The following is a 66,754-nucleotide window of genomic DNA, read 5'->3' on the forward strand; positions in this document are numbered from 1 at the left end:
GCTATCAAGTACCACATCGCAATCCTTGTCCCATGCTAGCCTGAGGACATTGATTCACCATCACCCACGTGTCTTCCCGGACTCTCCAAAATTTGTCATGCACGTAACTATTATGCCACTGTAAATTCTCTGGAGTAGAAGCAAAAGAAGACATATGAGGAAGAAACAGCCAAGAACATCCACCAAAATCTCTCGTCTTTGCCCAATTTTTGCCTCCCGCAATTCCCACCAGCACTCTTTAATTGTCTGACACGTGGACGACACTATAACCGATTAAGGCGACAAAAACGGTCGATCGATTCCTCAGAGGCAATCAATCGATTTCAACTGAGGCGACAAAAATGGTCAATTGGCTATGCTGAAGCAATCAACATCTCTAGCTATTTCTAAAGAAATAGTTTCTAACATTTAATTAACCTGAATCATTAACACTTAATGACATCCAAGACACAACATGTGCACGGTGTCGATACCAGCTACTACACTATATGGTGTGTGACTTTTTAGGTTTATTGCCCGCTAGCAAACAGATAGTGCCAAAACCTTTTTTTGACGCATGTCGAAACATCTCAACCCATCACGAGAATCTTTCCATGTTTTGGTGACGATTTGAAAGGTCTTAAAAAAGGGCTTAACAACGGTCCAACACAATATAGAAAGAAATAAAGTCTAACTTCAAGTAAGCCTATTACAGTTGATGATTACCATGTAATACAATTCTTCCATAGCCTAACGTCCCAACTCAATGAGAGTTATGGTGTGATGAACTCACAAACTCAGTAACTATGTGTCAGATCTTATCAACGTGGCTAGGTGACACCTCAGAAAACATTTTCCTGATTAATCATTATACCTTGGCCAAGGACTTTTCTATCACACTAATAATAGATCACATGTGGCGTTCACCTTATCAATGATGATAAGGGTGATAGATCCTATCCCTAAGCACCTGCCTCCATGCACTAGCAATATGCAACCACATAAATGAACGTTCGCACCTTATAATTAGATGGTTTAACACATTAACAAATTTTGTACATTAATACACAAGACAATCGTGCCACTTCAAGTCTAAGGATTAGTTACACAATTGCAACTCAATAATAAGATCATTATCCACAATGCCATGTGATCAATCATCAGTGTCACATTTAGTGCATTGTTCTCCAACAATCACCCACGAGTTTATTAGAGACATCCCCATATCATATGGCATATAATTCATCACCCCTAACTATTAGTATCTCATACTAATCAAGATAATATATATCATGATAGTCCATAATTGATTAATCAGAGTCCCCATTTGATTAATCTAAGGATCAAGAATATTTAAGAAATATCGTCTCATATTCTTAACACCTTAAGAATAAAACTCTCAAACAAAAAATCTAGGGACTCATTCATATAACAAATTGGAGAGTTTAATGAATGATGATAAATTTACATTTCTTAAAAATACATACAAAGATACATCAAATGTATTTATTACATATGCTATATGTCATCTAAATCTAGCATTAAGGCGCATCACTAACAAATATATATTTGAAAAATACCATTTAATCAAGGACTTTAAACTAAATGGTTACTTTCACTAAATTTTTAGAAATTTTATACTTTTCAAGCAGAAAATATGAATCCGTTAGGACTCAATAGTTAGTGATCGAATTCTCTTTCATATGAATACCCCTCACATAATATTTTTTTGGAGTACTCACATAATTGAGTAAGCAACAACTTGCCACCACATCATATGTGGAGCTCGATCTTTAGCCTTTAACCTCACAAAAACCTCACATAATAGTTTCTTGGTTGGTTGGATTAATTAGATTCCACCCACTGTCTCAACTAAGTGCAATGATTTGAACACATCAAACCTCACATAATAGTTTCTTGGTCAAATGTATATCGTTTAACACCACTCCATCATATGGTTTAAATAGGAGTAAACAAACAATCTTTCATGAAATGTGCCACCCTACGTATCCGTAATCAAAACACACCTAATAAGACTAATGCACCCCTACGACAATGGAAGGCTATGAAGAATAATATTCACCACTTAGATATAATATTGATTTGCACATGGGAAGATTTTTGGGCTTCTAACAATAGGTCTTATCATTCCATCCATCCATTCCATCATACATCTCACGCAATATAAAAACGAATGGATAAATAAAATTGGGATGATCATGGACTTGAGCATTAATTAAACGTGAGCCTCAAGATTTAAATAACATTTTTCACAAATCACACCATACGCAACTTGAATCCTTTCAACACTTCCAACTTCTTATCTTGAGAATCCATAAACTCTTGATCTCTTCATTCTCATCAACTCTTGATGTCGTATTCATTACAACTTTTGTAAAATAAAGACTAAAAAAAACTGTTGGTCCCTTGACACACAATGACCACTCAAGAAGGGGTGAATTGAGTGTTAAAAACTTATTAAACTGAATTCTTTACTTTTTAAAACTCTTGAGCTTTTCTTATACAAAGATGATACTTGTTATAAATATATATGTTGTTTGAGAGTGATAGCAATAAATACACAAAGAACAATAATCAACACAAGAATATATAGTGGTTCGGTGTCTCTAACACCTACTCCACTCTTTCAAGGTTAACCCGACACTTGAGGTTTCACTAAAACCACCACTAGGTTTCCACACAATATCACCTAGCAAAGTTATACATCCCGAGATTTTCCCTTTAATTCACCACGAAAACTATTACAACAATACACCTAGATTACTTGGGCTCTAGGAGACCTCTTACAATCCACAATTAAAGACAATAAATCCTATGTCCAAACAACCTTGGACTAATATGGAAATAAACACAGTGATATTACAAGGCAAATATAAATGATACAAGAGTTACTAATAAGAAGAAAACTTCTTCTTCTTTGCCTTAGGCCCCAAATGATGTAATCTTTAATCTTAATAATTGGATTGCTTTTCTTGAGTGCTTGAGAGCTTAGGTGTGCTTTAGAATGATAGATCTTGATAGTGCATTAGCCTTTGTCAGAAATCTCTTGAAGATATATATACTTGAGCTTTCAACGAATCTATAACGGCTAGAAAAATTCGACCATTAGAGTCTAGCAGTCGATTGTTCTAACCGATAGTTGACTTCACGACACCCATAGTCGACTCTCGATGCCGACAATCGACTCTCATTGGCCTACAGTCGACTCCCAATCGATTGGCCAAAACCTACTCTCGACTACATCGACTCTATATAACACATAGTCGACTGTCCCTTACTAGGAGTTGACTCTCAATCCAAATTTTCAAAAAAAATAGATTTGCTTTGATGATATAATTCATAGCATGAATATAGTATGAATATATTACAACACATTTTCTTTAATTTATATTTTACCTTCCATTTACTTTAATACATAAATGTAAATAAGAAAGTACCCCCTATTTAAATTCAATAAAAATATCTAAAAAATCAAAATTCATAACAATAAGAAAATATAATTTTGATTTTAGTACTATTATATGTATTTCCCGCACCACTTCTTATGGGTTAGAGCTAGTCCAATAGGCCCGCCCCACCCACCTAAAGCCCGAAAGGCCCAAGTGAGCTCACCAGGATGAGCTCATACGTTGCTGAAATCTAAGCTCTGATCGCGGAACCAAGAGAGCTCCGAACAAGCTCCCAACATGGTTCTAGCGAGCTCCTAATGATACACCCAACGAGCTTCTAGCGACATTCCCAATTCGCTAGCTTAACTATTCAGGCCCGATGGTTCTAAATCCTTCAGATCGCATAGACAACAAAGCTGCTGGACAACTAGATGCATGGGACCCACTCATTTTATCTGAGGCTAGCCATATCCCTTATAATGAGGATCCCACTCTCGATTTTATGCAGATGATAAGGACTGTTTATCCCCCATTATATCATCTTTATATTTTTTATATCTTATGCAAATTGTAAAAGACCCTCGTTATAAATAGGAGGCGGAAATATCATTAAGGAAGGGGACGATAGGAATAATGATATACTGTCACTCTGAAAGAATAATCAGGGTACAGTCGTGGAGTAGGTATCGTTCTGGCCGAATCATGTAAAAATTCTTTGTGTTCTTTCTGTGTTATTCTTCCTCCTTGTATCTTAGACTTACTCATTCACTGCGGCCTTAACGAATCACAGTCAGCTAAAATTGAACGTCGATAAGTACAAATTCAGGATTTGATAATTTTATCACCTTCAAAATACATACCTTTTATTTCTTGAAAAATTCATCAAAAATTACTTTAACAACAATGAATATTAGTATAGAAATACTGGGAGACAGTTTTCCAAAAGGAAAACATTTTCTTATATGTTCCCTTATAATGCGCTAATATTCCACTTAGAACATATAGCATTTCTTGGTTCATTTTGATGCACAAAATACTATAATACTTAAAATATATTATCTACCATAAGACATATCAAAAATCCATTAGGGGATTTAAATATACTAAAAATAGTTTTACTAAAATTATGTTTTGTTAAACATCAAAAAATACACAATAAGTTGATTGGAGCAATTTAGCTCAACAAAAACTACTAAAACTTATGCCTCAATTACAAACCCAAAAGAAAGAATAATTACATGTTAATCAAATTAACACAAAACCTTATAACATTCATTCATTCACATCCTAGTCCATGTTCATCATATTTGATCATATCAAACTTCTTCACATTCACATTTGAAAACAAAACATGTTGATGTCAAGAATTAACTTTCGAACACCTGGCATCCCATGTCTAACATGCCCATGTCACTGTCCAATGTAATCTCATTATATAATCAACAACAATTAGCATCTTATTCAAATAGTTGTGTAACACAGTAAAAAATGCTCGAGTATTTTGGTAAAATTGTCGACTGATTTTGGCATCTAAAAACAGTCAACTTGTTTCAGGTAAACTATTAACCGATTTTAGTCTTTTAGAAAAACAGTCGTCTTATTACTTTAAGAAGTGGACAAAATTTAAGATTATATGAAAAACAATCAATTGGGCTAAGAAAATAGCCAAAAAAAATTCATCTTACACACAACCGATTGCCCAACAACCTGCAAAACTTAACACAAACACATTTGCATATGCATTAAACAAGTAGTCGAGGATTTGATACCACTGTTGGAAGCATCATATAGATATATATGTAATTTTAAAAATTTGACATTAGAGATGTGCAACGAAATTCTAAACAAATCATATGTAACTTGAATGTTTAAGCAACTCAATATTACATCATATGTAATCAAATAAATACGTACCTAAATGACTGATATTAGGTGGGTGTAGAAACTATTTTAACACTGAGATCATATCCTCCTCAAGCTATGGAAGGCCTAGTCTATTCACGCCAAAAAAGTTATCTGAAACCAACAACGACATGTAAGCCATTTGTACAAAAGAACCGATTTCTCTTGAAACATCCACTAGCTATCTAATACGCAAAACGATAAATAGTTTATATTGAAAAGTTGATATTTTTCCCATTATTTGGAAAATCGATCTATAGTCTTCAACAAGCAGTCAACCATTTTCCTCACTATTAGAAAATCGGCCAATTAACTACAAGAAAAAGGCTATAGTTATGTGTTGCATGATGTATGGTCCAACATCTAGTTGTATCTGTTCCATTAACACTTAATGAACCATATCATTAACATTTAATGACATATCAAGACCTACCATAAACAGTTTACGATTTTGAGAACATAATAGGTGCATAGATCCAATTTCGAATGCCACACTTTTCGGTGTGTAACTTTCTAAGTTCACTGCTTAGTAGTAATCAAATAATATTAAATCCCTTTGATATCGGTCAAACACTTCGCCTATCTCAAGAACTTCTCCATCTCTACGAGACGTTCTGACGATATTGAGTAATGCCCAACAACGACTCAGAACATTCTAAAAGGCAATGGAGTCTATTCATATGTGAACTTATTATAGCTGACGATTACCATATAATACAATAATTCCACCACCAAACGTCTTGATCGAGTGAAAGCTATGGAGTGATAAATTCACAAACCTGATAATTATATGTCTGATTTCATCAATGTGACTAGATGACACATCAAGAAAATCATTTCCTTATCATTCATTCTACCCTGACCAAGAATTTTCCCATCACAACGTTCGCTTCAACTTAAGGGTGATGAATCCTATCCACAAACACCTATCTCCATGCACTAGCGATACATGACCATATAAGATAAGCGTCCCCAACTTGCAATTGGATGGTTTAGCATATCAACAAATCTCGCACACTAGCACACAAGACAACATTAATGTCACTTTAAGTCAAAAGATCAATTTCACAATCGCAACTTTGGAGAGTAATGAATGAATATAACTTTGTTAAATGATCAAACAAGAAATCTAGAGAATCATTCATACAAATTTGGAGAGTAATGAATGAACATGACTTTATCATTTATATATGCAAAGATACATCAAATATTTAATAAGTTCGTCAGACGCCATCAAAATATAGTATCAGGGCATATCACTATCAAGGGTTTCACACACACACACACACACTCTAATTTCTTTTTCTTTGTTTTTTCTTTTTCCATTTTTTCTTCAAACCTAGATTTGGGTTTATCACACTCTAACAATAAATGCCCCAACTTGTTTTTGTAGACGTTTGTGGGCCTTTTCCTATTAATATATTTTATTTACACAACAAAAAAAACTAATCTAGGTTCATCGCATGCCAACATAGAATCTATTGGATTCATCGTTATTTTATTTACACAACAAAAAAAAACTAATCTAGATTCATTGCATGCCAACATAGAATCTATTGGATTCATCGTTATCGTCTGTGATGAACTTAGTGGCTGCATTTGTTATTTTTTATTTATTTTATTTTATTTTTTTAATTAAAAGAGAAAAGAGAGAGAATGATAGATAAATTGGTCATTTATCCTTTATTTAATAATAAGACTGATTATTACTATTTTTTAAATATAGAAAATTTCTTATAATTTTACCAAAATTGTTATTTACAATTTTCTCAATGTCCTGAGCGCAATTTATCCCGTTGAAAATGAATGACCAATAACCCGCTGGAAAGGTGCGGATACTGAATCATGGGTGGGCTAAAGCGCCATTGGGCCTTGACTCTATCTAGTCGTGATAATTTGTAGAACCCTTCCTCTCTCTGTTTGCCCTTATAGACAGTATTGTTCTGTTCGACATTTTCTCGCTCGGCCGGCAAAACTCGATCCTTCCTATCTAATCCAAAGCTCTCTCCGGCTCAGTTTGCCGTCGCTATGTCTCAGGTTAATCGATTTTCTTCTCCTCTGTTCAATTCTCATTTTCTGAATCAGACCAAAGCATGTCTCTCTGTGGTTGGTTTCCTTTTTCTCTATGTTTTCGTGGATCGTTTCGTTGATTTTTTATTGGGCCGATGTGAGCAGAGTTTGGTTCCTGAGTATTAAATACGTATTTTTGTGTGTATTCAGGGGATTAATAATCTATTTAGCAGTATCTAAGTGAATTCCTATCATCGTTGATTGGGTTCAACTTCTAGGGTTTCATAGCTGACTTTGAAAAGTTGTGTGTTGGAGGGAAATGATTGACAACATATAACGCATTGTTTTTCGTTAAAAAATATTTTTCGTTAACTGGACCAACGCGTCTCAATTATGATAGTTCTCTGTGTGTGTGTGTGTATAAATTAATGGACACATCAATTCTTCCTACTTTGAATTCTCCTACAGATCCTGCAGCGACTTCTTTTCTGATTTCCTTCTTTTCTTCTTTGTTCTTATTCTTTGCCTCTCTATTTGTAAAGCTGAAAAAGAAAAACTGAACAATTAGATGCAATTAAGGTAATAGAGAAGTTATATCTGACATGAAAATTTTAATATTTTCCCTGCAATCAACTAAGAATATATATATATATATATATATTAGGATAAAGTTTCTCATACAAAATGTGACATGACTTCAAAAGTAGGAATATACACAATAGCATTGATATACCAGAGTAATATTGTTTTTCCTTCAATTTTAGGTGGATAACAGAAATTCTTCGGCAGCCAAGCGAGCTCGAACAGATGGTAATGGGTGCAACAATACTTTGCTTTGTTGGTTTATACACCAATCTATATATGCTTGCGTTCAATTATTTGCATGTTTTTTATTTATGCATGGATTTTTTTGTATACAAGTTCATAGTATTAGCATAGTTATTATTTCTGTTCTGGCCAATATGCTCCATACCGGACAAATGCAATACAAATTTCTTTATGTGAAAAGAGATACAAAAGACTCCCCTCTGCAGGGCACAGTGTAACCTTTTGCTTCCCTTTTCATAGGGACGCAGAGGGTCAATAGGGATACATAACTTCCTTATCAATTAGTTATATACAGATACAAGTATACATAATCAATGATATATAATATAGATATATTATAACATATGTTAGTATCAAAATTTATGAATTTTTACCCAGCAAAAAAATAAGTATATGATGCATATTATTTGATTGAAAAAAATTATTTTATCAAGTATTTAGCCTATATCTTATTTATTATTGAAAGAATTAGGTAGAGAATTATGAAAACATTCCACCTTGAATGATTCATTGAACTATGGAAATATATATACAGAAAACTCCTAAAAAATCTGCTAAAAACTCTCCTATCTATCCTCCTATTTTATAGGAGTGGATTACAACACTTTTAGTTATCTACTTTACATATTAGGATTAGCAAGAGTTCGAATACTGATTTATCCTTATTCTTAGATGGAATTTCTGTTGTGATCTTGATCTTCATTCTCGAGTCATTCATTCTTCCTTATATCCTTCCAATACTTTCCCTTCAAACTGGTGAATGATGTCAATCATTCCCAGCTTGTCTCTAAGCAATTCAAAGCCTTGTTTTTGCATTGTTTTAGTCAAGATATCTGCTTCTTGACCTTCTGTAGGAACATAAGTGAGTCTTATGTTTCCTCTTTCCATCTCTTGCTTGACAAAATGTCTATCAATTCTCACGTGCTTCATTCAGTCATGTTGTATTGGATTGTTTACAAAGCTGATAGCTAATTTGCTGTCACTAAAAAGTAGTTTAGGAGATGATATAGGCATAGCTAGATCCTTCATCAATCTTTCTATCCATATTATTTCACAAATACCTTGAGCAATGGCTTGATACTCAGTCTCTGCACTGCTGCGAACAACTTGTTGTTTTTTGCTTCTCCAAGTCACTAGATCTCCCCACAGCTTGGTACAGTATTCTGATGTGGATCTACTATCATCAATAGAGCCTGCCCAATCTGAATCTGCATAGCCACGGATTCCTCTATCTTATTTTTCTTGAACATTAGTGTCACGGTCCTAGGCCACAGTGACAATGAGCTAACCGGGGCTCGGTGGTTTAGAAAGAAAATGACAGGTAGGGAGTCGAGTAAGAAGGTAGAAGAACATAGGATTAGAGAGAATTGGAGAATGCGAGGAAGAGATAGAGAGAAACAGAGTGATTTTTGTATTCAATCTTTTCGTAGCCATCTCCCATGGAATGGAAGTAGTACATATAGGCGCGCCGGGTGGAAATAGATGCAGCGGATCCTTTCCTCCATAGTGGTTGCAACAGAATGTTGTCTTTTCCTAGGGCCTTTACACGTGGCCTCCTATAGCTAACAGAATCTGTTAGCTAGAATATGACTATTAACTGGAATATAAATGCAATAATGGAAATACAGCAAAACAAACAGAAATGAAAATGCAAAATGGACCATAGCCGTGACAATTTTCCCCCCCCTTAGGACATTTCTTGTCCTCAAGAAATGCCGAGTAGGCTTGCTAATCTTGGAAAACGCTGGAGTAGGCCTGGTAGATATTCCCACGAGTTGTCCTTGTTACTCCCCTGGTTCCACTTCACCAACACTTCAATTAGAGGGGCCCCTTGGTTGTGGATCACCCTTCTGTCTATAATAGCTTCTGGTTCCGTCAGACCTTCTTTTTCCCTACACGGTGCTGGTAAGACCGTGTCTGCCGACTCCGCCCCTGTTGATCGCTTCAGTAGTGATACATGGAAGACAGGGTGTAAGTGGGAGCCTTCGGGTAGTTGGAGTCTGTAAGCCACCTTACCTATTTTTTTTGCTATAGTGAATGGTCCAAAGTACCGAGGGCTCAACTTGGTTACTGCCTCTTGACTGAGGGCCTTCAGGTGAGGGTATCTTAGATTGAGATACACCCTTTCTCCCACTTTAAATTCCCGATCGCTTCTCCTTTTGTCAGCATACTGTTTCATCCTATTCCAGGGCCGATGCCAATTCTTGCTTTAGTTGCTGCAAGACCACCCTCCTTTGTTGTAGGTATTCTTCCATCGATATCTCTGTTGCATGCCCTCCAGTGGCCGGTAATAGCGGCGGTGGACATCCATATAGTGCCTCATAGGGGGACATTTTTAAGGATGTATGGTGGGTGGTATTATACCACCATTGTGCCAATGCCAACCACCTATGCCAGTGTTTGGGCTGCTGTATACATATGCACCTTAAGTAGGTTTCCACCACCTGGTTGACCCTCTCAGTCTGCCCATCTGATTGGGGATGATATGCTGTTGACATATTAAGCTTAATCCCTATAGATCCTATCAATTCTTGCCAGAAGTGGCTTGTGAACACCTTGTCGCGGTCTGATATGATGGTGCTTGGCACTCCATGTTGTGATACGACTCTGTCCATAAACATTCTAGCCACTTCCTTGGCTGTGTAAGGGTGGGCCAGCCCTATAAACTGTGCAAACTTCGTGAATCGATCCACTACAACCAAAATACTATCCCTCCCTTTTGATTTAGGTAGCCCCTTGATGAAATCCATGGATACACTAACCCAAGCTCGACCCGGTACTAGTAGAGGTTGTAAGAGACCCGGGTAGGCCACGTTCTCCAGTTTACACCTCTTGCATTTATCGCATGCCAACACAAAGTTCTTTACGTCTGCCTTCATCTTGGGCCAATAAAACAACTGCCTAACTCGGAGGTAGGTATTTTGGATCCCCAAATGCCCCCCCACGGGTGAGTCATGCAATGAATGTAAAATCTTCTGCTTAAGGTCCCCCTTGCTCCTTATGACCAGCTTGCCTTTAAACCTCAACATCCCGTCCTTTAGAGTATAGTTTCCAGCCCTATTAGGTTCCATCGCCAACCTCTCCATTAGCTCCACAATCTGCTCATCGTCGGCATAGCTGTCAACCACCTCCTGAAACCATTTGAGAACTATTTTAGTAATAGTTGCCAAGCTGCCTTCCTCTTGACACCTTGATAGTGCATCTGCAGCTATATTTTCCTTCCTTCGCCTGAACTGTATGGAATAGTTGAGCCCCATCAGCTTGGCCATGCCTCTTTTTGTAGCTGAGTTTGTAGTTTCTGCTGTAGTAAAAATTTTAGACTTTCATGATCTGTTTTGATGATGAATCTACTCCCTTCTAAGTAGTGTCTCCACCTCTCAACTGCCATCAAGACTGCTAGGAATTCCTTCTCATATATGCTCAATCCCAAGTGCCTAGCTTAAGAATGCTAAAGGCCTACCCTTCTGCATTAGGACTGCCCCTACACCAACTTCGCAAGCATCTGTCTCCAGTACAAAGGGTTCATTAAAATCTGGTAACCCTAAAGCCGGCACTGTGCTCACCGCCACCTTAAGCTTCTCAAAGGCTACTTCAGCCTCCTCACCCCATTTGAAATTCCCCTTCTTCAGCAACTCAGTTAGGGGGCGGTTGATGATGCCATACCGTTTAACAAACCGTCGATAATATCCTGTGAGGCCGAGGAACCCTCTTAGAGCCTTCAAGTTCGCGAGTTTGGGCCAGTTGATCATGGCATCCACTTTCTTTGGGTCTGTTCTCACTCCCTCCCCCGATATTATATGGCCCAAGTATTCCACTTGATCTTGGCCGAAGCAACACTTAGTCCTTTTTATGAAAAGTTGGTTGGATTTGAGGACTTCTAGGGTAGTTCTGAGATGGGATAGGTGCTGTTCGAGGTTTGGGCTGTAAACGAGGATGTCATCAAAGAAAACTAATACAAATTTTCTCAAATAAGGATCAAATATTCAGTTCATGAGGGATTGAAAGGTAGCTGGTGCATTGGTGAGCCCAAAAGGCATCACTCGAAATTCAAAATGTCCATGGTGAGTTCTGAAGGCAGTTTTGTGGATATCCTCAGCTTTCATTCTGATTTGGTGATAGCCCGATCTAAGGTCGAGCTTGGAGAAAATGATGGCATTATGCAGTTCATCCATTAGGTCTTCTATCAAGGGTATGGGGAACTTGTCTTTTATGATGAGGGCATTCAATTGTCGGTAGTCTACACAAAAACGCCAAGTGCCGTCCTTCTTCTTGACTAGAAAGATCGGTGAGGCAAAGGGGTTGTGGCTAGGCCTTATAAAGGATTGGTTTAGCATTTCTTTTACCATCCTTTCGATCTCTATTTTCTGGATGGGTGAATATCAGTAAGCCCTGATATTTACTGGTTCGGAGTTTGATTTGAGGTGGATGGAGTGGTTTAGGTCTCGGTTGGGTGGTAAGGTATTAGGCTTAACAAATAAGTCCCCAAATTCTACCAACAGTTCATTAATAAGGTGGCTAGAGTGTACCTGACCAACTTCTCCATGCTGGCTGCTAATGGATAAGGTGAGCTCCCCGGTCCTCATTGTCTCCTGCCCCTCCTCCCCCGCTACAATCGAAAACAATTGAGTCAGTTTTCCCCAGTTGTGCCGAAGGACTCGCTGTAGGCTCCTTCCCATCATCATCTTGCAGGCTCCAGTTTCGCACCCTCCTTTGAGTGTCATCTTTTTTCCTCCTTTTTCAAAAGATACTTCCATACGGTTAAAGTCGAAACTAATGGGGCTGACTTCCTTCATCCAGTCAACCCCTAAAACCACATCACAGGCCCCCAGTTGCAGAAGCCTGAGGTCAGCTTCAAACTCTTCCCCTTGCATCTCCCAAATAAACCTTGGGCAAGCCGAGTGGCTAATCACTCTACCCCCTATTAGCCACTGTCACACTAAGGGGTGGAGTATCCGAGAGCGGGCTTCTCAATCTCCTCGCGGTACCCTCATCAAGGAAGCTATGGGTGCTTCCACTATCGATCAAGATCATCAGGTTCTTGTCCTTCACCTTTCCCTTGACTTTAATTATCTTGTTGTTGGTCACTTCTTTTAACGCATGGAGTGATATTTCTCCATTGTCTTCCTCCCCCAACTCTTCCCTCTCAGTAACATCTTCTACCTCTTCCATTGTCTCTCTTGGATCTCCTTCCAGTAGGAGAATTTGTCTCCTACATTGGTGCCCTGGGAAGTACTTATCCCCGCACTTGAAACACAAACCTGGTTGCCTCCTTTGTTCGTTAAACCTCCCTATGGCCTGAGGTACACCCGGCGGTTTAGCTCCGAGATTACTAACTGCCCACTCTTGGTTATATCCTCTGCCTCCCTGATGAGAGGTCCTTGTCGTCATAGCCTTACTCTGCTGCCTCTTCTTCTTCATCAAGGCCTCCACCACCATCTCCTGCAGCCTCGCGCACTCCACTGCTTGCTCCACTGTTCGTGGTCTGATCATTTTGACCATATGCCTGAGGTCCTCACTTAGTCCACTCAAGAAGCTGGACACGAAGTAGGCCTCTGAGAGATGTGGGTCATGGCTGCTCATAATAGATCTAAGCTCCTCAAACCTTTTCAAGTAAGCGTTCAACTCCCCAACCTGTCTGAGTTTGTTGAATTCTTCAACAATATCAGACAAACTTCTTTCCCCGAATCTCTCACATAATTTCTCAGTGAATTCACCCCATGTAGGATCGCGCCTTACACTAATCCACCATTGATACCATGCATCTACTACATCATTAAAGTAAGCGGCAGCTAAGGTCACCCTTCTACCCTCCGGAATGTCATACCATTCAAACATTCTCTCACCCACCAACGCGGGTTATCCCCTTCAAATATGGGTATCTCCATTCGGGGCATAGGAAATCTCAGCTGTTGTCGAGGTGCCTGCTCCATGCGACCCCTGTGCAGCATCGTCGCCCCCTCTTCATCTTGTTCCCCTCCTATATCGAGAGTCTCTGGTCGGTGCACTGTTCTATCGTTCCTTAAGAGGGGTTTGGTTCTATCTCTAAGAGGGAATTCTGGGGCAATGCTCACCGAATTTTGGCGAGTGAACATCAGCATGAATTACTGTAGTTGCGTTCCGAGTTCCTCTCGCATCTGGACTAGCATTCCATCCAGCCTTCTTTCCAGGCTGTCTATCGCTCCTTCCAGCTTGTGGTCCATTGCTATGATCGCCTCATGGTTGTGACCATTTCCCAACTCCAGCTGGTCGACGCGTCTCTGGACCTCGATCATGGACGAGTTGGCTTGTTGCAACTGTGATTCCATATTCTTCATGCGGGTATAGTCCGCCATAAGCTTCTATAAGTTTCGGCCAGAATCGAGTCTTTGATACCAAATTGTCACAGTCCTAGGCCATAGTGACAATGAGCTAACCGGGGCTCGGTGGTTTAGAAAGAAAATGACAGTAGGGAGACGAGTAAGAAGGTAGAAAGAACATAGGATTAGAGAGAATTGGAGAATGCGAGGAAGAGATAGAGAGAAACATAGTGATTTTTGTATTCAATCTTTTCGTAGCCATCTCCCGTGGAATGGAAGTAGTACATATAGGCGCGCCGGGTGGAAATAGATGCAGCGGATCCTTCCCTCCCTAGCGGTTGCAACATAATGTTTTGTCTTTTCCTAGGGCCTTTACACGTGGCCTCCTATACCTAACAAAATCTGTTAGCTAGAATATGACTATTAACTGGAATATAAATGCAATAATGGAAATACAGCAAAACAAACAGAAATGAAAATGCAAAATGGACCATAGCCGTGACAATTAGCCCCTTCCTGGGTGTTCCTTTGAGATACCTGAGGATATGGTGAGTTGCTTTAAGATGTCTTTTAGTTGGAAGATGCATATATTGATTGATAATGCTTAGAACATATGCTATATCCGGCCTTGTGTGGGATAGGTAGATGAGCTTCCCTACTAGGAGTTGATATCTTCCTTTGTCAACTTGATACTCTTCTTTTCCTTCCTTATTCTTCCAATTGGGCTCTAGGGGAGTACTTGCTGGTTTACACCCTAGTTTGCCTATTTCCCTTAGCAAATCTAAGGTGTATGTCCTTTGAGTTATGAATATACCTTCCTTGCTTCTAGCTACTTCCAATCCTAGGAAGTATCTTAATTGTCCCAAATCTTTTACCTCAAATGTTTCCCTCAGCTGATACTTTAATTTTTCAATCTCTTGGTTGTTGTCTCCCGTGATGATAATATCATCTACATATACTATCAAAATTGTTCTTCTTCTATCATTTTTGATCTTTGTGATGACAGTGACCTACCTGCCCTTGCTTGTATCCAAGCTGGTGTAAGGTATCACTGAATCTCTTAAACCACGCACTAGGATATTGTTTAAGACCATACAATGATTTCTTCAGCCTACATACCTTCTCTCTTGTGTCATTCTCCTCAAAACCAGGAGGTATTCTCATATATATATTTCTTCTTCTAGCTCACCATTCAAGAAAGCATTTTGGATATCCCATTGACGTAATCTCCAATCTAGATTTGTTGCCATGGATAACAATACCTGGATGGAATTTAGCTTAGCTACTGGAGCAAACATTTCCTCGTAGTCCAAGCCTTGAGTTTGAGTAAATTCTTGGGCCACAAGCCTAGCTATGTACCTGTCAATACTCCCATCAACTTTATACTTCATGGTGAACACCATTTGCTACCTACTGTCTTCTTTCCATCTGGTAAGTTTACAACTTCCCATTTATCATTATTTTCTAAAGCTTGCATTTCTTCCATGACTGTTGCCTTCCATTTCTCATCTTGTAGTGCATGATAAATGTCTCTAGGAATAGCCACACTATCAAGACTAATAGTGAATGACCTGAATTGAGGAGATAATTTTGAGTATCCCAAAAAATTTGAAATAGGGTGCTTTGTGCAGGATCTTACCCTGTTTCTTAGAGCAATTGGGATACCTAGATCATTTTCTTTGTTACCTCCTTCATGTTCCATCCTGTTCAGTGCCTCAACATCATGCAGCTATATTTTTTGGACTTATCTTCGGGTTAGATAATTTGGTTGCTTGAGGATCACGAGGCTTTCTGGAATAAACCTTTAATGGTGGTTTATTCTAGACTTGATCATTTTCTAGAATTTTGGTTTTCTCTCTCTCCCCCTTGATGGCGTAGGGTTGAAGGAATAGAATTTGAACTGGATGCAGGAATGTCATTATATGTTTGAGGATCAAGAATAGGAGCAGGTGATGGATTAGGGTTTGAAGTAGGTGAGAGATCAGCAAGTATAGGACTAATTTGATTCCAATAATCTTTAGCATTGGAGAGGTATTCTCATGCAAGGAGTTGTCTTGAAAAAATGGTTGATGCTCAATAAAAGAGACATCACAGGACACAATAAACTTCTGGGTAGTAGGATTGTAGCATTTATATCCTTGTTGAGTAGGAGAGCATCCAACAAAAATGCATTTGAGTGCTTTTGGGTTTAATTTGGATTGTGTAAGTTGGTTTTTGTGTACAAAAATAGTATATCTAAAAACCTTAGGAGAGAGGGAGTTTAGAACTCTGGTATGGTGAGGGAAAGTTTCAAGAAAGACATTCAATGGAGTTTTAAACTCTAGAATTTTAGAAGGAAGCCTATTGATGAGGTAAGCTGCTGTAAGAACAACTTCTCCCTAATAGGCATTTGGAATTGATTGGGTAAACATTAGAGCCATTTCTGTCTCAAGAAGATGACAGTTCTTTCAGCTACCTCATTTTATTGGGGGTTATAGGGACATGAGTTTTGATAAATAATATCATGCTCGGTTAGGTATTGATTGAATTCATTGGAAAGTACTCTCGGCCATTATCAGATCTCAATATATGAATAGATGATTGAAAGATATTTTGCATCATTTGATGAAACCTTTTGAAAATGAGGTAGGCTTCAGATTTGTCTTTCATTAGGAATACCCTGCTAACTCTTATATGATCATCTATAAATGTGATGAACCATCTAGTGTTAGTTAGATTGGTAGTCTTAGCCAGTCCCCAAACATCACTATGAATCAAATGAAATGGTTTTGAGGGTTTATAGATATGATTTGGATGTGAGCTCTTGGTTTGTTTTGTAAGAATACAATGTTCACAATGAAAATTTTGAATTTTATTACTAGAAATAGAAGGATACAAAACTCTAAGATACTCAAAGCTAGGATGTCCTAATTGTTGATGCCATAATATTTTGTTAGATTCTGAAACAGTAACCAAAGAGGATTGAATTGATGACCTAAATTCAGTAGGATGATCAAGTCTTGAAATCTGGTAGAGTTCTCCATTCTCCCTAGCACTGCCAATCATCTTTCCCGAGGATAGGTCCTGAAAAACACAATGAGATTGAGAGAATGTTACTACACAACCCCTTTCTTTGGTTAGTTTACTTACTAATAGCAAGTTACATGTTAAATCAGGTACATAAAATACTGATTTTAAGGTTAAGCTTGCTATGTTAGCTGTTCCTTGGCTAAAGAGGTTGTACCATCAACCATAAAAACAACAATTCCTTGATCACAAGGTTCATAATTGGATAAGATTTGAAGATAACCTGTCATGTGATCTAATGCTCCGGTATCTATGATTTGAAAGTTTGTAGAGAACTTTTGAAAGAGTAGAGAGTAATTTGTATTACCTTGTGTCACAACCCCAATGATCCCCACGGCTATAATTGTCATTATATTAGTAGCTAACTTGCATGCATTACATAATAATTGTCATTTATTTTTCCTTTTTCTATTATAGAGCTTTGTCCTTAGCTATAGGCAGTTAGACTATTTGTTGTATTGCACATGGGTGCATGTGGGCAGGCTATTAGACTATATATAAGCCACAACTGAGGATGAGAAGAATTATATTTTAGTTGAAAATGAAGTTTCAATTTCCCTCTCTAGAATTCTCTCCCAATCTCCCTCTCGTTTCCCTCTGCTCTCTCTAATTTATCTCATTCTCTATTCCGATTCCTTCTCCTTGTTCCTCTGTGATCCTTCCCCATTTCTTGCTGCATTTTCCTCCCTCTCCGTCTAATTCCCTTTTGATTTCTCTCAAATTCCAATCCAACCCTAGGCTAAACCATAGGTACACGACAAATTAATATTAGAGCCGTTGTTCCTCGACTGTGAGCTTGGAAATTCAATAGTTGTCCAGTTCGATTTTAAAGTAATCAAGCCAAATTCGAAGTAGGGCAAATCGGTCATTGGAAGCAAATTCAGGCGATTCTTAGCAAAGCAGTTGATGATGTGAATGGTAAAAAAACAAAGGCAAGGGTTGTCCAAGAGTATGTAAGTCTTGGGCCAATTACTCGTTCAAGGGCTAGAGAATTTCAAACGGAGTTTGAGTTATTTATTAGGAAGACTCCAGCCCATTTGGAAGAGTTAGAATTCAAAGTGAAGGAGTTAAAGTCCAAATTAATCACATTGCTTGTTTGCTCGGAAGCCTAGGACCAAAATGCAATCTAGGCACTCCATGATCAAGCCCAAGCAATCAGCCCATCTGCCAGACCCAAGTCTCATAACTGATGTCATGGATGATGTCACCATTCATTTGTCCTTTATGTTTGGGAGTGTTTTGTCTTTATGTATCATTGTGTTTTATCATCATGACTTCATTTGTTAAAAGTGGCATGATGTTTTTCTTTATGCTTTTGGTTTGTCTTTTATCATCGTTAGCCCCATTTTATCAAAAGAGGCAATCATGATTCCATTTGTCAAAAGTGGCATGATGATGTTTTACTTTATGCTTTTGGTTTGTCTTTTATCATCATTAGCCCTCTTTTGTCAAAAGAGGCAATGATGTTGTCTGTCTTTAATTATTAGATTTGTCTTTAAGACTAGTATTTATATGTGTGATCTTGTAATGTTTTGGCATGAATATTTTTATGAAGAAAGTGCAGAGAGCATTTTTATCCTAATTCTTATCTAAGCAATTCATTTGTTTAGTGGCGAATTTACTTGATTCTTATCACTCTTCCTTCTTCTATCTTAGAGTGTAGCAAATCGAAACTAGTATTTTCTTGTTTGTGGCGAACTTTCTTATTAAACAATTGGTGCTAGTATTTCTTTTGTATTTTAAGCACATCAATTGAGTGGCGGATTTATGAGATTCTAGCAAATATGAGCGAGTAATTCTCGCTCGAGTCTTAAAGGCGAAGTCGGCAGTGACGCTCGATTGTGAAATTTAGTAAGTGTTGGTTAGAAATTGTAGATGAACAGCCCAGGTGATTCCAAATTGGAAGGCGTCACGAAGTGAGGTGACTTGTAAGAGGCTGAATTGAGCTGATTAGATCACAAGAAGTTTCGAATTCTAGCGATCATGGCGGAGAAACAAAGCCAGACGACTTCAACGATATAGTAATTCCGATCACCTCTTGTCTGAATTTCATGGTGAAATAGAGCGAGTGAATCTCGGAGGCTAGATTAGATTATCGAAGGCAAGGATTCAATTCGCTTCAAAGGCAACTTTGAAGGAACGATTCAATCACAAGAAGCTGATTCTCGGCAGATCAATTCCCGACGATTGCTACAGTGTGCGATTAAGGCAGAGTCACTTGAATTCCGAAGCAGAGTCAGTGGCCCCCTGGCCATTGGACAGTGATTGGGGTGTGGGTCGCAACTGTTGTTAGTCTTGATTGGTGGCGAGTGCAACGATTCTCAAGCTGTGATTGCCCCATTCCATCGTTGCTAATTTTCGATGCAGTGAATCTATCATCCTTGTTCAAAAGTGAAAGGAAAGCAAGCAAAGTAGTTCGACTCAAGAATTGAATTCAACGCAAGTCTAGAGAGTTCCGATAGTGATACTGAGTAGAACTTAAAGGCATAATCAAAGTTGGGTACGATTTTGGTAATTTTAGTAGTTGATCAATTTTCAGCTATTGATAGGAGATTGTTGTGAAATTCACAAGTGTGTTCGACTTTTGGCGGCGAGTAGACCTGGGTTTCCAACGCTCCATGATGGTTAATTTTTTATTGTTCATAGGCCATTACTTTTCGATGGCTCTTGGTTCGAATTTTGAGAGGCAAAGCAGATCTGGTGAATTTCGTGGTTGCATCAGAGTTGAATTAACGTAGCTGAGCAGTTAATCCTTGGCTGTGGTTTCAATTCGAGTTGAAGGTTGATGAATCGAGAAAATTTTGCAAGATCAACAATGATGAAAGGGACACGGATGAAGAACCTTGAGTCCTAGGTGCATTAATTCCACTCGACGATCAGTGATCTGCAGGCTCGAGTGGAATTACTGGAGATCGGATCCAATCGCAACCATGGTGATGGATCAAAAGTTGGTTACCTCTCTGGGGGGCTTGGAGAGAAGGTTGGATGGGATCATAGATGAAGTGGGAGCTCAGATGAGGGATCAAGTACAGACTTTCATGGTCATGTTCACTCACCAAAATCAATCATCTCTGAATGGATTGACTTCAAATATTCTAGAGAGTACTGGGAATCTTTTGCTACATATTTCTTTGCTCAATTTGGTGTTGCATCCCCTGTTTTTCATTATACAAGAACCATTCAAGGCTGCACAATGTACATGGGAGCTTTAATGTTCCCACCATGCTTGACAGAACCATTCAAGGCTGCACAATGTACATGGGAGCTTTAATGTTCCCACCATGCTTGACACGCTTGCATCTAGAAACTCTACAATAAATAATGTTCCTTCAAGTGGAGTTCAACAACCTGCTGGAAGCCTTTCTAGTGGTCGTTTTGCCTCAAACAATCTCCCTATTGCCCTTTCTCAGATATCTCATGGTAACTCACATGGTCATTCAAGAGTGACAAACAGAGGTGGAATGAGTGTTGTTGGAAACCCTAGATATAGTAGTAGCACAAATGGAGTTGGTGGTTCTATTCCTGGGAGTCTTCCAACCTCTATTGCAATTGGTAACCGGGGTGCTATTCCAAGAATGGAAGTATCTCCAATTCTTGGAAATGCAGGATCTCAAATTTCAAGCTCAATAGGAAACATAGTCAGTGGGGGCAACATTGGGAGGAACATGAGCTCTGGTGAGGTTGCTAGGGCAGCAGATGCAAAGGGACCATCTGATTTTTTTGAAAATGAAGTTCATGTAGAGGGATATTCCAGCAAACACAAAGAAAAATGAGTTGTTGAATTAATGGCATGGAATCTGGAGGTTCCAACCATAGATGTTAAAGGCGCGCCTAGGCGCAAGGCGCCAGTTCAGCGCCTCGACTAGGTCGAGGCGAGGCATTTTTCGAGAGGCGCGTGCCTTGCACGGCGAGGTGCTGTGGCATGAGGCGTGCCTACGTGCACCTCATGAAACTAGCTGTCAAGCAACCCGTTGCCCACCGAAACCAGCTACCATTCTCGATTCCAACCTCCCCTGTTCTTGGTTCCAACCTGTTCTCATGAGTTTTTTATTTGTTTTATTTGATTAGAATTAGAATTAAACAAACTCGATCACAATCGAGTTCAACTTCGGTCTTGTCCCAAACTCGCTACCACCACAGCTCTCCTGAAAAATCTACATTTGGGTCTTGTCCCAAATTATTCGGGCTGGGTCAAATAACGAGCTTCATTCTAGAAATCAAGATATACTTCAACAACTTCTTTATTGATTGTGGACTTGTAGTGTTTATGTGTTTGTTTAGAACTTTACATGATGATTGGTATTTGTTTGAGTTTGAGACTTTGAGTTTGAACTTTGATGATGTTTCTAGTTTAGAATTTGCATGATGAATGAATTAACTTTGATGTTGTTAGTTTAGAATTTGAAGATGATAAATCATGAATGATATGCATGTGTTATTATTGATAATTTGATAGTTGTTTATGATTTTATAAGATTTTGAGTTTTTTTTCTAAAAGGTGCGCCTCGCGCCTCAAGCTTCAGGACCCTTTGCGTCTCAATGCACCTATCGTCTTTCAGAACTATGGTTTCGATGGAAAATTCAGTCCACATTAAGGAAGTTGATGTTGTAACTGAAGTGAACTTGTCAATGGTAATTCAAGATTCTGAAGATGATGAGAAGAGGGGAACATATGTGGTAACTGTGGGACGTGTGCCTTTCAAAATGATCATCATTTGATGGCTTTAGGGTTGCAGGTTTCAGTTGTTAATTATGGCAGGGAGCGACTATATTGATTAAAGGCACTTGATGGTGGACATTGACAGGTTTTGGCACCATTTTGGATCCTCAGACCATGAGTACCAACAATCTTAATTGGGTAGCTATTGCAAACCCAAAGGGAATGGTCTATTACACCTTGGAGGTTAATGCAACCTTGATTGCAATTGTACGAGCTGTGGTGATAAACCGTGGTTTTGTTCCAGTTGATGAGAACATAAGGGCAAAGAGGAGAAGGCCTAGATGGAGAAAAAGGGAAAGAGGAATAAACCAGATAGAGAGAGCTGGTATTGAATGAAGAAACAACGGCGCAATGGTTTTAAGTTCTTGGGGAGAAGAACTCTCTCGAGGAGAGAGAATTGTCACAACCCCAAAGATCCCCACTGCTATAATTGTCATTATATTAGTAGATAGCTTACATGCATTACACAATAATTGTAATTTCCTTTTCCTTTTTCTATTATGGGGCTTTGTCCTTAGCTATAGGCAGTTAAACTATTTGTTGTATTGCACATGGTTGCATGTGGGGAGGCTATTAGGCTATATATAAGCCATAGCTGAGGATGGGAAGAATTATGTTTTAATTGATAAATGAAGTTATGATTTCCCTCTCTAGAATTCTCTCACAATCTCCCTCTCGTTTCCCTCTACTCTTTCTAATTTCTCTCTTTCTCTATTCTAATTCCCTCTCCTTGTTGTTCCTATGTAATCCTTCCCCATTTCTTGCTGCATTTTCCTCCCTATCCGTCTAATTCCCCTCTGATTTCTCTCAAATTCCAATCCAACCCTAAGCTAAACCCTAGGTACATGACACCTTGTTTTGCTAGGGATACCACTGGATTTGTGTTAGTACTTTCAGCCTTATTCACTTTAGTTTGGCTGAGTAATTGCTGTAAAACCTCTAGTTGATCAGCTATTAAGGTGACATTAGTTGAATTCCCTTTCTCAGCTTCTACCATGTATGTAGACTGACCACCCTTCCTTTGATTCCTTGCATTCCAATATGCTAGTTTTCCATGGATTTTCCAGCAGTTTTCCTAGTATGATAGGGTTTGTTGCAGTGGTCACACCAGTGTTTATCTTTCTAGACTTCTCCTTTATATGTGGTAGGAAATCTTACACGCGAAATATTTAGGGCAGAATTTTGAGTATATACCTCATTGTTTGAATGCCCTGATGCTGGCAACATTACCTTCTTCCTACTCTCTTCTGGTCTTACTTCAACAAAGACCTCTCTCATGGATGGGATGGGCTCTGTCTCGAGTAATCTGCCTCTTATCTCATCAAAATTTGAGTTTAGGCCATGTAGGAAATTAAATACCCTTTCTTTCTCCACCATCTTGTCATATTTTCTTCCATCTTCAGAACACTACGATGTAATCTCATGGAAAAGGTCCATCTCTTGCCATAATTCAGTTAAAGTATTGTAGTACTCAGTAACTAAATTTGTACCTTGCCTTGTGATTCAGATGATTGACTGAATTTGAAAACTTTGGGCTGTGTTTTCAAGGTCTGACTAGATTTCTTGGACAGCCTTCCAGATTTCACTAGCTGTCTTGTAAAATAGATAAGTTCTTCCAATTTTGGGTTCCATGGAATTGACTAACCAAGCCATAACAATGGCATTCTCTGCTTGCTGCCTTGGGACTTGGCTTAAACATAACTCTTGTTAGGTAGCCTACTTTTTCCTTTCCACGAAATACCAACAAAACTGGTTGGGACCATTCTCTGAAGTTGGTTCCATTCAATTTGTATAGAGTGATTTGAAGAGAATGGCTATCGAGAGCTGTTGGAGTGATTGGAACTTGAGTATTCTTCATTAGAGGAGGACTTGTGGTGGAAGTCTCGCTAGCTGTTGGATTCTCAACCATACCGTGAGTGTAGGAGTCCTATATGGACTAGAACACAAGCTATGGGGTGCCACAAGAACGTGGCTTTGATACCATGAAAGAATTAGGTAGAGAATTATGAAAACATTCCACCTTGAATGATTCATTGAACTATGGAAATATATATATAGAAAACTCCTAAAAAATCTGCTAAAAACTCTCCTATCTATCCTCCTATTTTATAGGAGTGGATTACAACATTTTTAGCTATCTACTTTACAGATTAGGAATTTAGGATTAGCAAGAATTCTGATATTTCGAGACTGATTTATCCTTATTCTTAGATTGAATTTCTGTTGTGATCTTGGTCTTCATTCTCGAGCCATTCATTCTTCCTTATCTCCTTCCAACAATTATGAATATTTTTTCATACTTAAAATTTTTAATTTTGTGAGTGATGTTTAACTTCTATTCACCTATTCCTGGTATTGTACCTGATGACAATTTTTTTATTATATCCAATAAGGTATTAACAATTATAATATGTATTATTAATTTCTTATTGTAATATATCTAAAACATTATCAGATATCATTTATTACTGGTACTGTGCCATACCAATAACAGATCTGGCAACTTCTCTGGTATGATTCTAATGGCTATTAATAGCTTTGTGAAGGTGAAAGAAATGGTTTCAGACTTTGCAACAAAATTATTAAATTTCTTTGTTTAGTATTATTTAGAGGATAGTTATGGTGTAGAAGTGATTGGTATTTTCAGCAATGGTTCTGTCACATGCCCAAGGGTAGCTATGTAATTGTGTCCCTACATTCTGGTAGGATATTTTTTCTTTTGTCTTTATTCTTTTTGTCCTGTAGGTAAGGCGGTTACAATGCCTTTGTCCTGTAGCTAAGCGATTACAACTGTGAGCCTATATATTGAGCCACAACTAGATGTTGGATTTCATGAATAGAAATTGACTAAATATTCTCTAATTCCCTCCTATCTTCTGCTTCTCTCTCTCTCCTTCTCTCTATCCCTTCCCCTCTCTTCTCTTAATTCTTGCTGGTTTCTCTTCAAATACCCCTTGTCAGATTTAGCAATCTGGCAATTGGTATCGGAGGCAGGCGATTCCTAGCCGTACAATCGGCAACCTAGGTGAAAACAATCGGTTCTCATCAATTGATTATTTTGGTGGGTTGTTCGCAAAAGAAACGGTGATGGCGGAGGGAACTCGGATGAAGCAACTGGAGTTACGGTTGGATGCAATAGAGGCGAGTGTTTGTTAGAACCAAGAGGTGTTTGAGGAAAGGCTAGAGACGATGGAACATGGCCTCTGACAGACTCAAGAGGAGGTCAGTCGAGGACACGTAGAGACGATGGCAGTAGAGAGGAACCTGCGAGGAGATTTCTCCCACCTTCGAGAGGAAATTGCAGGGTTCGGGCAGCAATTAAGCATCGTTTTGGCCTTGTTCTCTAGGCTTCCGAACATGAGCCTGCCGACAGATTTTCCACCAAGGACCAACCCAGCTCCAATACTCGTAGGGGGCTGACTTGAATATCACACTCCAGACCAGGCAGTAGCAAAGGAGCCACCAGAGATGATGGAACCTGCGACAAGGGGCGCGAAGGCCCATCACACTTGACATCTCGTTGTTCGAAGTAGACATCCCAAGATGGTGGGTTCGCAGGTGTGAATAGTTTTTAGAGGGGTTGTATATCAATATCGGGTGGCATAAGATCAAAAGGTAAACATAGCGGCGGCATACCTTTATGACATTGGGGATATATGGTTTCAAGGGTGGAGTCGAGGAAGAACAATCCTAAGCTTGCCGAAGTTTGTAGAGGGGCTATGCAGGAGGTTCAGAGAAAGAAAGATGGTAGACGTTATAGAAGAATTTAACAAAATGAAGCAATAAGGATCGGTGGACGAGTATCTCTCGAGGTTTGAAGAACTTAAGGCGTTGATTGAGATCACTCACCCCACGTTGGATGAAGCCTACTTCATATCCAGTTTCATCAGTAGGTTAAATGAGGAGTTACGATCGGTAGTCAAGATGATGTTGCCCACTACCATCAATCAAGCTACAGAGAAGGCCAAGCTACAGGAGTTGGCCCTAGAGGCTATTTTCAAGAAATAGAGGATGTTAACAAGGGGGTTAAACACAAGCAGTCCACATGTAGGAGGCGGAGGGGAGTTTAAGGTGTCTAGCTCGGTCCAACAGAAAGGGCATACGATGCCCAAAACTACCCAAAATTCAGCTCAGGTGAAGTCACTGTCCTTGGAGCAAAAAAGGCAACTAGGATTAGTGTTCTAAAATGCGCTAGGCACTAGTCGGGCGCTCGACTAGGGCCTAGCGCTAGGCGGGGCCTAGGAAAACTGTTTTTTTTTTTTTTTTTTTAACATTTTGATGTTATTTTCAAGTAAATCAAAGTTAAAACAAGTAGTGAAATAATAGAATTATGCTTGAGAAAACAAAGGTAGCTTGCTGCATGCTACATGTTGGCTTTGTTTCTTGCTTGCTTGCAAGTTACAAATATTAAAATATTTAAAACATTAATAAATATTCAAATAACAAATTCACACATTAACAAATAATCAAATATTAACATAAATAATAAATTAAATAACGAAAAGAAAAAAGGCAATGGCAAGCAGCAACAATGCTTGTTGCTTGCTTCTTACCGAAGGGTGAGGAGTGAGGAAGACGAAAGAGAGAACTAGAAAGCAGAGTGGAATGAAGGTCGGCGGCGAGTCCACCATTCACGATGGTCAACGGCGGCGTGCGACGAGAAGGCTAACAGAAATAGAAAGCGGCGACAGCGACTTCGCAAGAGACGACGGTGGCGTGCTACAAGAAAGGCTAAGACAGAAAGGGCAAGCAGCGACGGTGACGATGACTCCGCAAAAGACAGTCGGTGGCAGTGTGTGAGAGAGAGAATGGGGAATCGACGAGAGAGATAAGGGGTAAGGGGAAACAAAAACTCTAATAATCAATTTATACAAAATGGATTTGGCAGCCCAGGCGATTCATGCGGCCTAGGTGGCCAATTAGGCCATAATTGGCTATGTGGTTCACTCGGCTAGGCGGCCACCTAGTACCGATTAGTCTAGGTCGGTGCCTAAGGGGGCCGATTAGGCCATAATTGCAGCGACCAGTGTCTGTCTAGCGCCTTGGCGCCGCCTAGGCCGAGTTTTAGTTCATTGGCTAGGATTGTGTTTTCGTTGTGGGGAAAAGTATGGGTTAAGTCACCAGTGCAGGAGACAGTTGCTTCAAATGGAAGGACTTGAAGAAGATTGAGTAGTAGAAGTAGCAGAAGAATTGGAGGGTGCTAGAGAAGAGGGTGGTGAGATTTCCTTGCATGCATTACAAGGAAGTCCATCTGGGAAGATAATAAAGGTGCAGGAATTAGTGGGGAAGAAGTGGCTGATGATTCTCATTGATAGTGGAAGTACTCACAGCTTTCTAGATGAAACTATAGTTGAGGATTTACAATGGCCAACACAGAAGACACTTCCCATATCGATGATAGTAGCTAATGGCAACAAAATGCTGAGTACGTCAAGGTGCCAAGGGTTTAAGTGGATGATGCAAGGGGGAGAGTTCACTGCAGATTTGCGAATCCTAAAGCTGGGTGGCTGCAATATCGTACTTGGGGTGGATTGGATGAAGACGATAAGCCCTCTAATCTTCGACTTTAATAAGATAGAAGTTACTTTTGAAAGAGAAGGGAAGAAGCTGACATTGACAGGAAGTGAGGAGACTAGAGAATGCAAAGGATTAACAAGAAAGAAGATGCAGAAACTAATACAACAAGGGGAGTCCTTGATAGCCCAACTGCACTGCATATATGCAGTCGAAATAGAGGAGGGCAAGAGGGGAACAAGGAGGCAGCAACAGGCTGGGAGGACAGCCCATGGCCAGCAACGTTGTCCACACTGAACTCACTCACTAAGGTACACTCTTGACTCCCTACACTCACTGTTGAATGAATTTGAGGATGTTTTTGTGGAGCCCTCAACCCTCCCTCCAACCTGTTTCCTTGACCATGCCATGCACTTGAAACCTAACACTAATCCTATCAATATACGAGCCTATAGGTATCCCCCAAAACAAAAGTCTGAGAATCTGAGATAGAAAGATTAGTGAATGAAATGCTGTCTAAATCCATCATCCAGCCAAGTCAAAGACAAAGCTCATTTGCCTCTCTTATCCTACTAGTCAAAAAGAAGGATGGGATGGCGGTTTTGTGTAGATTGCCATCAACTGAACTCCATCACTATCAAAAACAAATTTCCCATCCCAATTATTGAAGATCTCCTCGATGAACTAGTCGGAGCCACAATTTTCTCAAAACTCGACCTTAGATCTGGGGACCATCAAATTCGGATGAGACCTAAGGATGTGCACAAAACAGCCTTCAAGACTCATCAAGAACTCTGAATTTTTAGTAATGCCCTTTGGTTTGATTAGTGCTCCTGCAACATTCCAAGTCTTGATGAACCACATCTTTAGCCCTTACCTAAGGAAATTCATCCTTGTGTTCTTTGATGATATCCTTGTTTACAGCCCATCCTTGGACCAACACCTAACCCATTTGAGGGTAGCCTTTGAAATTCTCAGATCCAATCAATTGTTTGTGAAGGGATCCAAGTGTGCCTTTGCTGAAGCAAAAGTGGAGTATCTCAGCCATGTAATCATAGGAGAAGGGGTGAGTACGGACCCCAAAAATATTGCAACCATGTTAGAGTGGCCACAACCACAATCAGTCAAGGAGTTAAAGGGGTATTTTAGGCCTGACAGGGCATTACAGGAGGTTCATCAGGAACTATGGGATTATTAGTAGGCTGCTGATAGATCTACTCAATAAAAATAACTTTGGTTGAATAGCAATGCAGAAGAAGCATTTCAAACCTTGGAAAAAGCTATGACACAGGCCTCAATATTGGCCGGCCTTGATTTTTCAAGGCCCTTTATTCTAGAAACAAATGCTTGTGATTCAGGGGTGGGTGCCGTTTTGGTGCAAGAGGGGAAGCCTTTGGCCTTCTTAAGTCAAACTTTAGCTCCAAAACACTTTGGTTTGAGCATATATGACAAGGAGTTGTTGGCAGTCATAATAGCAGTAGAAAAAAGGAGATATTATTTGGAAGGCAATCAATTCATAATCAAGACCGACCATGAAAGCCTTAAGTTTTTTTTACAGCAGAGGCTACATACTTAGTTGTAAAAAAAATGGGGTGTCTAAGCTACTCAGGTTGGACTATGTAATACAATATCGAAAGGGGAAGGAAAACACAATAGCTAATGCATTATCCTAGAGGGAAGAGACGGTTGAGTGTCTCGCAATATCAGTTGTGATCCCTGAGTGGGTTAAGGAAATTTCTGCCAGTTACAAGCAGATCGCGTGGGTATAATATATCATCGCACAGTTGGCGGTTCACCCTTTAAACCAGGCCGGTTATACCTTAACAGCAGGGGTTACTACGATACAAGGGAAGGTTGGTGATAGGAGATGACAACCTTCTCAAGGAAAGGATCCTTCAGTCCCTACACGACTCTCCTATAGGGGGACACTCAGGTATGAATGTTACATACAATAGGGTAAGACAATTGTTTTATTGGCCAGGGCTCAAGCGAGATGTGACCGCTTATGTCTTGAAGTGCTCCACTTGCCAACACTGCAAGCATGAGTAGATTCCTTACCCAGGGCTGTTGCAGCCACTCAGCATACCTGAGCAAGCATAGGAACAAATTTCCATGGACTTTGTGAAAAGGTTGCCCAAATCAGAGGGGAGGAATGTGATCCTTGTGGTGGAGGACAGATTGACCAAGTTTGGTCACTTCTTGGCCTTGGCACCCGTTCACAGTATCAGAAGTTGCTAGGGTGTTACTAGATTTGGTTGTTAAATTACACGGGCTGCCTCTATCCATTATTTCTGACAGGGATAAGATCTTCACTAGCAACTTTTGGCAGGAATTATTCAAGAATTTAGGGGTGAAATTACACATGTCAACCGCCTATCACCCGGAAACGGATGGACAAACGAAAAGGGTGAATCAATGCTTGGAGTCGTACCTCCGGTGTGTTTGTTTTGCTAAACCTAATAGTTGGAACAAATGGCTACCCCTAGCCCAATGGTGGTACAACACCAGCTTCCACAGTTCACTGAAAAGAATCCCATTTGAAGCCTTATTCGGTTACAAACCCCCTATTCTTCCTGCTGTTATGCAGTACTCGAATGTAGAGTTGGCAGCGAACCATTACTTATAGCAGCAACAGGAAGCTCTACAGGTAATTAAGAGAGAACTAACTACTGCACAAAACCAAATGAAGTAGATGGCTGACAAGAGGAGAAGGGATGTCATTTGACTTGGGGGATAGGGTGTACTTAAAAGTTAAAGAGGTTCCAGCAACATCTCTTCTCTAATAGTCCTCCCTCCAAGCTGAGCCCCAAATACTATGGCCACTTTCCCATAGTAGCAAAAGTAGGGGAGGTGGCCTATAGATTACAATTACCGGAGGGCGTATCAATCCACCTAGTTTTTCATGTTTCTCTGTTGAAGAAAGTCATTGGACAAATGGACAGCATCACTGTGGATATTTCATCACCATTGGAAGAGGTGGAGGCTAGTATAGAACCCTGGCCATATTGGAAAGAAGAGTAATTTATCGGAACTCCCTGCCAATGACTCAAGTTTTGCTGCAATGGGCCCATCTACATCTCGATCATACTACCTGGCAATACCTCCCAGACCTCCTCAAGCAATTTCCTCGGATGGCACAACTGTTATGATTTCTTGAGGATAAGCAATGTGTTAAAAGTGGGGGAAAGTTGTCACATGCCCAAGGGTAGCTATGTAATTGTGTCCCTACATTTTATTATGATATTTTCTCCTGTCTTTATTCCTTTTGTCCTATAGCTAAAGTGGTTACAATGCCTTTTTCCTGTAGCTAAGCGGTTACAGTTGTGAGCCTATATATTGAGCCATGGCTGGAGGTTGGATTTTATGAATAGAAATTGACTGAATATTCTCTAATTTCCTCCTCTCTCTCTCTCTCTCTCCTTCTCTCTATCTCTTCCCCTCTCTTCTCCTAATTCCCGTTGGTTTCTCCTCAAATACCCCTAGTCAGATTTAGCAATCTGACAGGGTTGAGTTGATTATGACTTGTTGAGCCCAGTTTTCTTCACTAGATTTATGACTACTTTGTAAATACATAGTCCAGCACTAAGTTCAATGTCAAGCCATCTACACTTTCTGGAGTTTTCTATGTGTTATAAAGCTTGCTTGAAATTTTGGTGTGTTGATTATCTTTGTGCTGCATATTGGACATTTTCAATCATCATGCAAATATTACTTGATTAGAGGATATGTTGCGTGGCTTCACCCATATGTTTTTTGTCCTCACTACTTATCTTAATGTTTTCTAATTATGTCTGGAAAAGTAAAAGAAGATACCTTTTCACATTAAATTTTGGCAAATGCCATCTTTTAATCCTGCAGTAGTTAAATTCTATAATGGTTAAGGAGCTGTTTAGTTGTGGAAACTGATTTCCAGTTTCCTATATCCAATTTTCTATAAAACCGTGTCTTCCCAAATCTCCATTTTCTATTTGAAATTTTTTTGTGTTTGAATAAATTATCTAATTTTTCATTTTCTGTGGAGTAATTTTCTGGAAAAATGGGGCCGTTTCTCACAACTAAACAGCTCCTAAGGTTCTCTTTTGATGCTAATCCAGTGGCAAGTGGAGACTATCTTTATATTTGTGGAAAAAAAGAAGTCTATTCACAAGAGATATAAGTATAGGTCTGTAGTTAGATATGTAGTTTTGTTTTTCTGTGATGTCTATCTGATGCTCCTGGTCATGCTTCCTGAAATGAGCTTCTGATTGCTGGCATATTTTTTGCCCTCTTTTTTGTAGATGCTATAAGTAATAAGGACATATAAGACTGCTTTGGAGGAATGAACCCTCTTTAAAAGATGCTAACCTATCAATCTATATGCAAATTTTGTACAAATGCTGCCAATCTATCTTGATCTTCATTTCTCTTTGTGTCAAAGATTGAACCTGATATGTGTTATTTTCTTTTTCTTTTTTCTTTTAAAAAAATGATTTGTCATTATACAATCTCTTTTTATGTTTGTAGGTGGTCGCAGGGAAGATGACTGGACCTGCCCTAGCTGTGGCAATGTCAATTTTTCATTTAGGACTACTTGCAATATGCGTAATTGTACTCAGTCCAGACCAGCAGATCACCATTCAGTAAGATATTAAATACCACGGCCAATTTTAAACACCCTCCCTCCAGGACCAAAACAAGGACAGAAAAAGTTTATACTTTTTTATTGTTTCCCGAGTTGGAAGGCTGACAGCATTTTGCTTGGATGTTATTACATACAATAATTTGTTAAGTATAATCAAAGTTCCTTATAAGAATGAGATTCATGTTATTTGGTAAGTATGATCTCTTTAAAAGGCATAAGGCTCTCAAGTAAGTAGATTGTTTCTTTATGAGTCATGATTAAGGCTTTCAAAGTATGGTTGTTATATTAACATCTTCTAAGTTACAGATGGTCTTTTGTTAATGATCTTTACTAAAGTTTCCTTGAGCTTATTTATAACATCAGCTCTCTTTATTTAATGTCTTGGTCTGGTCTATGTTTTTATTTTTCACTGCTTTTTTAGATTTTACTTTTACTATATCACGCCTGCCACTTTCATTGTGTTTTGTCATGCTGAACGCCAGAAGTACTACACAATGAGTCCATTCAGCTGGACTACTTGGTTCCATGTTGCTTTGCTGTGGGTTTCTTTTTCCTTCTGTCTGCTGGAGGATTTCTGATAGTTTTAGGAATAAAATTTGTAGTTTTATCTGTAATCATCTCACCCTCCTCTCACTTCTAGTTGTTTTGTAGTTTCTGTCACTTGTATTAAAATTTCCAACCAAGTTACTTTCTTATGTTTCAGAAATCTGCTGTGAAACCCTTGCCACCTCTTGGCTACTCATCTGCAGCTCCTTATGTAAACTCTGGGGGACCCTCATCAATGTATATGGGTGTGCCGCCATATGGCTCCTCTCTTTTCAATGGTTCATCCATGCCTCCTTATGATGTCCCATTTTCTGGGGGTTCTGCGTATCATTACAATTATGGTAGTCGTCTTTCTGGAGGCAGCCCATATAGACCCCTCCATCTACCTGGTCCAACACCATATTCTAGTGGATCTATGATGGGCAATGGTATATTCTTCTCTCCTGATTCTAATTGGTTATTCCTAAAAGAATATGTGCAATATAAAATTTCTTTTTCAATATTTTGTAAATACCTTATCTGTCACACTTTTTGAAGCATATTATTTTCTGGTGTTAATATGCTATCTTTTATCTAATTTCCTGTTGAATCCTCATGTGCTTCCCTCAACCTACTTATCCACATGCATCAAGTTGTTTTGTTTTTCTTTTTTTATTTTATTTTGAGGGTTTATCAATCTTGTCGAGATGAGAATTGGATCATGATCTATAACCTCTGTTCTTTATTGTTCGCCATGTCATTCACTAATCCAACATACCATTAAGCACTTTGCACATTTTAAATCTGCTGATTTATCCTTATTGCTTGTTTGTTGTTACACTTAATTAACTCATATTTTGATTTGTTTAGGTGGGATGTATGGCATGCCACCCCTAATGGACCGCTATGGCTTGGGAATGGCCATGGGCCATGCTGGAATGGTATGAGGAACTAGTTTGCCATTATGTATGGATTTGTTAACTTGGTTCATTTTCGCATGGAAGCATAATGCTTTACAAAAATGGTTTGGCTACCTACTACCATCATAACAATATTAATGTTCACAAAAACTTTTGGATTAATGCTTCCCCAACCAATTATTGAAAAATTTTGGGTTCCTTTCTTCTACTAGACCAAGAACCCTCCTCTCTCTCTATTGAGTCTCTCTCCAACAACAATAACAATCACAAACCATAATCTCATTGAGTGAAGCTGGCCACATGAATTTTATTTCTCCAAACCTCTATCCATAGCCATAATCTTTGTCGGGCTATTATATCCTATGTCATGTTTAAGAGGCTTTAGCCAAATTTTCTTTGGTTTTTCTTTTATATTTTTTGCTATGAGTTTTCTTTATCTCATCCACTCGCCTCATAGGCGCATTTATCAATCTTCTTCTCACACATAAGAATGCTATTTTATATGTATCTTGTATATCGTATCTTTAATAGAAGCCTCTGCAATTTTAATATGTGCATTCCCATTTATAATTTTGCCTTTTCTTGGATGCTCATGATAAATGATTTCATTAACCAAAAAATGTCATCTTCTTCCATGGATTTCCTTGGATTTCCATGCTTTTAAGAATAGTTGTCAAAGGTGCAAGTTGCATTGAGGTGCAAAAGAGCTAGGGGTGAGGCGCAAGGCAAAGCGGGAGCCTCATGCATGAGGCATTCATTTATTCAAAATGCTTATAAAATACTTATACACTATTCTTTTATGTACCTATAAGGATGTAGATATAAACTCATAAAATCATAAATGAAAAATAACAATAACGAACCTTATAATAACAACTAATATTATTGCAAAACACAATTAGTTTCTTTTGCAAGTAGTTACTTCTAACTGCAAAAAAAAAAAAGTAGAGGAAATAAAAGATTACAGCCAACACTGCAAAAATAATTAGTTTTTTCTTATTTCTTTTGCAATTAGAAGAAAAAAAAATTAAAGCAGAACACATGACCAAAACACGACAAAAACAATTAGTTTCTTTTGCAATTAGTTTCTTTTAAAGTGCAAAAGAATTATAAAAGAGAAAAAAAATCAGTCAAGGACACTGAAAACAATTATAGAAAACAATTAGTTTCTTTTGCAATTAGTTTATTCTATATTGAAACAGAAATTAGGAGATAGAAAAAGAAATTATGGTAGAACACACAACGAAAAACAATTGTAGCAAAGAATTGTTCGTTCTAAATTGCAAAAGAAATCAGAAGAAAGAAAGAAAAATACAGTAGAATGCACAGGGAATGCACAGTGATGTGATCAATACCCACAATTTCATGTTGGCTAATAGAGAAAAGGTCACCGAGAGGGTTATCATGTGTCCACACATGCAACTAGTTCCCAGCAAGTGAATATCACTGCCAAAGGATCCCGGCTAGCAAGAGATCTGGCAAACCTTCGGCTTACACTTCTAGGTTCACAGCTCACCGATATACAAGAATACGCAATCAAATCAACTAGTAAAATAAGGTCTAAGATGACAAAATGGACAAGAAATAGGATTTTAAAACTCTTGTATATATAAGTGCGTGAGACGTACTCCTTCCGCCTTGCATGAGGTGCACTCCTCATGCATGGCGCTACACCTCTGTGGTGATGAGGCGCACAGAGCTGCGCCTCGCACCTAGGTGCACCTTTGACTGCTATGCCTTTTAACAGTATATTATATAGTCCAATTGTTTTGCCATTCCATCATTTTCATAACTTAGTTTATGTTAGAGAGAAGTACATCTTTAGAACATTCAATTCTTATCCTTTTAGAATTTAGAGTTACTTGGATGCCTCAATATAACATTTATTTCTCTACATCTATTGAAAAATTACTCTTCCCACTCTTATTGATTGCCCGCGTATTTACCAACACTTATTAATATTGTTTTTTACGTGCTTCGCTCGGCTCAAATCTAGCATTTTTTCTTCTCTTGCTTTACCCAGCTTTTATATATATGTGTGTGTGTGTCTTTTTTCCATCTTTTCTGTCAAGTTAGTGAAGCAAATTTTTATAAGCTTTTGACTTCGCTTCATTGATTGCCTTCCTTGCCTTATCTTTTTCTTGCCAAATATGTATCTTCAGGGTTTTTCATAATGGCATGTATATAAAGTGTTGTAACAAGCTAAATGGAGTATGTTTCCCCTCAATAATTTTCCTTGGATTCGAAATTTTTTTCAGGGACCAAGGCCGGGATTTTTTCCGGATGACAAACCTCAAAAGAAAGGTGCATATAGCTGTCAAATTTCTGGCCAATGGTTAAGGAATATAGTACTTCCACTATACTAATGTGTCTTTGTTTTCCTTTCCATCCATTTCTAGATGGAACACGGGATAATGACTGGCCATGTCCTAAGTGTGGCAATGTTAACTTTTCTTTTAGAACAGTTTGCAATATGAGAAAATGCAATACCCCAAAGCCTGGTTCCCAGGTCAGAGCTAAATTTTTTGCCTTCTTGATTTCACTGTTTGAATTGACTTTCATGTTAGTGCCTGCACTTGGTTATTCTAAAAGTTGAATTTTGGACTATTTTTTTTTTTATCACTGTCATTTTGGTAGTTTAGGAAGGATTCTCCCATTTATCCAAAATTTTATTAACTCGATGTGCTACTACCTTTAATGCAGGCTGCAAAATCAGACAAGAATTCTAGTAAGTACTTTTTAACCAGCTAAAAAGTTGGTTGCACTGTTTTACTGTCATGCTTATATGTTTTTTGTTATGCAGAACAAAAGATGCCTGAGGGAAGCTGGAAGTGTGAGACATGCAATAACATAAACTACCCTTTTAGGACCAAGTGTAACAGACAGAACTGTGGGGCAGATAAACCATCTGAGGCAAATGAGTCTCCTTCAGAGCCAGCTGATGAGAGCGATCAGGTCTGTTGTGCCGTTTGTTTATTTCCAATGTCCAGTTGTTTCTTTGTTGCAAAGTTTATTGACCTTCCATGTATACTACACAAACTCAGAAAAATCCAAACGTCTATTATGTCTCAGTTAATAATTGACTGGATCACCATCCCTCTCCCCCTCGCACACATACACAAATTTGCTTCCTATGTTCAAGTTTTTGTGGCTGCATTTTCATTTTCAGTTATGATGTTGCTTCTATTTCAGCATTTATTAATACACAGTTGTCTACTGTTCCAGTGAGTTCTAGGACTTAATGAGGGTTGAGATTCTTGAGAAGGTCCAGAGTTGTCGTCCAGCATTGCTCATTATGGGTATCTGAAAGTCTGTCATGTCGTCTTCATGTTGCAGCCATTTTCGAGTTAATCTACCTTCTCATGATCTGTGTCAGGTTGTTGTATTAACTGGGATGGTATATCCGGTCTTTATGGATCCTTCTTAATTCAAACGTACCATGCGTCTGCTAGCTTTTTGTCTGGCAAATATTATTCAGGTGGGTTTGTGGTAACTTTTAGATAGGATTTTGTTCTACTGCATATCTGTTTTAGCGGGTATGTTAACATGCATTGAAGCTTTGTTATAAAGTGGTGTATGGTCTATTTCAACTGTGTCTATTCTCAGAGTTTGTTTGGAGTTATTTCTGCTCTAGTAGCAGCAGATGTTTTTCTCAGGAGTCCATAAAATCCTTTTATTTTTGGTCTGCTCATCCCGTAAAATATTTGTCAACCCAGGAAATGATGATATGTAGGATCGGCCTTGCAGAAATGTAATATGTAGGATCCACCCCCCGGCTCTCTCTCTTCCTCTTATCTGTTATAGGATCTGCTTTGGTGCAGCAGGTAAAGTGAATGAATGCCTTTTATCACCCCGATGAAGTCTTATTAGGTGCTAGGGGTTCTGATGGCTTTTTAAGTCCAGATATCCATAGGTCCATATATATATATATATATAATGGGCAAAATCTTGGATTTTGGATCTCAATTTGAAGGGTTGACGTGAAGTTTTATGGCTTCTTCTCGGGGGGAAACCCAAGAATGGTAGTAGAGGTGTCGACCCACAAGGCCCAAAGTTGTTAGGGGCCCGTTTACATTCCATCTCTATGATTTCGCTATTTACAGGCCAGCCAAGAGCTACTCCCACACTGACACTGGCAGCCCTTGAAGGGGGGGGGAAAAAAAAACTACTTCCCGATGCAATGCGTCAGGAAATTGCATGGTTTGCTTCACAGGCAATAGTTATCTTCTCTCTCGTTGCATAGGTGCTGCTGAGATTCCAACTGTGAAGAGCCCACTCTCTTGAGCCAATGTTTTGGGGGATTCTCAAAAGTCAGTAGGAAAATGGAATATATTTGTTTGCGCGTGTTTTACAAGCATATGTAGTGATATTTATCTCCCATTTTTATTTCTTCTCCTTGTACGTATTGGAGCATCAAACGGAAGATTAATTTTAAAAGGTTTAGCTAAATGACCATATATTAAGTTTTAATTTTAGTCGGTGGGGGCATAATTATTCCAGTAAAATGAGGTTTTGAGTAGTTGTAGAATGCATGGTCGGGCATATCCCCAGATGTTTTCCCTTTTCATCAAGAGATTTGTTTATTTATTTATTTATTTATTTTTGCCTGAAGAAAAGGGCAAGGCTAAGTACCCGAGTGACACTCACAATGGAGTAAATCTTGTGTTGTATTCTTGGGTAATCTCATGGTGCTGAGCTCAAAGTAGCCCTTTTAGCCCAACTTATAGAGGTGCATTCTCCTCGTGAGTAACGGGATGGATACCAACCAGTTATCATCCAAAATTTTTAATAAATACGCTGTTACGATGTTGAACATTGGACGTGACGGAACTCCGAACTAGAAATTTTCTCTCATCCCGCACACATCAGTCACCAAATCACCACCTTATTTTGGTCATTTAGGGTTGTCCCAAAACAGTTCATGTGAAATAAGTAAAATCTGTCGTCGTGGTGGGTGGTTTTCTTTCTTTCTTTTGGAGGATGGGTCATGAATCATGAAGATGCCAGTAAGCGAGCGTTGGATGAAGGAAAAAGCAATTTTCTTTTACCCGGAGGAGCATGTTTGTTTCTTGTCGGCAAGCCCAAGCTCGAGACAAATTGGTCTTCTTATCAAACCGGCAAACCCAAATTGTGTTGTATGGCTACAACCAAGATTGTGATTGTTATTATTATATTTAATAAGACTGAAGCCTGAAGGTATCTTCTAAATTTTATTTCATATGGAGCGTTTTGTCTAAAATCAGTGAACTTGAATGAAAATGCTATACCAGTATATGATTAGAAGTTTTTGATAATAATAATAATAATTAAAAAAAGCTTTTTAGTTAATAAAAAGCTTTTAATTTTGAAATAATAAATTTAATAAAATTAAATCGTTTTTTTAATTCTTTTACTTGTAAGAATAATAATTATGCTGGTGGGGGTACAGCGTGAGTATGCATGCTTAGACCAGCACTGTAACGTCATGGCATGGAAAATTTCTACAATCTTCAAGCCCCAATCGATCGCTATCGCTTGCTTCCCAAGTGGCAGTCTCAAAGTTCCCTCCCAGGGGGTTGGCGTATGCCATGACATGACATAATATGTCATGTCAGAAGGCTTCGGGGGGCGAGAGGGGAGGGCAAGGTAATTTATGACTGATCGACTAGATTTTTTTTATTTTGTAAAATTAAAAATTTAACCAACTCTAGTGATAATACGACGTCGTAAAATTCAGCTTGTATATAAATAAATAATAATTAAATAAACTCAGCAGCTGCAGCTGCAGCAGCAGCATGATGATCCAGAGATCATTAATCATTATACCCGCCGGCCCCTATTAAATTAAATATAGAGAAAATAAAATAAAAAATAAAAAAATCATCTACTAATCAATCCGACGAGACTCGGACTCGTGTAGGAACGAGCACCGCCCCCTCCCCTCAACTTGGAAAAATTCAAAGTCAGAATCGATCGGAAAAGCAAATATGGTCTGTAGACGAATGAAGATCGGTCAAGATTAGTATTGGTTCTGGCTCGAACCGCCCGGAACACACGGCCGCCTCCGGCTTAGCAAAACCGGGATGCATCCCTCCCGTCGGTGTCGTTACCGGACGGCGGTATCTCGAAATGCCAGAGCCTCCCAACGCCCTTCACCAAATGCTTCTTACACAGAAACTCCTCCGCGAATCTCTTCTCCACCTTTCGGTCCACGTCGTGCAGGAACACGTGCGTCATTCCCCATCGCTTCCTGTTCCGCCCCATCACCGCTGCCGAGTATATCGCCGCCATCCTCCCCGGCGCCTCCGCGAAGTACCCTCTCGGCGCGTCCACCATGATCAAGTCCCACTCCTTCTCGTACACCACGTTCGGCAAATTATTCAGCGCCAGCTTGCATTTCTCGTTCCCTTTCAGATACCATTTGAAGCACTCCAGCTCCGACTTGTACGTGGAGAGGAGGTGATCCGCCTCGGAGAGCTGGGTCCGGTACTTGACGTAATACGCCTGGAGGTCGGGCGAGCCCTTGAGTACGGTTTGGACCCATTTGGGATCCTCTTCCAGGAATAAGGTGGTGCCGCCGGGGTTGAGCGAGGCCCACATCAGGGAGTCGTGGCCGAGGCCGAAAACGAGGAAGTTGCAGGGCGACAGAGATCGGAGGACGTCGAAGGAGATGCTGATCTCGGCCAGGGACTGCTGAGGGACGACGTGGGATGTGGCGTAGTGGAGAATGGCTCGCAGCTGCAGCGGCGCCGCGGGGTACCGATCCTCCTCCACCGGCCGCTGCATCCTACAGGTGATGGGATTGTCGGCGGCCCGGAATAATCCGGCAATGAGCAGCACGCCACCGATGAGGCCGCCGAAAACCGCGACCTGGAACCATGGCTTTTCCGTAAGGAAGAGACGGCTCTTCATTGGTCGATCCATGATCCCCCCCTGACTCCGATTGGTTCTGGAGAAAATTACGCAAAGAGAATTGGCTTTGGGCTTGGCTTTGGCTCTCAACGTAGAGGCGAAGAAGAAGAAGAAAAGGCTCCTCCAGCTTCGTGTTGTGTGTTTTAATTAATTAATTTGGATTTGATCCAAAATCAACACGTCATAGGTAGTGCCTGTTTGGGTTAGTGGGGAGGGGAGGGAGGGTTGTTATGTAATATAAATAAATAGAACTAGATGGTGCCCCTAAAAATAGGACTTATTAGGAGGAGAATAATAATAATTATTATTATTATTATTACTAAATACGATTTGAAATGACTAATGTGCCCCTTATGATTTTCTTTCTTCTGAGTGGAATAAATAATAATCCAGGTTCCAGTTCAACGCCAGACAGACAGAGAGACAGAGTGTCTGATTAATTATTGGGCATTTAGTAGTAGTAGTTATAGAGAGAGAGAGACTTATTAGTTTAGTCCCTTCCATCGGCCATGCTATTATTTATTATTTTTCCTGTCCCCCTCCCCCTGCCTACACGTAACACCTACACCTACACGTACACGCCCGCCTCTCCTTTCCTCTCTTGTTTGAGCTCCATTACAGAATCAGAAAAGAATCACATAAAGAGTTACCAAAAAAAAAAAAAAGGGGTAAAAAGATAAAATTACTTTTCCCTTTCTATGGAAACCTCCCGCCCCTGCTTCTCTTCTTTTCCTCCCGTGGGCACTGCACTAGCCTCACCACTGCCCTCACCTCGTTGTCATTGCCGCCTCGCCTCATCGATCGTCGTTGTAATAAATCGGCGAGGCGAGGTGGCGATGGCAGCGAGGCACAATGACGAGACGAGTGCTGCAGCGAGGCTAGGGCAACGGCCATGAGAGGGAGATAAGAGAAGCAGGGTGGGGGGTTTCCATGGTAGGGAGAGGAGACAGCAGGGCGGGGGCAAAATCGTCTTTTTGCCCCATTTCTGTAAACTCGTCGGGCCTTCTAGCATTTTCCCTCCTGTTTTTGTCCCCTTTTGCTAGACTATATGTATTTATATTTATTTATCACAAATCCTTGCTCATTTATTTTTTTTTATTATTATATTACTTTTAGGTATTACCATATCTATCTATCTATTTTGTGTGATGCATAACATAAAATGTATACTCCATTTTTTGTAAAATTTTTACATTACTAAACCAACAAATTTCTAAAGATATAATCAACTTTTGCTGCTTTGTTTTCAACTTTCTTTAGCCCTAACTTTTAATTTTATCAATTAATTGAGATATTCAACTTTGCACTTGCCCCAACTTTAAACTACCATTGACATATCGATTAGATTTTTACCATTAATCTACCGGGCGTGAATAAACATTCATTTAGGACACCAACTTTTCCCTTTCATTCTTTTCTCCCTTTCTTGTCTATCAAAAATGGTAGCCAGCCATAGTTCCTCTTCTTCCTTCTTGTTTTAATCTTTTGTCTTCTTCTCCCAATGCTTTCACACTAAAACATGGCTGTACTAATGGGTTTGGGCATCCTTGTCTTGTCTTCTTCTTCCTTCCCTCTCTTACACTCCAAAAAACACAACCACCGTGATTAAAACCACCATTGCTTTGACTATTTCTTCTTTTTTCTTTTCTTTTACTTGATCTTGCCATTAGCTCAAAAATTTATGTTGTAGAGCTTAAATGCGAGTGGGGGAATTTAGACTTGTAATGAAATGGAAAATCTATCAAGAAGGGATGTGATGGTTTTTCGTTTGAATATTAATTAGGGGATTTAAGGTTATGATGATGGAGAAGAAATGGCAACCATTCAAATCCATTGGTGGCTTCAGTCATAGCTATCATTTTTTCAAAGAATGGGAGAGATGACAGAGATGGAGGGGAAGATAATTTTCAAAGAGAGAGAGAGAGAGATGGAGGGGAAAAGAAGATAAAAAGAGAATTGGAAGAATAAAAAGAAAATTAGAAGGAGAAAACGAAGCCACGACCATGGCCAAATGTACCAATTCAACCATGGTTGTTTTTCTAGTAAGTGTGAGAAAATGGGAAAATAAGACAAAAGACAGAAAAGAAAAAAAAAAAAGTATAGCCATGCTACTATCTTGAAATTTCAAGATTTTTTAATAATTATATTTTGACCCAAAATTTTTAATAGTCCCTTTTTAGTCCTTTAATATAACTACCTTATTAAAAACCAAACTAAGACAAGAAATTCAAGTTTAGCAAGAAACATAGTCTAGATTGAATCTAGAATGAAGTATAAACTTTAAAAACAATATTTATATATACGCTCAAGTTAATTTCAAACAACAATATAAAATTGTTCAAAATAAAAGTACGAATTCAAAACATTGAATATAAATATATAAATGAATATGAAACTTTAAGTGTCCTTTTTTTATGAATTTGAAACTTTAAAAACTAGTCCATTTTTTATGAATCATTCATCACATCTATATATATATACATATATATATTTATCGACGTTGAGAATTAGTCGATACTGATTCATTTGTCCAAACTAAGAAAGTAAACACGATTTCAAAGAAAAAAAATGAAGATAAAATGTATGCAAATGAGTTTTTCATGTGGTTCAGCTTGAACGATGTCTAGTCCATGACTGTTCATCTGATTATTCTAACAGAGTAATAGTAGGTTATTGTTTGTTATTTTTTATACAATGAATTTTGACCCCTATTTATAGCATAGGGTGTTTACAATTGAGATAAGTTTCCAAAATAAAAAGATATTATTACATTGATAACGTTTCCTTATCTACTTCATTCTAATCAGGAATGAATTCCACTTTAGTAGGGATTTGATTTGTTTAAAATTAAGAAAGACGACTCCTCCAATTAGGCTATTGAGAAACTCCAATAAACTCGCTCTTATTACATTACGCGAGCTTAGCAACCTTGCGAGGAGCCGAAGACATAAGTTGTTGTTCACGCTATTCTGCGAACTGGATATGATTTAAGCGACCTACGAGCTATCCTTGTTGGCTTCGAACCTGAGCTGGTCAGGCTTTGGATGATTGGACTGATCCGCTAGGTCGTCCCCATCCCATAATCATGCGGTCTCAAAAATACTCATATCAATATTATAGAAGAAAATACATTTAAAGATGAAATATATTTCAAAAATATCTTTGCATAAGATACATGATATGAATAACCAATCTTAGCAATTTAATAGCATAAAAAATACCACATATTATACATTCGTGGTAAATTTTTCAAAATATATAATTGACTCGTATGTCAATTTTTCACATTTGATCACATCCTCAAAGATTGACCATTTTCTCTCAAATATCTTCCAATCTTTTCCTCATGACCACTTGGATCAAAACCTTCTATACAAACCTATCAAAATTTTCAAGCACAATCAATTTCATACCCCCACTCTTGACTAAAACCCTTCTATTTTTATAATCGACATTCATTGCCTAGATCTTTGTTTCTCTATCATTCATCCCTTTTTCTTCATTGTAGGTCAGTTCTCAGGATTTGACCTCCAGCAAGTGGTAGAGTTTTGAGAAATTACATTTATGTCCCTCAAGTTTTGTTAATTCTAATTTAGTCCTCTTGTTTCCAGCTTTTTGCTTTTGATATATTACATTATGACTTCTATAAATTATACCAAGACCCACAACAGCTTAAGCTTTCACTTAAGCCTTGATTGTTTTTTAAAATTACGCAAAATCCACACCATTTAAGACCCCACACTTTGGAAATTACATCAAGTGCAGCGTCTTGACAAATTAGTAAAATAACTCCTAACTCAACATAAAAAAGTTCTCAAGCCCTTGCAATATTATCAAAAATACCTTTAAATTATAAGAAATTGTCATTAAGTCCATTTTTGTTTATTTAAAATAATAAATCCTAATTTTTTAAATTATCTTAAAAATTCTAGATACAATAAGAAACAATTATGGTCAAACCAATCGTTTATGGCAAAGAAGTGTGCGTGTGCGTGTGCGTGTGTGTGTGTGTGAAAGAGATAATGGGAGGAGGGGAAAGAAGAGTTGACATAGTAGCCACGTGGATGAATATTCGTCACCTTAACTTGTTGCATCACTACTTAATAGGAGTGTTCAAAAAAACTGTTACACCAAGATTTTCGGTCGAACCGGATCGGATCGGACTGAATCGGTCGATTTTTTTGAATTGGCGGTCCGGTTCTATTTGGAAAATTGCCAAATCGCACGGTTCGCAGTTTGGCAAACCGGCAGTTCGGTTTAAAATCTAACCGCCCGTATATATAATATATAATTTAAAATATATATAATTTATATATTATAAATATAAAAGCTAAAAAGGTGTAGCGGACCCTCTTGGCTCTGCCTTTCCTCGTTCTCTCTCATTTCCCCCCAACCAAACCCTAACCCTATTGCTTGAACCGAACTGCACCCACCCACGTCCGTCACATCGCACCCTCTTTCTCTTCCTTTTCCCTTGGATGATCGTCGATCGATGCCAACCCATCGGCGGCCCCCATGCTGTCGCAGACTTGCAGTAGTCAGCACCTCACGCAGTCGCAGTCAGCACCTGACACCGACGGCCCCCACACTATCGCAGGCTTACAGCAGTCTAACGCCCGTCGCCCCATTTTCTTCGCCCTCCCATTCCGATCGTCGATCGTCGGTCGCTGGTATGCTCTTTCTCTCTCACTTTCTGTTGATTATTTTTTAGTGCAAGTTTTCGGTACTCAAGCAATGGACTCACTTCAGCAACGGTTTCGTCTTGTACTGTACTAGCTTGATAGGGTCCTTGGGGATGTGTTTGTGCTGCGTTTGCTAGTAGATCAATTTGATGTTTCCTTAGAATTTTTGGGATTAGCCGCAAAATTTTTGAAATCGCGAAAATCGAACCACACCGAACTGCAAAATGCAGTGTGGTTCGATTCGATTTTTCGCACCACTCAATTTGATTTGGTAGAAAATCGAGCTTACGGTTCGGCGCATTAAATCGGCTCAATATTGGTTAAACCGAACCGCGAATACCCCTACCACTTAATAATAAAAATCCGACGATGTTAATAGTAGTCTATAATTAAACAAGTACAAAATTGAATACTATAAAGTTAGGTATAAAGTTAGGTCCAAAATTAATAATACTGTGAAAGTTGAGTACTTTTTGAAACTTGTACTTTTCAGGATGTAATATTTTCAATGAATTTATTAACATGAATTAAAAAAGATGGGATTTGTTAGTGCGATTGCTTTACCAATAAAAAGAATAATAACCCCCTTGATTTTAGTAACACAAAATATTTTCCCAGCTCTCTCTCAACTTTTAACCTTAATAAAGTAACCAAAATGTTATCTTAAAATGTAAGTATATATATGAGAAACTCTAGAGCTTAAAAATAAAGCTGCTTTCTAAAGTGTAAATTCATAAATAGTTTAAGGGTACTCTCATAATAGAATATAAATTCGAACTAGACCTAAAATATACCTATGATATATGCATGGTGTTTTAAAGATAATAAGTAAAGTTTATTTTTTCAAAAATATAAGAGAGTTTTGAACTTATTTCTCCTATTTTTCTTACTTGCTATTCTTAATGAAAGAGTGTAAAAACCTGGAGATGGAATAAAAGGACATTACCAACTCTCTCCCAAACAAAGTTTTAATTTGTTCAAAACATAAAGTCTTAATCCTATGTTGTGTTTTGTGCTAAGCTATGAAATAACAAAGTGTGATATTATGTTTTTTTTATTTTAAAATCAAGTAATAGTAAATATGACAGCAGTAAATATTTCTCTCTTCAAATGGCTAACAATGGCAGCGATAACAATGGTGGAGACTAGGAGTAGAGTTAGGATTTTGATTCAGTAGGGGTAAAATTAAATATAAAAAATGTAATTTTAAAAATTAAACGATAATGATAATATTAAAATGCAAAAATATTTTATAATTGTTCCCTACAATTTTTTATACTTTGATAACGTCGTATAATGACCTCATTATCAATTTTATTAAATATATTATTTTCAACAATATATAACTAAGTTATCATTCATTTATTGGTCTCCAGTCATATTATACAATCGATTATTCACAGTATTTATTACAAAAAATATTCTTTGAACTGTACCAGTAGCAACGGAAGAGTTAATGCCAAAGTCACAAGCTTATAAACTAACAGGTACACTATATTTTTTTTTTCGTCACAACTAACTTGTGTACAAGTTCACTGAGTCCCCATAGTTCTTCAAACCATTTGTTGGAGATCAAATAAAAAATACAAGTTTAAAATTGATCATCAAGTGCCACGAGCTCTTCTCTTGAAAAATCTTCAAGATAATACTCAGCAAGACGAATTATGGAGAATTGGAAATAAAGTAAAAAATGAGATAAATTTAAAAATGAAATGATTAGCACTCAGGAGTTAGTAGATTTGGGACCATTTGGCCTAAACTTTAATACAATAATTTGAGGTTGATTTTGGGAGTTGGGCTTGGGTTAAAAATAATATAGAATTATTTTTTTTTTTAAATCCAGCCCAATAGCATTGGCCCTCACTTAACTCCGCCCCTAGTGAAGACAATAGTGGTAACTAGCTCTCTATCTCTTCTTTTTTTTCTTCTTCTTTAGAACTCTTATTCTTCTTGAGTTCTTCAATTTCCTCTTATTCTTCTTGTTCTTTAGAACCTTTATTCTTCTTGAGTTCTTTATTTTCCTCTTTTCTTCTTCTTGGGTTCTTTTTCTTCGTGTTCTAATTTAACGAAACTCACTTACGGACTATGTAAAATCTTTCTCTTTTTTCTTTTTCTTCTTCTTCTTTGTGTATGTGTTCTAGGTGTCATTGTCACAGTTCATCACACGCAAGTTAATAATTACTCTTCAACCCAAAGTTTTTCAAGAGTCTTTTTTTTACCCCCATAATATAACAACTTTAATAAAAATAAAATTAAGACAAGTAATTAGAGTTTAGCAAGGAACATAGTTTAGATTGAATCTAGAATGAAGTATAAACTTTAAAAACAATATTTGTATATACATTCGAGTTGACTTCAAACAATAACATAAATTTGTTCAAGATAAAACAAAATAAGAGTACAAATTCGAAACATTGAATATAAATATGCAAGTGAATCTGAAAGTTTGAAACATATATGTTATCTTGATGACTTACACATCAACTAATACCTTTTTTTTATGAATCATTCATCACATCTACATATATATACTTTAGAGAAGAAGATGCATTTGGGGATGAGGTATACATTTCAAATATATCTTTGCATAAGATTCGTGACATGAATAATTAATTTCAGCAATTTAATAGTATCAAAATATCACATATTGCAAATTCACATAAATTTTTCAAAATATATATCTGACACATGCAAGACTATTTTTCACATTTTATCACATACTATTCAATATAGTGATATGCAATCACATATTTTCATGTTAATTATACAAATAAAATGCTCATATCCTATTTCTTGATTATGTTTGAGGAAAAATTGAAAAAACCTTTGTGTTAAAGCTTCTGGTTTCTTGTTTTTGACTTTGATGTGCTCAAAAATATTCTCTCAACTCTTAAATGTTTTCCAAGCACTTGATATTCCCCCCTCCCTCCCCCCCCCCCCCCCCCCCCTTTTTTTTTTTTTGTAATTCTTCCATTATTTTTTATGTTAGTTTCTACTTTTCACACTATCTTGTTAATTTAACATCGTTACGAATATTAGCATTTTAATAAAAATTTAGTTTTTCTTTATCTATGTGGTCATCTTACTTGCTTGCCCAATGAAAGAGTGTAAAAACATGGAGATGGAATAAAAGGACATTACCAACTCTCTCTCAAATAAAGTCTTAATTTGTTCATACTCCCAGGATATAGATTAAGTAGCGGACAAGTGATATGTTGGAAATTAGGACAAGTGATACACTAGAATTAGTACCAGTAAATTCATGGGCGGATTTAGGGGGGGTTGGCATGGGCTTCAACCCATGCCAGCCCCAACTAAACAGCAGTAATATATGTTATATAAATATATATATGTAAAATCCCAAGCAAAACCCTAACTAAATATTAATATAGCTCAGTTAGATGGCTTCCCCTACATCCGTCCCTGAATAAATCAATAGTTCGATACTCAACTTAAGTAAAGGATCGTCTGTGATTTACATTCTCTACCAAAATTGATGACACGAACAACGAGAGATCGTGCAAGAATAATAATCCTAAGTCTTAATTTGTTTATAACATAAAAGTCTTAATCTTAGGTTGTGCTTGTGTGTGATATTATGTTTATTGATATTAAAAGTAAGTAACAGCTAAGGCATTTGAAGTTAAGTTGATGTTTAAAATTAACAATAATGTAAAAGTTAAGTACTTTTTTTTTTATTATAATTTACTTTTTTTAAAACATTAGAAACTTGTACTTTTCAGGACGTAATATTTTCAATGAGTTTATTGGCATGAAATAAGGTTAGTTTAAAAAATGGAATTTTCTGCTCATTGCTTCACCAATAAAAAGAATAATAACACCTTGTTTTTAATTAGTCCCCTTAACTTGCTACTTTTCACACTATTCATCACCTTAGCTTGCTACTTAGTTAAGGTGATGAATATTCACCACCTTAAGTTGTTGCATCACCATTTAATAATAAAAATCTAACGATGTTTAGTTTATAATAATAAAATTAAGTATAAAATTGAATTCTATGAAGTTATTTTATAGTGGTTGAATTAAGTATAAAATCTAACGATTTTAGTTTATAATAATAAAATTAAGTATAAAATTGAATTCTATAAAGTTATTTTATAGTGGTTGAATTAAGTATAAAATCTAACGATTTTAGTTTATTATAAAAGTAAGTATAAAATTGAATTCTATAGTGGTTGGGTAACCAACCAACTAGGGATGGCAATTGCAACCGAAATCGTGGGGAACCGAACCAAAATCAAATTGGTCAACGCGGTTAAAAATTATTTGATTGGGTAATGGTTTGATTTGGGAAAAAATCGAACACTGTTTCAATGGGTATGGTTTAGTTATGGTTTTCACTAAAACCAAACCAAAACCCGAACCGAAATCGAATCGAATGATGGGTAACCAAACCAAACCGAATATATATAATATGTATAATATATATATAATATCTATATTACACTACAAGAAATTCGCCATTTAGCGACGGAATATTTCCGTCACTAAATAAATTTAGCGACGAATTGGCGACGGATTTTTTCCGTCGCTGAAATACTCGTCGCTATTTTTTTTTGCGATGGATCTGTCGCCAATTTAGCGACAGATCAGCGACGGAAAAAATTCCGTGTTTGAATATATTTTTTTAAAAAAAATAACGACGAAAATTTTCGTTACTATTTTTAAAAAAAAATTATTTAAAAAATAAAAAATTTATTTTAGCGACGAAATATTCTGTCACTATTTTTTAATTTTTTTATAAAATATATTTTTTATTTTTTAATATAAAATAAAAAATAAAAAAAATATTTTGCGATGAAAATATTCCGTCACTAAAGTATATAAAAAAATAAAAAAATAATAATTATTAAAAAATATATTAACAAATAAAATAATTTACTAAAATCCTAATGAATATTTTTAATAATTTATTGAAAACAAATAAAATAATACAACAAAAAAGAAAGAAGCATAAAAAATATATTACATGAGCAGCAAATAACATAATAAATAAATTTTTAATAAAATAACATAAAAATATATATAAAAAATAAAAAAAATATTTTTAATAATTCATTGGAAAAACGACAGCAACAAACATTACAAATTTACAAAATTTAACGTGGGCAGCAAAAAAGAAAGAAAGAAAGAAAAATAAAAAAAATTAAACCAAAAAAATGAGAAAACACCAAATTTACAAAATTTAATAAGAGGCGAGGATGATGGCAAGCAGCGAGGGCGACAGAGCAGCAAGCAAGAGGCGAGGGTGAGCCGCAAGCGAGGGCGAGGGCGAGCCACGAGCGGGAGCAGGGGCGAGGGCGAGACAGCGAGAGCGAGACAGCGAGGGCGACAGAGCGATCGAGAGCGAGTAAGCGACAATTGAGGGCGAGCAACCGAGAGGCAGCGAGGGCGACAAAGCGATCGAGAGCGAAACAGCGAGCGAGAGGTGAGGGCGATGCAGCAAGCGAGAGGCGAGGGCGATGCAGCAAGCGAGAGGCGAGGGCGAGCCGCAAGCGAGAGCGAGGGCGAGCAACGAGCGAGAGCAACAGAGCGGGGGCAAGGGCGAGACAGCGAGAGCGAGACAGCGAGCAAGAGGCGAGACAGCGAGGGCAACAGAGCGATCGAGAGCGAGACAGCGAGCGAGAGGCGAGAACGAGGGCGAAACAGCGAGCGAGAGGCGAGAGCGAGGGCGAAACAGCGAGCGAGAGCGAGAGCGGGGGCAAGGGCGAGGCAGCGACCGAGATGAGAGAGCGATGGCGAGAGGTGAGGGCAAGCAAACCAGAGAGAGCTAGAGAGCCAAAGGATTAGAGATTTGGGGGGAGGGGGGACTTTAGGGATTTTGGGGGGAAAAGGTAGGGGGAGAGGGGCGGGATTTGTCAGAGGCGGGAATTGAAATATTTTTTTTAATATTTAATAATTATATAAAAATAATATAATTTATAAAAATAATATTAATAATTATTTAATTAATAAAAATAATATAATTTAAATAAAATTTTATTGTAATTATCTAAAATGTGATAATAAAATAATTTAAATTATTGTATTTCAAAATAATATTTATTTAAAAATTTAATTATATTATAAATCTAATGATTATAATAAATTAATTTGATATATTGAATTATTTATTAATAGTTTGTAATCTTAAAAAAATAAATTTTTTCTATAAATAAAAATTATATTAAACAAAATCTACATAATATTTATACTAATGGCAGAACTCATTTAATCAACACAATGGGTTCTAAATTGTTGAATTTCATCTATAACTTAGAGACAAAATTAGAGAGGACAAATGATAAAGAGATATATTTATTTTTTTATTAGTCAACATTAATGTTTTATACATAATACTTAAACTTCAAAAATAAAAACTAACCCATATAGTTTTTTTATAGTACAACTATTAAGGGGGAAAATCATTCCATAAATTCGTTCAAAAATCATCCCGGACTTATTTTGATACTTTCTTATCCTGGTAAGCATATGTCACCTCTCTAGTTGTTTATTATGAATGACTTAATTATACATTTAATTGTGTTATAATGTCTATACATTTAATTGTGTTAAATCTTCCGTCGCTAAATCAGCGACGGAATTGGATAATCTGTCGCTAACTTTATTTTTTAATTTAAATTAATTTTAAATTTAAATTTTTTATTTTAACGTTTAATATTAAAATTAATTTTTTATTTTAAAATTTTGTGACGGAATTTTTTTCCGTCACTAAAATTAAATTTTTTTTATTATTATTAAAATTTAGCGACGAAAAATTATTTCCGTCGCTAATTATAGCGATGGATTACTGTTTCCGTCGCTAAATTTTTTTTTTTTATTTTTTTTGCAACGAAATTATTTTCTGTCGCTAAAATCCGTTGCTAATTTTACAAAAAAAAAAATTTCGTATTCCGTCGCAATTTCATCGCTGTTCCGTCGCAAAATAGCGAAGGAAATGTCCGTCGCTAAAAATCCGTCGCTAAATCCCGAATTTCTTGTAGTGTTATATACAACCCAACCCACCCCAGCCCAATTGCCTTGCTTGCAAACCCTTATCCCGTTCTCTTTTTCTTCCCCTTCTCTTTTTCTTCCCCTTCTCTTTTCCTTCATAAGTTGATGGGTGTTGTTGTTGTGTTAGATCCTAGATATAAGATGACTTTTCTTGACTTTTACTCTCCTAAAATCTATCCTTATGATTATGATGAACAAATTAGCAACATCAAGTACCTTTGTTATGATTTAATGGAGGAATATCACATTAAAAAGAACAAAGTCAATTATGTGAATAACCAATAATGTACATTGGATGGGAGCGTCACTCCAACTCCAAGAGAGAATTTCATTTCTTTTGATGATGAACATCAATCTTTTCTTAAAAAGAGGAAAACTACTAAAGTTACTAGTTTCAGAATTGAATTGGACCTTTACTTGGATGAAGATATTATAGTTGATAATGGTCAGTTTAATATTTTACTTTGGTGGAAAGTGAATGGGGTAAAGTATCCTACCTTACAAACTATTGCAAGAGATATATTAGTCATTCCTGTATCTACTGTTGCTTCAGAGTCGGCATTCAGTTCTAGTGGAAGACTGGTGAGTCCTCATCGTAATTGACATCATCCAAAGACAATAGAAGTATTGATGTGTGCCCAAAGTTGATTATCAAATGAAGTGAAAAAGTGTGAATTTATTTCATTTACTAGTTATTTTTTATTGTTAAGACTACATTTTCATATTAATTTATTTTTTATATTTATAATTTTGTTAGATGTAGTTAGCTTATTCATTTCAGATGGATATGCATCAATTTACGAAAAAGATATTAATGTTGTTGATGAAGGTATTAACTTTCGTAGCTAATTTTTTTTAGTTTAAATTACAATATAATTTTGCAAATATTAATTTATTGATCGTAACAATTGTAGGTTTGGAGATGTGATTTTATATCCAAGAAGTTTTGTAACTTTATGTAAGAATAAGATAACTTTATTAGAATTTATCTTTGTTTGTTGTGAAATTATCAAAAAAATTTATGAATGCTATTTGTCTTTGTTTGTTGGTATAGATTAAACTAAAAAAACCATGGTTAAACCGAAACCAAACGGTTTGATTATGGTTTTAAATTTTTAAAACCAAATGGGTAATGGTTTGGTTTTGGTTTTAGTAATTTAAGTTTGGTTTGATTATAATTTTGGCAAAAATCGAAACCAAACCGAACTATTGCCAACCTTACTGTAATACCCCATATTCGTATGAATTTGCCACATAATTTTGATGAGTTTAGGATACCGAAAAATTGACTTAATAGCAGTTATTAGTACCGAATCAGCTGTAGGGAATGTCTCGGAGTGAAATTGTCTAAGGAAAATTATATGGTTTTGATGAGCATTCTGAGATAGGATTTATAGTATCGAAAGAAATCAAATCGGGAACAGTTTTCGGTATAGCTAAAATACAGCTGCCATTTAGGCTATAAAACCGAATCGTTGTAGAAGACTCCCGAAAAATCAACAAAACCCTAGGAGGGCTCCGATTTTGCATAAGGATCAACCCTTCAGTAGTTTTGGGATGAAGCGACAGCCCGGTAAGGACACTGGGGCAAAATAGTCCTTTTAATTAAAGCTTCAAGTTATTAATTTTGCGTTTTCAGTGTTAAAATGCAATTTAATCCAGTGTTTGAGGGTATAATTGAAATTATGGAGTTGCCCAAGTGATATTATGATAAAATTGAGAACTTAATGGGTATTTTTTTTATAATTATATTAGTGTAAAATATATATATTATATAAGTATATGCGTGTGCTGTGTGTACGTTGCCCATGCCTCTGTAAAAATCAATCCATAAATGCAACCAATGCCCTGCAACTCCAGATCAGTCGCGCCCCTGCAAGATTCAAGCCATGCCTCTGAAAATCGGCTGAGATTTGCATAAAGAATGTATGGGAAAAAGCGTGAGGTGAGGCGATGAAAATCGGCTATAAAAAGGGGGAGGTTGTGAGCAAATGGGGAAGTGCAACAGAGAGTTGCAGAGAATGAGAGAGAGCAACCGTGTAAGCACCCCCGCCCGGATATCCCCAACCACCCGGACTACCCGAACGGGAGCGCCTATGGGAGGAGAAAAATAATTAAACACGAGACAAAGACCACCCCGGCATGCATACACAAAAATAAGAACAGGGGAAGCAAAGCTCAAGACATGCATGCACTATGGGTACCCCGCTAACACAGCGGTCACAAGATAAATAAATACACACAAACTCCTGTGCTGACATACACAAGACTCGAGAAAACACCTGGCATAGTACGAAATAATAGAGCAAATTCTACTTAGACATCAGAGTGGATAGGGATTGATGAGACTGCCTGTACACCACACCGACTCTACCGTTAAAGCTGACTCCCTTGCTATGGCCCATGTCGCCACTACCTATAATGATGGAAAGCAAGGTGAGTCAAGAGACTCAGCAAGTATAAAGAAGAAAAGGCTGAAGGCTACACAAAACCAGAAATCTCACCCCAGAATAAACCCCCAGGTACACACAAGCCATGAGACGCTACAACACAATAGCTCAATAGCATAACAAAATAAAAGCACATATCGGTCCTTGGGGCCCACATAAGACACTTGGCACCCAAGTCCCATACCAACCTGCCGCTGCCCTGAAAGGCAACAAATATCTCCACAAACCTGCGCGCGCAATCCCGGGTCGGTGCTCCTGTCACCCGTATCCGTCGGTACTCCCGACAACCGAGCCATAGGCTCCTTCGGAACGGTACTCCCGTCCGAGAACTCAATACTACCAGTATCCATGCAATGCACATAGAAATGCAATGGCGTAGTGAGTATCAACGTGATACAAGGCGCCCATACATCCAGGCATCAGGCTATGCTCCGCCCACATAGTAAACCACACGCCATGCATATGCCACGCTAAATGCAACCTAACCAAGCTAGAATATCCGTGTCCAAGCATAATCAATAAATGAATATCCCAACATGCATCCCGTACCCATGTGCATATCAAATCATGAACAGTAATACAAGGTATCTAATCCTGCAGTAAATCACATACCGGCAGAGCTAGTCAACAGTGCCCGACACCGGCCAACGGTTAGTGACTAGGAGTGTCCGCCCGACGGTCCACTTCAGGGCCGTACCGTAGTCTACCCCAACGTCACCAAACGGTTAACCCCTGCCCCACTGCTAAATAACTCTAACCAAATCATAAGTAAATCCGAGAAAAACCGTAAATAAAACCCGCACGACTAGGAACCTAGTTCCCCAACTGGGTTCAGCATCATTCTGAAAGGAATGGGGGCGGTACAAACCCCCGTAAGCTCACAACGAATAAAATTATAGAAGCCTCGAATTTAATTTAAATTAGAACAAATGAATAATAATTTAACAAATAAGGTTAGGAGCCGAATTAGAGTAAGAGATGTGATAAAATACAGAAAATCACGGGGTCTTTCACGGGATCTAAAAGTCAGGAAGAGAGGGTTAAGAGCTTGCCTTTACACGGCCGTTTCTTCTCTTCCTTGCACTCCCGCTGCGAAATAAAACGTTTCCCTAGTAATTAGTAAAACCATGGCTCGCATTAATTAAATCTAACCTAATAATATAAATAATTAACTGTCTAAAATCCCACGTAAGCGCACCACAATTAAAATCTCAACGAGTCTCATATTTATTTTAAATTAAATCACGCTAATAAAATCATCAAAGCCCGCTTAATAGATTAAATTTAAATTAAACAACTCAAATTTCATAATTCATAAACAAGCCGAAACAGACGAAGGGAGCGTATAAAATACGAGAAATCACAGGGTTTCTCACAGGAATTAAAGAATACGAGGAAAGCATTAGGAACTTGCCTGAAACTAGCTGATTCCGACCTCTCTCAAGCTCCCGAGTCAAATTAAATCATTCCTATTACTATTATTACTTATTTAGATAACTCAAATTATACTTATAATCTTTAAGCAACATTTACATAAATATATACATATATATATATATATATAAATATATTTAAGCACTTCCAAGAGCACATGGACGTGCTGCTGCCTCCAATTTCATCTTTCAACATTATATATACATATATATAAATATATCACTTCAATTTCTCCTCTCATGAACACACCTAATGAACACACCCATTAATTATCTTAAGCTTCCCCAGTGAACATACACACGCACACAGCAACTCACGGCCAAAGGCCACTTAATCTTCCTCACACACATATTCAACACTCACTGTGCATCATAACCCTCAATCACACACAGTGAACCACAAGCCAATTTCTGCATCATAACCCTCAATCACACACAGTGAACCACCCTCCAATCCAAGGTATACCCAAAACACAATTAAATGGATTAAAACTCAGTGCAAAACAGCCCCTGCGTGCTATAGTTTATATAAATACCTATGTTACATATATATATATATATACAGCTTGCTATACTTTGCACTCACAACCACTGTTCATATCCAAGTCATTACTGAGAACAACTAAAAATGAAGAAGAAATCAAAGAGGGAGAGGAGAGGAGCTTGCCTGACTAATTAAACAGCGATTAAATGGAGTTTAATCTTCTCTTTTCTCCCAAATTCCCTTCCATTTTCTTCCTCAACGCTGCTTCTTCTTCTTAAATTTTTTTCTCTTCTGATGCACGACCTCAACTGCCCAAACACACACTGAAATTAGCAATTTAAAAGGCAAAAAGAGAGCGGCCCAGCAAGCGCCGCGTGGCAGCCAAATGCTGCCCACCGCCTCACATGAAACGACGCCGTTTTGGCACCTGAGGCCGATTAAAAAAATCAGCCATTTTCCCAAACCCTAATTTAAACACTCCTAATTTCCTTTAATTGCGCATACACCCGTGCCTCCATTTTCTTCTTATTTCACTTACACCTTAAAACTTTTAAAAATTCGTCAAATTAATTTATTTCTCAATTTTCGGGATATTACAAGCCGCAAGCTCAACGGCTGGTTTGCAAGCGCGAAATAGCTCCCACGGCGGTTCTGAGGCAACGGGAGAGCTCGGTGGAGGCGCAAAATGCTTTCGGCGTTGGCGAAAGCAACCACGACAGCCGTGGAGCTACCATTGCAGCAGCTTGACGACATGGTAGCAGCGCGCAGGAGCCACGGGCAGCGAGCATGGACGGCCGGAAGCGCGGAGAGGCGATTGGCGGAGGCGTGCGGTGGTGCGGGCAAGCAGCGGCGGCTGGCAGAAGGGTCGGGTGCCGGCGGGCGCGATGCTGTGCGTGCGCAGGTGCTGGTTGCAGGCAGTCGCAGGTGAAGAAGAAAAAGAGGAAGATAAGAAGGAGAAGAGAGAAGAAGAAGAAGAAGAAGAAAGAAAAGAAAGAGAAAAAGAAAGAAAAAAAGGAAAAAAAAAAAAAGAATGACTAAGGCTGTTTGCGCATGGCAGGGGCGGGAAGAGGAAGATGATGAAGTGGAGGGGAAAGAAAAAAGAAAAAGAAAGAAAAAAAGGAAAAGGACAGAAAAAGAAGAAAAATAGGAAACAATTAGAAAACAAATCCCAGGAAAATCCCGAAAAATAAAATTTGGATATTTATTAATATTTCGAATATTTTGGGTGAGAAATCAGTTCAAGCACGCATTTCAAGGATAGGACACGTATACTGAGGAAACCGAAGAGGCTAAGTCAAGGTAAGTAAAATTTTCTAGAAAATTTTAGAAATTCATGAATATTATTTTATGAATTTTCGTAGTGAAATATTTGAGAAAATATTTTAGAAACATTTATTTTGGATTTATTGAGGAAAAAATAAGAAGAAATGGAGAGAAAATTATAGAAAAATGCCAGAAATTATGAAAAAATAGGTTTTAATGTTTATTTAAATAATTATGGTGGTTGGGATTCTTTGAGGCTTAAGTTGAAGTAACTTGTCAAATTTTGAGGTTGGCACGCAAACCGAGGCGATGTGCGAGGCAAGGCACGGATATCGAGGTAGCCCGATAAGCTTGAGAAGGTAAGTGATACTCCCAAATTAAAGTTAATTTTATGGAAAATGCTTGATTTATGTTCCTCGAAAATGTTTTCATCATATTGACATGCCTTGATATGTATCCATCACTTAGACTGCATACATGACAAGACTATGAAATGCATGAATACACGTTGATATCATTGATCACTCGCATTTGAGGCCGTAGGGAGTACGAACTAGCACCGCTGCTTTACCAAGGGTGCATCCATACACCTCGGCTTCGAAAGAAGGGGCCGCAAAAATGGTAGGTAACATGAGATGTGTGGTTGACACCTACGATGAAAGACATTACATTCATGCACGAAATATGTTTTATGTACCCTTACTTAGATGACACTTAGCAGAGTGCATGAAAAATGAAATGTATGTAACGTAGCCCCTGTATTTAAGTTCTGTTACTTTAGATTTTGAACATCTTGAGGAATGTGGAAGATGTAAGAATTTATTTATGATATCAAGTTTCGATCATTGCTTCCGCATTTGATGTGTAAGTAATTCTCTTTCGAGATTAATGTATGGGAATTCTGGGACGGATTCGAGGAATGATGTGATTTAGGTTTAGTGCTTGAAAGAAAAAAAAAATTATTGTCCCGGAATTGTCCCAAGTTATAACGCACTCGGGAAAGCAGGGCATTACAGTTGGTATCAGAGCTTAAGTTTATTGGAAGCCTTAAGTGACCCGGATGTAGTTGATACCAGAGTTAAACCCTATTTGGAAATTAGGGAAAAGCAAATTGGAGACTTAAGAGGATCCGATATTGATAGAACCAGTTAGTAGGAACCCTAAGTGGAGGCTTAAGGGAAAGAAATTAATGGTTCGTAAGACAAAATTCCTACTTGGAGATTCGGGAATAGTTGGTTGAAGGCTTAGAGGTTATTGGATTTAAGTGTTGTGTAGTGGAAGTGCATGTCTAGACAAGTTCTGGTTAAGGAAAGACTTGGTATTTAAGTGTGTTCATTTCTGACCCACCTCTCTTTCCTGGGAACTTACCTGGTGTACTATTCACGCACAAACACTATTCCAGTATACAATTACTATTCTTGGTGAATAGTAAAAGCCTGATGGAAGCTAATGCAATGATCTAGCTATTGAAGTTAGAAACCGATGATATGATTCGAGAATAAGGTTGACTCGGTAATCGTGATTACGGATCCGAGAGATTTACAGACTGTTGATTTGAGGTCATTAGTTGAAATCATTGTGATGAATGACAGATAGCTGGTAGTTATCGAGAATGATTGAGTCATGGATGATTAGTCTGATGTGACATAGCCTAACTGTTAAGCTAGGATCAAATGATAAGTATTTCGAGGACCATTTAGTGTCTCAGAAGTAAGATTAGGGATCTAACAGATTAGGTCAAACAAGAGGCCGAAGATGGCCAAATGATGGCGTAAGAGTTGCACCAATTGATAAGGCAACGGTGGTGAAACCGATGTGACTCGCAGGGATGGGATAAGAACCCTAGCAACGTGACGACACTACTGGTTCGGTGTTTGCAGTGACAGATCTGGATCTAGGGACCCACGTGCAGATAGTTGGCTTGCGATAAGGTACGGGAAGGCTGTTGATCGAAGCATCATAGTAGACTGCCTGGGAGACAATCAGATGCTGAAGATCTAGGACAACCCAGTAGGATATGTACCTTGTATAGGTTTAAGTCCCAATGGCTTAGGATGCGAGGTATGCCACTAGCTATGATTGATCGAGGCCGAAAGCCTAGGGAATCAACCCGAAATGAGATGGATCGAATATGGACTGAGTGACCTATTTAAATAATTGCATCGGAGTTCGCAATTATCTTGGGAGAAGGTGACACGACGAACAATGCGAAGCCCGAGGCGTAGAATACCTCGGTGTCTAGTATGGCAATAAGATCGTGAGATGGTCGTGTGCTAATAGTTAACTGGATTTAAAGAACGAAATGCAAAAGTCAGTGGATTCTCGGTAAGTGAGATCTCAAGTAATGGAGCACGGCTCGTCTAAAACCCTTGACAATGAATAGTAAGATGGGAACCTTGGTTTAAAGAAGAGTTCGGGTACCAAAAATATAAGAGTTGCTTGATAGGTTGTATCGACCCAAAAGGAATGATAAGGAGACCTAGTCAACAGAGGTCGTGACTACGGTTTAGTGTGCCAAAAAGACTTACGAAATCAGGTAAAGTTGTCAGTGGTCAACCCGACGAGGAGAACTCGGAAGTACCATGATGGATTGAGAACAATAGTTGCAAGGAAATAGAGTTCTCAGAAGATGATTGGAACTAGATATCGTGATCTGATTCGAGATTTTTGGAGATAAATCGGTTTGGGATTCTTGAGAATTTCTTAGAAGAATTGATTAAAGATTTGAGGATTCATGAGGAGACTATAGAGTTTTCAAAAAAAAAAAAAAAATGATTGAGGATCTAAGGAAACTTTAGAGTTTGCAGGAAGAAATCCAGGGAAAATTGGAGTACCGTAGGTAACGTAAGTACTTGCCTACTCTAGTCAGTAGTATGGTTATGGATTGTCGTCTGGAAGATTGTGTGAATCTTAGATGTGATTGAGAGAGTCAAGTGATGGTAGATATGCCAGGATAATGGGTCATAATAAGAAAAGCTGCAAACCTAGATCAATTAAAAAAAATTGAGATTTTCGATTTTGGAGAATGAAACTCTCGTATGGCTAGTCTAGGTAGTTTGGTAGACAAATTGAGAGATGTATAGCTAGATAACCATTAAAGTGATGATAGCAAGTTATGATTACAAGGAGCCTATTGATCTATTGTACAAACACTTGAGGTCAATGAAAAGCCGTACGAAAAATAGAAAATACCAGGAGATATTCTCAGAAGGTTTTTTCGGATCTATTTTTAATGATAAAATTGCCAAAAATAGCTTGAGGTTATTAGATGTTTAGCTATAAGTGGCTTGATTGAGGACGTAAATTATTGGGTTTTGAAAGAGGTGATAATTAAAAGTCGATGTCTTTACCTCAGAATTGGTGAATTATTAAACAATTGCAAGAGGCTATAATACTTTCTAGGATTGATGCGCAATCGAGGAATAAAATAGACCTTTGTAATATTAAGGTTACGTGTGATGCTCTTCATTGTGATGCTTGAGGGTAAATGGTCCCGAGATTTTGATTGGATGATAATGATGTCACAGATTGGTAGACAATAGAGTCAATGAGCAAGTCTAGTGATTGCAAGTTGGTAAGTGAACATGTGCTACAATTGATTGGAAGTCAAAAGAACCAATGGTCGAATGTGAGAAAAGAAATTAGATGATATCTGTATAATGAAGTATGATTGGCATGAGATAGTACCTTAAGGATCGAGCAGGATTAGAGTTAGTTGATATGAGATATTATTACTCGATGATCAAATGATTAATCTGATGATATAAAATGTTATTTGAGGATCACTTCGAAAAGTGCAAGAAGTTATTTAAGTTATAGGTATATGGATGAATAGGTAATAGTTTGGCGACTAAGTAACAAATAAGCAAGCAATGCAAGGATATTAATATTGCTAGATTTGGAAGACATCGTTAGAATTCGATTGAGATTAAAAGTTAAGTTAGGAAGATTTGGAGACATGTATAATCTATTAATAAAAATTCTTGAGGAAATAGTTACATAAAGATGATTGCGGTCAATTGGCATAAACTTGAGGTTATATCAGGTGATGAGTATCTACGAGAATAAGAAACCTCGAATAGATTGGCTCGGGTAAAGATCAAGCAATGATTAAGTTTATGATGACCTAAGATGAGGCATAGCTAATTTCGATGATATGAGATGACGTAAATTTGTGATGTTTGAGGACCCAAGGATACATGAAATAGTTTGATGACATAAAAATATTTCTTCGATGATCAATTTAATAAAAGTCAAGACGTATCCAGATCAAGGACTGTTGTGCTAAGGTTGGAAGACTATCAAAGCATGATTAATTAGTTCAAGAGAATTGACGTCGTGCAAAATCGGTAATAGAGAAGTGACAAAAATAAGGATATCGATTGGATGACTTAGTGAAAAGCAAATTGAAAATTGAGGATATGGATATGAGAGCCGTGGGCGTATTATATTGATGTGGGTACCGGCTCAGATGGGAGTTCAAGTTAAGGCTCTTGCTTCAAGAATCGAGTTATGCAGTTATGATTTGAAAGGTATGCATGGTTGACAAGTGTACTTGTCTAGGGATTGATAAGTGTGGTCAGCCCAAGAGTTCTAATTTTGAGGTTTAGAATGTGGCAAATTTCGATAACAAAATTTTTGTAAGGAGGGGAGAATGTAATACCACATATTCGTATGAAGTTGTCACGTAATTTCGATGAGTTTAGGATACCGAAAAATTGACTTAATAGCAGTTATTTGTACCGAATCGACTGCAGGGAATGCCTCGGAGTGAAATTGTCTAAGGAAAATTATATGGTTTTGATGAGTATTCCGAGATAGGATTTATGGTATCGAAATAAATCAAATCGGAAACAGTTTTCGGTACAGCTAAAATACAGCTGCCATTTAGGCTATAAAACCGAATCGTTGTAGGAGACTCTCGAAAAATCAATGGAACCCTAGGGGGGCTCCAGTTTTGCATAAGGATCAACCCTTTAGTGGTTTCGGGATGAAACGACAGCCCGATAAAGACACTGGGGCAAAATCGTCCTTTTAATTAAAGCTTCAAGTTATTAATTTTGCGTTTTCAGTGTTAAAATGCAATTTAATCCAGTGTTTGAGGATATAATTGAAATTATGGAGTTGCCCAAGTGATATTATGATAAAATTGAGAACTTAATGGGTATTTTTTTATAATTATATTAGTGTAAAATATATATATATATATTATATAAGTATATGCGTGTGCTGTGTGTACATCGCCTATGCCTCTGTAAAAATCAATCCATAAATGCAACTCATGCCTTGCAACTCCAGATCAGCCGCGCCCTTACAAGATTCAAGCCATGCCTCTGAAAATCGGTCGAGATTTGCGCAAAGAAGGTATGGGCAAAAGCGTGAGGTGAAGCGATGAAAATCGGCTATAAAAATGGGGAGGTTGTGAGCAAATGGGGAAGTGTAACAGAGAGTTGCAGAGAAGGAGAGAGAGCAGCCGCAAGCTCAACGGCTGGTTTGCAAGCGCAAAGTAGCTCCCACGGCGGTTCTGAGGCAGCGGGCGAGCTCGGTGGAGGCTCGAAAGGCTTCTGGCGTTGGCGAAAGCAACCACGGCAGCCGTGGAGCTACCATTGCAGCAACTTGGCAACGTGGCAGTAGCGCGCAGGAGCCACGGGCAGTGAGCATGGACGGCCGAAAGCGCGGAAAGGCGATTGGCGAAGGCACGCAATGGTGCGGGCAAGCAGTGGCGGCTGGCGAAAGGGCCGGGTGCCGGCGGGTGCAATGCTATGCGTGCGCAGGTGCTGGTTGCAAGCAGTCGCAGGTGAAGAAGAAGAAGAGGAAGAGAAGAAAGAGAAGGGAGAAGAAGAAGGAAGAAAAGAAGAAGAAATAAAAGAAAAAGAAAGAAGAAAAGGAAAAAAAAGAAAAAAAAAAAAAAGAGCAGAGCTGTATACGCATGGCAGGGGTGGGAGGAGTAAGAAGATGAAGTGGAGGGGAAAGAAAAAAAGAAAAAGAAAGAAAAAAAGGAAAAGGAAAGAAAAAGAAGAAAAAGAAGAAAAAAATAATAATTAGAAAAAAAATCTCAGGAAAATCCCAAAAAATAGGATTTGGATATTTATTAATATTTAAAAAATTTTGGGTGAGAAATCAGTTCAAGAACGCGTTTCAAGGATAGGGCACGCATACCGAGGAAACCGGAGAGGCTAAGTCAAGGTAAGTAAAATTTTCTAGAAAATTCCAGAAATTCAAGAATATTATTTTATGAATTTTCGTAGTGAAATATTTGAGAAAATATTTTAGAAACATTTAGTTTGGATTTATTGAGAAAAAAATAAGAAGAAATAGAGAGAAAATTATAGAAAATGTCAGAAATTATGAAAAAATAGGTTTTAATATTTATTTAAATAATTATGGTGGTTAGGATTCTTTGAGCCTTAAGTTGAAGTAACTTGTCAAATTTTGAGGTTGGCACGCAAATCGAGGCAAGGCACGAATATCGAGGTAGTCCGATAAGCTTGAGAAGGTAAGTGATACTCCTCAATTAAAGTTAGTTTTATGGAAAATGCTTGGTTTATGTTCCTCGAAAATGTTTTCATCATATTGACATGCCCTGATATGTATCCATCACTTAGATTGCATACATGACATGACTATGAAATGCATGAATACACATTGATATCATTGATCACTCGTATTTGAGGTCGTAGGGAGTACGAACTAGCACCGCTGCTTTACTAAGGGTGCACCCATATACCTCGATTTCGAAAGATGGGGCCCCAAAAATGATAGGTAGCATGAGGGGTGCGGTTGACACCTACGATGAAAGACATTGCATTCATGTACGAAATATGTTTTCTGTACCCTTACTTAAGTGATTCATCATCTAACTTGGGTTTTACCCTTAGAATATTCGAACGTTCCAGGTGGAGATTGTAGCAAATACGAGGATAAATGAGACATGAAATGGCACTTAGCAGAGTACATGAGAAATGAAATATATGTAACGTAGCCCCTGTATTTAAGTTCTGCTACTTTAGATTTTGAACGTCTTGAGGAATGTGGAAGATGTAAGAATTTATTTATGATAACAGGTTTCAATCATTGCTTCTGCATTTGATGTGTAAGTAATTCTCTTTCAAGATTAATGTATGAGAATTCTGGAACGAATTCGAGGAATAATGTGATTTAGGTTTAGTGCTTGAAAGAAAAAAAAATTATTGTCCCAAAATTATCCCAAATTATAACGCACCAAAAAAAACGGGACGTTACACCTACAACCAACCATTATAGTTGTTTTGTCCATTTTTTTTCCTTCTTTTTTTCTCCTAATCTTCTTCTTCTTTCAAAAGGTGACTTGTAATATATATATGAATTGAAGTTCCAACTAGACCTAAAATATATCTATAATATATAGTGTTTTAAAAATAAGAAGTAAAGTTTATTTTTTAAAAAATAAACATATAAGAAAGTTTTTAACTTATTTTTCTTACTCGTTATCCGTACATGCACTTTTTATTTTTTTTCCTGAGATTTTCTCAATGTATACGACCAATGAAAAAAGTGCAAATACATGGAGGTGGAATAAAAGGACATTACCAAGTCTCTCTTAAAGTCTTAATTTGTTCATAACATAAAGTTTTAATCGTATATGGTGTTTGTGATAAGCTATGAAATAATGAAGTGTGATATTGTGTGTTATTGATATTAAAAGTAAGTAATTAATTTTAATTAATATTTTATCAAATGACTAAAAGGACAATAGTAATATATTAAATATGCTAAAGTTCCAATTGTTTTATAAAATATTTGACCTATCTCTAATGTTTGGATCTTTAATTTGTTTACATAAAATATTTTATGTAAAGATAAAATGAAATTATTTTGCATGAAGTAATTGTTTACATACAATATTTTAACTAAACTATTTTTCAAACAAAAAATATAGTTTTCAGAAACTCTTTCTTTTATATACAAATTTTTATATACAAATGCAAAACTAGTTTTACCAGGCAACTAGAGGTAAACCCGTGCCATACACGTGAGAGTTTAATTTAAAAATAAAAAATTAAACTCGTTATTTTAAATAATTATAACATAATTGATAATTACAATTTTTTTTAATATTTAGTCTTTTATCAAAATTTAAGTTTAATTTATTCGCTATTTAATATGCTAACGGAGAACACTCTTAATTCAATGTACCGTCATTTAATGTGTTAAAAAATAATTAACGCATTAAGTAGATCACTTGGCAAAATACTTATAATTTTTTTATTTATTATATTATAAAATTTATAATATATCCACTCAAAGATGTTCGTTATTTTCTATTTATTATATTATAAATATAAATTAAAACTCTTAAATGAGAGTAAGAATAAGTTTTCAATAATAACAAAACTTTAAAAATATGAATTTTGATTTATTTCATAGTCTTAAAAATGTGATACCTTAAATATTAATTAGCATTGAAAAACTCAAGAATTTGACAATCTTAAATATTTTTTTATGAATTTTTTAAGATATCACATTTTCAAGATTATAATATAATTATTAAAATAAAATTAATAATTAATTAATTACTACCTTTGATTTAATGTAAGTTTTTAAGAGAAAAAATTCACCATTGATTGACACTTGACAAAATGCTTTGCGTGACTATCTTGTTTTAATATTATATATATATATATATAGAATAAAGATATAAAAAAAAAGTTTTAAATAAATAAACAATTTTATATGACTTAATTAATAGTTCAAGTTGTCTATTAAT

The 66,754-nt window shown here is 37.6% G+C and overlaps 2 protein-coding genes and 1 non-coding gene across 3 annotated transcripts; 1 reads left to right on the forward strand and 2 right to left on the reverse strand.

The window, feature by feature from the left end:
* Positions 1-7,162: 7,162 nt before the first annotated feature.
* LOC127809946 (ranBP2-type zinc finger protein At1g67325-like) lies at positions 7,163-37,381 on the forward strand. The gene is made up of 10 exons (XM_052349130.1): positions 7,163-7,328; positions 8,066-8,111; positions 32,229-32,344; positions 33,050-33,320; positions 33,742-33,812; positions 36,050-36,095; positions 36,191-36,300; positions 36,495-36,519; positions 36,595-36,746; positions 37,017-37,381. Exons 1-10 carry the CDS (start codon positions 7,320-7,322, stop codon positions 37,017-37,019), a joined length of 849 nt encoding a protein of 282 aa, XP_052205090.1. The 5' UTR covers positions 7,163-7,319; the 3' UTR covers positions 37,020-37,381.
* On the reverse strand, positions 20,585-20,664 carry LOC127810715 (small nucleolar RNA snoR35). Its single transcript, XR_008025527.1, has one exon. It is a non-coding gene; the product is annotated as a small nucleolar RNA snoR35 (small nucleolar RNA).
* A 2,113-nt stretch (positions 37,382-39,494) lies between the features above and the next one.
* LOC127810158 (probable methyltransferase At1g27930) lies at positions 39,495-40,882 on the reverse strand. The gene has a single exon (XM_052349451.1). It carries the CDS (start codon positions 40,692-40,694, stop codon positions 39,840-39,842), a length of 855 nt encoding a protein of 284 aa, XP_052205411.1. The 5' UTR covers positions 40,695-40,882; the 3' UTR covers positions 39,495-39,839.
* Between the last annotated feature and the right edge of the window lie 25,872 nt (positions 40,883-66,754).

Source organism: Diospyros lotus, chromosome 9, assembly GCF_014633365.1.
Source record: "Diospyros lotus cultivar Yz01 chromosome 9, ASM1463336v1, whole genome shotgun sequence".
Lineage (NCBI taxonomy): Eukaryota > Viridiplantae > Streptophyta > Magnoliopsida > Ericales > Ebenaceae > Diospyros > Diospyros lotus.

Excerpts from the sequence above, each read along its gene's own strand:
- LOC127809946 (XM_052349130.1), top strand. Across the intron at positions 8,112-32,228 it reads CAAGCGAGCTCGAACAGATG|GTGGTCGCAGGGAAGATGAC; the intron begins GTAATGGGTGCA and ends TTATGTTTGTAG. Across the intron at positions 33,321-33,741 it reads TGGATCTATGATGGGCAATG|GTGGGATGTATGGCATGCCA; the intron begins GTATATTCTTCT and ends TGATTTGTTTAG.
- LOC127810158 (XM_052349451.1), bottom strand. The coding sequence starts at position 40,694 with ATGGATCGACCAATGAAGAGCCGTCTCTTCCTTACGGAAAAGCCATGG.